This window comes from Stegostoma tigrinum, unplaced genomic scaffold, assembly GCF_030684315.1.
Source record: "Stegostoma tigrinum isolate sSteTig4 unplaced genomic scaffold, sSteTig4.hap1 scaffold_86, whole genome shotgun sequence".
NCBI lineage: Eukaryota > Metazoa > Chordata > Chondrichthyes > Orectolobiformes > Stegostomatidae > Stegostoma > Stegostoma tigrinum.
This window is the reverse complement of record NW_026728811.1, coordinates 875,027-942,199: the sequence shown is the minus strand read 5'-3', so window position 1 is coordinate 942,199 and position 67,173 is coordinate 875,027. Positions and strand designations below refer to the sequence as shown.

At 43.4% G+C, this 67,173-nt stretch overlaps 1 protein-coding gene across 1 annotated transcript; it reads left to right on the top strand.

Annotated features, from left to right (window-relative positions):
• The first annotated feature begins 45,159 nt into the window (after window positions 1-45,159).
• On the top strand, window positions 45,160-45,861 carry LOC132209327 (gastrula zinc finger protein XlCGF71.1-like). Its single transcript, XM_059644458.1, has one exon. The coding sequence runs from the start codon at window positions 45,160-45,162 to the stop codon at window positions 45,859-45,861; it is 702 nt and encodes a 233-aa protein (XP_059500441.1).
• The last annotated feature ends 21,312 nt before the right edge of the window (window positions 45,862-67,173 follow it).

Below are 67,173 nucleotides of genomic sequence, written 5' to 3'. Positions count from 1 at the left end.
GAGACAGGGGTGGCTGTAGGGATTTGAGGAGCACACGAAGGTGAGGACAATAGAAAATATGATGTTACAGAAATAGGGAGGATTACAGTAGCTAACGGAAGTTGAAAGGATCCGGAAGGTTGTCGGGCTGCAGGAGGAAGCAGATTAGGGGGACTGTTGTACTGGAGGAGGTTTGAGAGATAGAGAGGATACTGCAGTCGGAGAAAGTTCCAGTGAAAGGATGCTTTGTAAGTTACACACACATGGAGGATAGGAGGGACCGGAGTTGGTTATGGAGACAGGCAGTGTTACATCGAAACCTAGCAAAGATGGGCAGGCGTAGGCTATTCAGCTCCATGGGCCTGTTCTGCTATTCAATAAGATCACGACTGATAATTTCGCTGTTTCCTGTTCTCACTTTCTCCCCATACGGAGAATGCCATGACTGGAGCAATTTACAATGATAGGGAGCATTCTAGTGACTGGGAGAAGTTAGAGATAAGGTGAGCTGTGGAGTCCTGTCGAGGTCAGAGAGACAGGGAGATTCATGCAGTGTGGAGAAGATTACGGGGATATGCATTGACAGTGAGGGGTTCAGGGCATGAGAAAAGTTACCAACTTAGGGAGGCTTCTCGTGAATGGAAGAGATTGCATAGATGGTAATGGCTCAAGGGGCTGGATTTTTTTCACAGATAAGGAGAGTCAATGGAACTGATGAACGTTACGAGGATCGGGAGGGTTTAAGGAGTGAAAGCGAATACACAGGCATGTAGGATTGCGTTGATAGGAGGAGCTACAGGGATAGGGCCATTTCTTAGTTTTCTGTCATGTTTATCTTCCCTGCATTTATTAGTCATTTGAGTATCTGGGTGATCTGTAGGGGTTTACATACATAGCAAAGGTTCTATCCCCTGGAGAAGGTTACACTGATACAGACAGCGTTGGGGATTGAAGAAACTGACAGAGGCAGTGAGTGTTCAACGGACTAAAGATGGTTACGAGCAGAGGAAGGATTAGAGTCTGGAGGGGATTGCAGACAAAGGGAGGGCTATAAAGTGGGCAAGAGGTTACTGAGATGGTCAACCTTGTAGGAATGGGGGGGCATTGGATTGTGACCAATTGACATTGTTGACATAGAGAGGATCTGTGGAGGTTACAGCCCAAGAGAGGTTTGTACATCAGTATGAGTTTACACAGATAGGAATGTTTCTCAGGGCTGGAGGAGGTAAGAGTGCTCTAATGAATGGAGGAGGTTACAGTCACAGGAGAATTTCAGTGGCAAGAAGAGGTGACAGTCATATGACCCTTTGTTTGGACAGGAGAAGGTTACATTGGCAAGTAGCACTTTGGAGACCAAGGTGCTTTACAGAGAGAGGGAGATGAGCAGGGACAGTTAAGGGTTAAGAGAGAAAGACAGTTGACAGGTTTAGAAGAAGATGCAATCATACAGAGCATTACAGAGTTCGGATGAGGTCAAGAGCTCACAAAAGTTATAGGAACAAGAGGAAGAGGATACAGATAAGTTGTGGTTTGGAATGGGATAAGGTTACATACATAGAATGCATTACCAAAACAAAAGAAGGTTCCAGGAATAGAAGTGCTCCGGGGGCTGCAGCCAATTCCAGAGATAGGGAGGGATTCACATGCTGCAGGTTACAGAGATTGGGATGGTTTTTGCAATTGGATGAAGTTAGTAATACAAAGGATTGTAGACACTGGATGAGGTAACAGAGTTTGCACGGTTCTTCGGACTGAAGGACGTTAGAGATACAGAGCGCTGCCGGGTCTGGAGTTGGATACAACAATCAAGAGGATTTCACAGGTACATGGATGGTTTTAGTGGCTTCAAGAGTTTAGAGTTAGGAAGGCTAATAATGACTGGAGGAGGGAGAATGAAGGAAAATTGCAGCAGCTGAATGAGGTTGCAGACATTTTGAAGAATGAAGTGGCTTCAGAACACAATACAAAAGGAGGGACTGGAGCAGTTTACACAGGCAGGAAGAATTATCGGACTGGAGAAGTTTATAGAAATAGGGAGCTCTGTAGGAATGTTTGATTGTCACAGATGTCACGTGGTGCTGCGTTATGGGAGGCAGGAGTGCTCTCGGGAATGGAGAAGGTGACAGTGATATCATGTGTTGCAAGGGCATGAGGATGATATACAGATGGGGAGATGAGTTGGGGCTGGAGGATACTCAAGAGACATGGTGGACTTTAAGTAGTGGAAAAGATGACAAATGTCAACATTACTGTTGTGACTTGAAGAGGAGGACAATACCAAGATTGGACATGTTATCAAGACTGGAGCAATTTGTAAAGGTGGGAAGTGTTGTCAGAATTGGCATCGATTTTGAATATTCTGAGGGATTTTAGAGGGGACTGGAGGTGACAAAAATACCAAATGTTCGAGGAGTGAGAAGGATTCAACGCATTGATGAAGATGAGTTGGAACAAAAGATCTGTAAACTTGCTGTATGACTGACTGTTGGAGAGGTAACATGGAACAGAAACATCCCAGGCTTCAATACCACCCTCTTGAGACAGGCCCACTTAACTCTGCTGCACTTATCCTCACTAAGACAGCACAGGCCTGGATTGATAACCATGGACTTCCTATGCAGTCCTCAGAAGGTTCAGTACAACAGAGCTGAAAGTAGGTGGTGAAGTTTTTGAGAACATTTGCAGCTCAGTTTGTGGATGATGTTTTAGACTTGCTCGCCGAGACAGTGTTTGATTGCAGATGTTTCGTCACCCTGCTAGGTAACATCATCATTGTACCTCCAGTGAAGTGTTGGTGCTCTGTTCCACTTGTTATTTATATGCCTCGGTTTGCTGGGGTGGTTGGCATCATTTCCGGTTTTGTTTTTCTGTGATTTGTGTATTGGGTCCAGATCAATGTATATGTTGATGGAGCTCCAGTTGGAATACCAGGCCTCCAGGAATTCTCTAGCATGTCTTTGTTTGCTTTGTACTGTTATTGTTATGGATGTGTTGCCCCAGTCAGATTTGTGTCCTTCTTTGCCACTTGATGTCAGTTTTCTTCCAGGTTGGCCAGTGTAATGTTTCTCACTGTCCTTGCATGATATTTTGTATTGGTTTTGGGTCTGGGATCCCATGCATTCGTAGATTGGTGTTGGTTTGTGGAATAGCCTGATACCTTGGGGTCTGAACAGTGTTGTGGTCACCTCTGATAGGTTTCTGATGGTGACTGGTGTGTCTGGCTGTATTGTGCCTTATTGTGGTGGTCCGTCCTGTGGGTAATAGCAGAGTGTGCTATTTGGGTCTCCATTCTCTTTAAAAACTCTGTATCAGTGCTCCCTGTCTGTTATGAGCAGTTCCAGGTTGCTGTAGTGTGTTGTGACTCGTTTGAATAATGTCCTGATGCACCTCCGTTTATGGATGTTGGCAGATATTTGCTGGTGTGATAAAGTATCTAGTCCTTATGTGTGGTGCACATTCTGTATACAATGGGCTGGAGTCCTCTGCTGCTCATAGGTTCCATCATAGCTGAGGAAGGGTTACGATCCTCTTCTTCTTCTATGAATTTTATTCTGGTGAGGATGCTTATCTGTCAGTGGGTTTCTTTCAGTCTTGTGCAAATGATAATCATGAAGGTGTCATCTACCATAGGGGATCCAGAGTTTGGGTTGGATAGTAGGGAGCGTTTTCCATTCTAATCTTTGCCTTACCACTTCTGCTGTCACTCCTGATATCGAGGATCCCATTGGTGTTTTGTTGATTTGTTTGAATATATGGATTGTGAGGCACACATTCAGCATTTTCAGAGTGCTGTCCTTGTTGATTCTGTTAGTGTGGAGCGTCTGCCATCCTGGTTCATCCAGGAGTGGGGCCATTGTCTCTTGGGCTCGGTCAGTGTTTCTGGATGTAAATAGTGCTGTTCTGCCAAAGGATATCATCATCTCGTCCTCTTCCATTATGGAGTCCTTGATAAAGTTGAGGAATTCTTGAGAAGAGTGGATTGGGTTGGTAGTGTGTCCATGAAGTATTTCAGTTTCAGTTATCATTCTTTGCCTAGGCTATATGTTGGTCTACCTGGTACTGGCTCGGTGAGCGAGTCTACAACATCAGCAGGGTGGGGACTGAGTCTGGGATCTTTCTGTACTGTGCACCCCCTTCAACACTGTAGCTATGTCATATCTCATGGGTCGATATTTTAAGCCTTCTGCTCTGCTCACTATGAGTATCTTACCTGACTGCAGGATCTAACGAACGCTCCACATCTCCCTGTCCGTTGTCTCTCAAGATGATCAATTGGCTTCAATGTGGTGATTGATGAGACTGGATTTGGGAATTCTGCTCAGTCCGCAACTTTGAGGACCCGCCAAAGACAGAAACATAAACAGGCTGAGAAATTAGACCGACACCGTGAGGATTACAGAAGTGGAATGGGAAAGAGTACTGCAGAGATCTGGACAATCCCAGTCTCCATCCTTGGCCTCTGCTGCCACATCTCTGAGTGGAGGGAATTCTGTTGGTTCAGGGTCTCACAGTAGGTGCAAAAGCTGCACTCAAAGTCAGCAATTAGATCTCCACACTGACAGTTACTGCATGAAGAGATACTGGCTGATATAACCAGGAAGGTGTCAGGATCACCCAATGGTCAGGAAGAAGGAGTTTTGATTCATGGTGCACTGGTATCAGTACTCAGGGATACACGAGCTTCGAGTGGGACAGGCAATGGCCGTGTGTTCCTCTCACTAGACTATTAATCCATAAATTAATGACAATGTCTGAAATACCCATCTGACTCCCTAATATCCTTTGGGAAAGGACATGTGCATTGCTCAACTGGTCTGGCCGACATGGGACTTCAAACCCAGAGCAATATGCCTGACATCCAACTCCCTCTGAAGTGGCCCGGCAAGGCACTCAGTTCAAAGGCAGCTTGGGTGGTAAATAAATGCTGGCCGGCTTGAAACACCCACATCCCACGAGTGAATAAATAATCGCAGGAACCATGCTGGGACCAGTGTCAGTAAGTTTATGGACAGGGCTTTAAACTGTAAGATAGGGTGCAGAGAAAGGGTTCAGATAAAAGAAGCTTTCCATATCCAAACAGAAAAGGTGAAACATTGGAGCAGCATGGCGATGTGGCTGAAGACAAGCAGGAAGGGACAGGAAGGGACAGAGTTTCACGAAAACCGTAAATCTGCAAACAGGTGTGTGACGAGAAACTGTGGTAGTAAGTAAATTACAGTAATTTGTTTTGAAAGAACAAATACCTGCAATGAGATATATGGACTTGTACACAGAGATGTGAGATTTAGTCACCAGAGACACATAGTTGCAGGGGGAACACAAGGTGAAATTTAAATATTCAACAATATACAAACTTGCAGAAATTCAGGCAGAATGGGAAAGCAGGATGTGTAACTCTAACAGAAATGGATAACAAAGCAATGCAGAGAAAGCGTTTGGCCTCAAATTATGGAGTAGAATCAGCATTTTATTGCTCATCACTACATGAAATATAAATTCATTGGAATTTGGAACAAAAGGCACTGTGAAATTTTGGGAAACTTTAATCTTCATATAATCTGGGACCATCGCCCTGGCGATAGTGACATTCAAAGAGGAATTTGGACTGTGATTTTTTTCAGTGTTTCTTTGAATAACACATTGTGCAACTGGCTAGGGGCATAACTATCCCAGATCGACCATTGTGTAATGAAGCTGAAAAATGAATGAGTAATGTCACATGAAGAGATCATCTGGGAAATTGTGATAAAAGAATTCAAAGGAACTATGAAGTTTTAATGTGACCAGAGAAAATACAAACGACAATCAGAAACAGAAACAAGGCCAATTACAGGAGATTGAGAGGGGAACTGACCAAGGTAAACATGGTAAACAGGTTTAAATGTATGGCTGTGAATGAACAGTGGAAAACATTCACAAGGACATTCCATTGGAACAGACAAAACCTCAGCAAGAAATTCCCACTCTACGTCACTCAGGGAACCAAGTATCAGATTCAAAGACAACTAAAAAGAAAAAATATTCTGGTGAAGCAATGTGTTTCAGAAAACGACAACGGGCTATCAGTATATGGAAATAGGTGTTAAATGGACTGCAGATGGTCTCCTTGCAAGAGGAAACATTGTCGGGGCTCTATGAGATGACAGAAACAGGGAGAGTTGAAGGTGCTGGATTTGGTGAGAGCGTTAGAGAGTGGCAAGGGCTTCAATGATGTTACAAAGCCAGTACGAATTGCTGCAATGCTTGCAGGGGGTGGGGAGGGAAATATATCCTTTTATTTTTTCATTCGTGGAATGACGGTGTCACTGGAAGGACCAGCATTCAGTGCCTATTGACAATTGCATTGGCTAATTGCTAAGAGACAGTTTCGAGTCAGCCATTTTGTTGTGGGTCTGGAGTCACATGTCGGTCATTTGTGGTCAGATTTCCTTCCCTTAGGGACATTCGCGAAAGAGTTGGGATTTTGTTTTTAAACTGATGATGATCACCAATGGACACTTCATTACAGGTTATTTTTATTGAATTCTAATTCCACTATCTGCCACAGTGGGATTCAAAAGGAAAAAGAAAAGTGGATTGACAATCTCCTCAGTTCCGGGGAATGACTCGGAGCTGGCTGGCCATAGGCAGTGTACTGAGCAAGGGTAAATAAAGGGTGATTTGATGATAGGATACCGGCCTCTGCGCAGTTATCTCACATGTACACAGACTAAAGCAGTTTGCAACACAGACTGACCAATTGCAGGTCACAGGTTTGAAACAACTCCTCACACAGGGCTGAGCATATGTGGTTTGCACACACACAATAGTGAACAATCTCAGGCCACAAAATGTTTAAAAAAAACTCGTTCCACTCATGTTTTAAAATCTTTGCACACGAGGAGAACACAGATTGAAAACAATCACAACTGAACATGCAGAGGCCTGGCCACTCACAATGAAAACAAAACACAGTTCTATGTACATAACTGGCCATTCATCATTGACAGGACAAAATAAATGTTCCCAAACACAGAACTGATATTTTGCAATGAAAAGGAGTTTTAAAAACAAGAGCATCCCACGGAATACGTGCTGTCCATCTGCACTGCACAGGTCAGCATTGTCTTGGAATACTCTCCGCTTGCCTAGGTGAATGCAGCTCCAACAATATTCAATAAGCTTGATACCATCCAGCACAAAGCAGCCTCACGTTTGGAACGATATTAACTCACTTCACGTGTAACACACCGTGACAGCAGTGTCCACAATCTACAAGGATCATCATCAGCAGCATTTCACAAGATCACAAACAACCTGAAAAGGAAAACAGCAGCAGGCGTATGACAGCAGCAGCATTTCCAAGGTCCCTTCTAAGCCACGCTCCTTCCTAGCAGCCCTGTGGCTATGTTGCACCCAAAGAATTACAGTGGATCAAGCAAGGAAGCTCACAAATAAAAAAATACAGAAGTTACTGGAAAAGGTCAACATCTGTGAAGAGAAACCAAAGTTTACATTGCTCAGAACTACCACCACCTTCTCCAGCTATAAGAAATGGGAAGTAAGTGATGGCCACATCACATGCACGAACATGCGATGAAACTCAGAGACAATTCATGTCCCCTTCATCATCTTTGCATTCTCCATGCAACTCACAATCCTATCTACGTTTATGCCATCAACAAACATGGAAAAAAATTATTTGATCTGTGCATCTAACTGATCGATATATACTGTGAATAGCTGGATCCCAAACATGAATCCTTCGTCTAACTCACAAGGTACAGCCTGCAAACTGACAAATCAACAAATTTATAAGCACGCGCTTTACCATCTATTAAACAATTTTCAACACATGCCAGCACATCACCTCCAGGTCCATGTGGTCCGAATTTGTTAATTTGTTTTAACAGTGGGAACCCTTTAATATGCATCTGAAAAGGCAAATAAAGTTTCCTCCTACCATCATTTTTTTGTGGATGGATATAATAATTTTAAGTTCGGATGTCATTATGGAAAATGACAATTTAGTATGGCAGTTAAATGTCTAAATTTGAGGAATGCAGCTTATTATTAGATTACCTCTACCACTAGGCATTATCACTTTCATTAGACAGGACCTGGCACATATAAACGGGGGGAGAAACGACTTGCCGTTGAGTCCATATTCGGAAAGTGGAACTGTTATAATGTGATACAATGAGAATGCATGATAAAATAACAGGTGTAGAGCAGAAAGAACACAGCAGGCCAGGCAGCATCACAGGAGCAGGAAAGCTGATGTTTCGGGTCTGGAACCTTCTCCAGAAAAGGGGGAGTGGAAGGGGATCCTGAAATAAATTGGGGGGAGGTGGTGGTGGTGGAAGGTGGCTAAAAAAGCAGATTAGTGGAGAGAAGATGGACAGGCCAAGGAGGCAGATCTGGAGCCAGTCAAGGTGAGTGTCGGCAGGGAGTTGGGATGGGGTCGGTCAGTTGAGGGAAGGTGGACAGGTCACAGATGCGTGGATGAGGCTGGTAGATAGGAAGTGGGAGTGGGGAGTGGTCAGTGAAGTTGGAGGAGCAGAAAGTTGGGAGAAAGGACAGAGACATCGAGGAAGAGGGAACGAGCCTCGCTGGTTTTGGGATGAGGTCAGAGGTGGGGAGATTTTGAAGCTTGCAAAATCCACACTGAGACCATTGGGCTGCGGGGTTCCCAAGCAAAATATGAGGTGCTGTTCCTGACGTCTTCAGGTGGCATTGTTGTGGCTCAGGTTGGCGAGGATCTCCAACGTGTTAAGGTTAATGAGGAAGAATTAATTGCTTTTCTGGCATACTGGTGGATAGATGACCAGCGCCCAATGAAATTTATCCCAGGCTACTAGAAGAGACAAGGGAGGAGATTGCGGATGCCTGACAGATATATTTAATCGCTTAGTGGCCACAGGTGTAGTGCTGAATGACTGAAGGATAGTTAATGTGTTTCCTTTGTTCAAGACGGGGAGCAAAGATTGGCCAGGTAACTGCAGAAGAGATAGCCTGATATCGGTCGCAGCAAAATTATTGGAAGAAATTTTGAGGGAAAGGACAAATCAACACTTGCAAAGGAAGGAATCATTGGGCTAATCAGCAGAAGTTTTTTCAAGAGAGATCTTGTCTGATGAATTCAGTTGAGTTCTTTCAAATTATGTCTCAAAAATATTGATGAGGTCAGTGCAAATGTAATGGTTTGCATGAAAATTAGTGAAGCCTATGACAACGTTGCACATGGAAGGCTGGTTCAAAAGGTAAGAACCCATGAGATTGGGACAAGTCGGCAAAAATAGATCCGAAACTGGTGGAGAATTTCTTTTTTGTGATTGACAGCCTTTGACCATCAGCAGACCACAGGGATTGGTGCAAGGCCCAGTACTGTTTATTCTGTACATTAATGACTTGGTTGTGAAAGTAGATGGTATCATCAGTAGGTCTGTAGATGTCAAAAGTTGGACGCGCTGTCCATCGTGAGGTGGATGGTCTCAGACGACGGTCTGATATTGATTGGCTGATAAAGTGAGCAGCGCAATGGCAGATGGAACTTAGTTCTAATAAGTTTGAAGTAATACACTGTGGGAGTTATGCTAAGCGAAGGACATACATAATGAGCAGTAGGTACAGGCAGAGTATTGAGAAATAAAAGGACCTTAGTACACAAGTCCATAGATCCCTGAAGGTGTCAGCACAGAGAGACAGGGTGGTGAAGACACATGAACCGGGGCCACGTCCTCGCAAGATGAACTGTTAGAGGTACCCGAAAGGATTTATCCAGCCTAGCAGGGGTGTTGGACCCTAAACAGCAGAGTCTGGCAAAGAAGTTCAAGACAGCAATTTAAATAGACAAGGCAGGCAACTGCATGGAAGGAAATGAGGTAAAACTGATGAATTAAACTGTATTTATTTCCATTCAATGGGCTTGACAGGAAAGGCAAATAAACTCAGGGCATAGATGGGGACATGGGATTGGGAAAGCAAACGTATTACAGAAAAACTACACTGACGGGAAGAAAGGACAAGCAGCTCAACGTTCCAGGGTACAGACACTACAGGAAGGTTAGAAGGGGAGGCAAGGTAGGAGGGGAAAGAGGTATTTTTGAATTGGAGAAACATGACGGCAGTGTTTAGGGAGAATATTCCTGGGGTTTGCCCAGCAAAACTATTTAGTGGAACTGAGAAATAAGAGTAGGTGATCGCTTTGATATAATTAGACTACAGGCCCCCAACGGTCGGTGAGAAATTGAGGAGCAAATATGTTGAGAGATCTTAGATATTTATCAGAATAATAGGGGTGTAATTGTCAAGAATTATAATTTTCCGAACCGAGAATGATACTGTAAAGTGTTAAGAGCTTTCATGGGAATTTGTTAAGTGTGTTCAAAAAAAAAACTCCCTCAAACAATACGCAGATAGCCCAGCTGAAGAAGGGGCAAAACTTGACCTCCATGTGCGAAACAAGGTCGGGCAAGGGAATGATATGGTATTGGGGCAGCACTTTGGCAAAGTGACCACAATTTTATTAGTTTGAAAATAGCTATGGAAAAAGATTGGCCTGGCCCACAAAATAAAGCTATAAAGTGGGTCAAGAGCAATTATGATGGTATTTGACGGGAATTTTCAAAAGATGATTGGGGAGGCTCTTTGCAGGTAAACGGGCATCTGGCAAGTTGGAAGCTTTCAAAAGCAGGAGGTCAGAACCAGCATATTCCTGTTAGTGTGATGGACGATGCTGACAGAAGGAGGAACCTCTGAATGACTCATGATATAGAGGCTCTGTTCAAGAAAAATGGGACACTGCTGGATCAAATGAATCCCTTGAGGAGTGTGGGAGTGTAGGAATAAAATTTATGAAGGAAATCTGGAGAGCAAAGATGGGGCATGAGATAACTTCGGCCAATAAGCTTAAGGAGAATCCAAAAGAGATTCAATAAGGATATTAAGGGCAAAAGAGCAACTGTGAAGAAAATAGGGATTCAGACAGATCGAAGAGGTCACCAAAATGGGCATCCACAGGAGATGAGTGAGACACCAAACAGTATTTCATATCAGTACTCAGTGGGGAAAAAAACCAGTAAATTCAGGTAAATAAAGAGCAATATCCTGAAAAGAGTCTACACGACAGAACAGTGATGTTGGATGTCTTAAAACGGTTGATCAAGAGTACCTGATGGCTTTTGGGGAACCAGGGATGAATCTGTTGGACCCTGAACACAGATATTTCACTCAAGCACAGGAGGCTGTGGAGTGACCTTTTAGATGTTTATGAATGTCTGAGGAGCATCGATAAGGTGAATGGCCAACACCTCTCCCCCAGTGAAGGGGAGTCCAAAACTAGAGGGCATAGGTTTGAGGTGAGAGAGGAAAGGTTTAAAGGAGACGTGAGAGGTAACATTTGCCCACAGAGAATGGTGCATATATGGAACGAGCTGCCAGAGAAAGCTACAATATTGAAAAGATAACGGGGCAGGCACATCGAAAGGAAAGTTGAGAAAGGGTGTGGGCCAAACTCAGGTAAATGTGACTTATTTCGTTCAGGAAACCTGGGCCTTATGGATGAGTTGGGTCACAGTCTGTTTCTGTGCTGCAAAACTCTGACTCCAATTACCGGAGAAAGAAACGACTAAGACGAGACATGTTGCAGAGATTGAAGGAAGTTATAAAGACAGGGATGGGAGTCAGCATTGGAGTATATTTCAAATATATGAAGGGACTGTAGAGAGGGAAGGTGGTTACAGAAATGGGAGTAGTTAGAGGGGTTAGAACAGTTGAAGACTCTGGTCCACAAGCGTCCACATTCGGCCACATCAACACAGTCATGGAGGGGTTGCACAGAGCAGAAAGATCAGAGGCAGCATTACTGCCCTCTTGTGGGAGATTTGCTTTCAATTCTGTTATGTTGATCCTCACAAAGACAGCTCAGGCCTGCAACGATGATGAACTTTCTCTGCTTCTTTGGAAGGCATAGCGCAAAGATGCTTAAAGTAGGCCTCCCATGACAGGGGCGAATGAGTTTGGCTCAGTAATTAGGGAAAGAAGTCTGCCATTCTCACTTGGTCAGGTCAACATGTTGCGCTAGACCCACAGGAATGTGACAGATTCTCAACTACCTTCTGGCTTGCTGTGCCATTTCATTCAGTTCAAATCAGTTAAGGCTGGGTAATAAATGCTCTCCAGGCAGAGACACGCACATCTCAGGAGTGAATAAATAAGTACTGGAACCATTGTCCTGGTCAATCAAGTTGGTAGGTTTATGGGCAGGCCTGTAAACTGACAGAGAGGATGCTGGGACTGGGGTCAGGTGAAAGGAGATTTCCAGACCAAAGCAAAAGCTGAAGCATTAGAGCAGCGCGGTGATGTTGGTGAAGACAAGCAACAGAATTTTAATAAAACTGTACATTTGTGAACCGGTATGTGTCGGAGAATTTTGGTAAAACATACTTTATAATGTTCCTTTTTGGCATCGACAAAATATACGCAACATGAAAGCGTCATTCAAAGAGGAGTTTGGAGATTATTTGTGTCAGTATTTCTTTAAATAAAATGTTGTGCAACAGGCGAGGGACGCAACTATCCCAGATTGGCCGCTGTATAATGAAGCTGAGTGAATGAGTAATGTGACACCAAGAGATCCTCAGGGAAATTGTGAAAAAAGTGGAATTCAAAGGAATTATGAAGTTTTGAAGTGATCACACAAATTAAAAGCAATCATAAATAGAAACAAGGCCAATTACATGAGCTTGAGGGGGGAACTGGCCAAGTGCAAAGAGATTGTAATGTATGGCCGCAAATGAAAAACGTTTGAAGACAGTGTAAAATATTCAAACAAGAAAGGATATTCCATTGAAACAGGCAAATCCTCAGCAAGAAATCTCTATGTGCAAGTCCCTCGGAGTAAATGATCAGATGCAATTAATAAAGGCTTAGAAGACAACCAAAAAATACCCAAAAATTCTGAAGAGGAACAATATATTTCTAAAAATGACAGCAGACTGCCAAAGTATAGAAGTAAGTGATAAACAGGTTGCAAGGGGTCTCTTCACAAGAGGAACGTGGTAGGAAGTGGAATCATTGTTGGGGTTCCGTGAGATGGCAGGATCAAGGAGTGTTGAAGGTAGTGAAAACGTTGCAGAGTTTGGCAAGGGCCTGAACAATGTCACAAACCCAGTGCGAATTGCTGCACTGTTTGCAAAGGGTGTGGAGGGAAATATACCCTTTTACTTCTTCATTCGTGGGACTCAGCTATCACTGGATGGGCCAGTATTCAGTGCCTATTGCACTTTTGAGTTAAGAGTCAGCCATTTTGTTGTGGATCCGCGGTCACATGTCAGCCAGGCCTGTTCAGATGCTGTTCCCCAAAGGGCATTCATGATTGAGATTATTTTTTCTTTAAAAAAAGATGATCAACAACGGACATACCATTCGTGATTATTTTTATTGAATTCTAATTCCACAATCTGCCCAGGTCCCCAGAACATTATCTATGTATCTGGATGAACAGCCCAGTGGTATTATCACTAGACTGTGGCCGACCCCATAATGGAGTTGGTTGAAGTGATATGGAGTGTTACAGAACACGGAGACCATTACAACTGCAAAGCACGTTGTGTAATCCATAACAGGCTTCAAAAATGGAAACTGTCAAAGCGGTCTGAGATATACCAGAGACCAGCAGGGCAGGTGGCGATGAAACAGGTTCGATATTGTGAGGAGATGTCACAACAGGAGGATGTTAGGGGTTCTGTCATTTACAGACATAAGGAATGCTGTAGGGACTGGATGAAGTCACAGTAATGAGGGTGTGTTTGTTATTTGAGGAGGAGGTGCCAACACAAATGCAAAAATGGAACATTCACCGAGCACACAAAGACCACACATACAAATAATCACAATAAAGATCAGCTCCACATTCATGTCAGTTGTGTGTCATCTTACTACCCCAAACTCCAGAGCATAAAACCTGCTCTCCACACAACACTAACTATTTACAATTCATTTGATGAAAATTAGATCATAAATAACTGGCCATTTGAAGTCCACAGGATAAATAAAAGCTCCCCACAGATCATTGACAATTTGTAATTCACAACTTATGAACCAGCAGTCCACACAGAATTACCGAGACGCAGGCGTGAAAGGATGGGGAGGCTTTAAAGAGGAGGGAAAAAGAACTTAACGAGATGTTAAATGGGTGAGAGTGTATGAGCGAAAAGATCAGGGTGGACAGACTTGGATTGTTTCTGCTGGAGGGTCAGTGGCTGAGCAGGCAACTTGTCGAAATATATAAAACTGAGAAGCAAGGATAGTGAATAATCGGAGTCTCTTCCCTCAGGTGAAAAAGATCAAATACAACAGTCATAAGTTTAGGCTGAGAGGGGAAAGTTTAAAGCAGGCATGAGAGTTTTTACTCTCATGGTGAGTGAGTGCCTGGAACAGATTGCCAGGGTATTTGGTCAAAAGCAGAGAGGAGAGCAATGTTTAAGAGGCATTTGGACAGATACATCAATGGGCAGGGAAGAGCAGGATATGGATTATGTGCAGCCAGATAGCATCAGTTTCGAATAGTATCATGGTCATCGCAGAAATGATGGGCTGAAGGACCTGCTCTGATTCATGACTGTTGTATGCTCTATGCCCTAACAGGTGAAATTAAAGCTTTAAAATTAAACAAAGAACTGCGAAATCTGAAGATCTGAAACAGAACAGAAATTGGTGCACAAAGTACGTAGGTCGGCAGCGTCTGTGTAGAGAACTGAGCTCTTCAGAAATGAGAGAGAGACAAAGATGCACACACGCACAGACATGTCTAGCCATTGAAAAAAAACAAAGAATAAACTCAGTTCCCCACAGAGAAATTAAAACCAGCTCTGCACACACAACTGACCAGAGTCCACAAGATCAATTGCAGCCTTCAGACAGAAATAACCATAGTCCACGGAATAAAATCAAGCTCTACAGGCAGAACTGACCATTTACAAATGTGTAGGATTAACCAATGCCAGACACAAAACTACCTGCTTACAGTCCGCAAGATAAATAAAAGCTTCCCAGACAGTATTGACCATTCTCAGGCCACCGGTTGAGAACCAGCTTAATTGATCCACCGAACCATTCAAAATCCAGGGATTAAACCCAAACCCTAGACACAATTAGCCAAACACAATTTGTTGGTGTGAACCCACTCCCCACTTCTGCAGTGTTGGGGAAAACAAACGAAGAAGAAAAAAAGAAATAAAAAAAGAAAAAAATAGCAAAAAGAAAATAATGCTTTTATAATCTCCTGAGTGCTGGAGAATGACTGAGAGCTGGCTGGGCATAGGCAAAGTTCTGTGCAGGAGTAAACAAAGGGTGACTTAGTGATGGCATGCCGGCCTTGGTGCAGTTATATAGAACATAGAACATAGACCATAACAGCACAGTAGAGGCCCTTCGGACCTCGATGTTGTGCCGACCTAACATACCGATCTCAAGCCCATCTAACCAACACTATTCCATGTACGTCTATATGCTTATCCAATGATGACTTAAATGTACCTAAAGTTGGCGAATCTACTACCGTTGCAGGCAAAGCATTCCATTCCCTTACTACTCTGAGTAAAGAAACTACCTCTGACATCTGTCCTATATCTATCACCCCTCAATTTAAAGCTATGCCCCCACGTGCTCGCCGTTACCATTCTAGGAAAAAGGCTCTCCCTATCCATGCGATCTAACCCTCTGATTATTTTATGTTTCAATTAGGTCACCTCTCAACCTTCTTCTCTCTAATGAAAACAGCCTCAAGTCCCTCAGCCTTTCCTCCTAAGACCTTCCCTCCATACCAGGCAACATCCTAGTAAATCTCCTCTACACCCTTTCCAAAGCTTCCACATCCTTCTTATAACGCGGTGACCAGAACTGTACACAACACTCCAAGTGCGGCCGCACCAGTGTTTTGTACAGCTTCACCATAACCTCTTGGTTCCGGAACTCGATCCCTCTATTAATAAAAGCTAAAACACTGTATGCCTTCTTAACAGCCCTGTCAACCTGGGTGGCAACTTTCAAGGATCGGTGTACATGGACACCGAGATCTCTCTGCTCATCTACACGACTAAGAATCTTACCATTAGCCCTGTACTTTGCCTTCCGGTTACTCCAAAGTGCATCACCTCACACTTGTCTGCATTAAACTCCATTTGCCACCTCTTAGCCCAGCTCTGCAGCTATGTCTCTCTGCAACCTACAGCATCCTTCGTCACTATCCACAACTCCACCGACCTTAGTGTCGTCTGCAAATTTGCTAACCCATCCTTCCACGCCCTCATCCAGGTCATTTATAAAAATGACAAACAGCAGTGGACCCAACACCGACCCTTGCGGTACACTACTAGTAACTGGTCTCCAGGATGAACATTTCCCTTTAATGACCACCCTTTGTCTTCTTTCAGCAAGCCAATTTCCGATCCAAACTGCTATATCTCCCACAATTCCATTCCTACGCATTTTGTACAATAGCCTATTGTGGTGAACCTTATCGAACGCCTTGCTGAAATCCATATCCACCACATCAACCGGTTTTCTCTCATCTACCTGTTTGGTCACCTTCTCAAAGAACTCAATCAGGTTTATGAGGCACGACCTTCCCTTCACAAAACCGAGCTGACTATCCATAATCATCTAGAAAAGAATAAATTGATTTTAAATCCTATCCCTTATAACCTTTTCCAACACTTTACCAACAACTGAGGTAAGGCTCACTGGTCTATAATTCCCAGGGTTGTCTCTACTCCCCCTCTTGAACAGGGGAACCACATTTGCTATCCTCCAGTCATCTGGCACTATTCCTGCAGACAATGACGAGTTAAAGATCAATGCCAAAGGCTCGGATACGCACAAAAGCAGTTTACAACACAGGACTGACCAATGGCATCTCACTGTTTGGAAACAAGTCCTCACGCAGGACTGACCATATGCAGTCTACAGCACACAAGAGCGAAAAATCAGTGTACAGGACTAAAACAAAACTTGCTCTGCTCAGGAAATGAACTGTTCGCTCTCCAAATACTTCTTTCAAAAAAAAAAGTAACACTTCACACTTGAACAACCGCTGGCAGTCCACAGAATGAAAACAATCACAACTGAACAAGCAGAGACCTGGGCACTCACAATCAACAAGAAAATAACAGACTGCTCCGTGTACAGAACTGGCCATTCATCATTCACAGGATAAAATAAATCTTCCCAAACACAGGACTGATATTTTGCAATGAAAAGGAATTTTAAAAACAACAACATGTCATAGAATGTACGCTGCCCATCTGCAGTGCACAGGTCAATGTTAAAGAATATTCTCCCCCTGCCTGGGTGAATGCAGCTCCAACAATACTCAATGAGCTTGACACTATCCAGCACAAAGCAGCCTCATGTTTGGAATGATATTTACTCACTTCACTCGTAACACACCGTGACAGCAGTGGCTACAATCTACAAGGTTCACTTGCTGCAGCTTTTCACAAGACCACAAACAACCTGGAAGAAAAACAACAGGTGTATGACATGAGCAGTATTTCCAAGGGCTCCTCCAAGCCATGCTCCTTCCTCCCAGCCCTGTGGCTGTCCACACTCCCAAAGGATTGCAGTGGGTCAATCAAGGCAGCTCACAAATTAAAACAGAAGTTGCTGGAAAAGCTCAACATGTGAAAAGAAACCAAAGTTAACATTGCTCAGAAGCACCACCACCTTCTCCAGGCAATTAGAGATGGGAAGTAAATGTTGGTCAAGCCACTTATGTCCACATCACATGCATGAATGTGTGCCAAAACTCAGACAATTCATGTCCCCCTTCATCCTCTTTGCATTCTCTGCACAGCTCACAATCCCATCTATGGTTTGGCCATCAATAAACACAGAAAGAGATAATGGGAACTGCAGATGCTGGAGATTCCAAGATAATAAAATGTGAGGCTGGATGAACACAGCAGGCCAAGCAGCATCTCAGGAGCACAAAAGCTGACGTTTCGGGCCTGGACCCTTCATCAGAGAGGGGGATGGGGGGAGGGAACTGGAATAAATAGGGAGAGAGGGGGAGGCGGACCGAAGATGGAGAGTAAAGAAGATAGGTGGAGAGGGTGTAGGTGGGGAGGTAGGGAGGGGATAGGTCAGTCCAGGGAAGACGGACAGGTCAAGGAGGTGGGATGAGGTTAGTAGGTAGCTGGGGGTGCGGCTTGGGGTGGGAGGAAGGGATGGGTGAGAGGAAGAACCGGTTAGGGAGGCAGAGACAGGTTGGACTGGTTTTGGGATGCAGTGGGTGGGGGGGAAGAGCTGGGCTGGTTGTGTGGTGCAGTGGGGGGAGGGGATGAACTGGGCTGGTTTAGGGATGCAGTGGGGGAAGGGGAGATTTTGAAACTGGTGAAGTCCACATTGATACCATATGGCTGCAGGGTTCCCAGGCGGAATATGAGTTGCTGTTCCTGCAACCTTCGGGTGGCATCATTGTGGCAGTGCAGGAGGCCCATGATGGACATGTCATCAAGAGAATGGGAGGGGGAGTGGAAATGGTTTGCGACTGGGAGGTGCAGTTGTTTGTTGCGAACTGAGCGGAGGTGTTCTGCAAAGCGGTCCCCAAGCCTCCGCTTGGTTTCCCCAATGTAGAGAAAGCCGCACCGGGTACAGTGGATGCAGTATATCACATTGGCAGATGTGCAGGTGAACCTCTGCTTAATGTGGAATGTCATCTTGGGGCCTGGGATGGGGGTGAGGGAGGAGGTGTGGGGACAAGTGTAGCATTTCCTGCGGTTGCAGGGGAAGGTGCCGGGTGTGGTGGGGTTGGACGGCAGTGTGGAGCGAACAAGGGAGTCACGGAGAGAGTGGTCTCTCCGGAAAGCAGACAGGGGTGGGGATGGAAAAATGTCTTGGGTGGTGGGGTCGGATTGTAAATGGCGGAAGTGTCGGAGGATAATGCGTTGTATCCGGAGGTTGGTAGGGTGGTGTGTGAGAACGAGGGGGATCCTCTTGGGGCGGTTGTGGCGGGGGCGGGGTGTGAGGGATGTGTCGCGGGAAATGCGGGAGACGCGGTCAAGGGCGTTCTCAATCACCGTGGGGGGGAAGTTGCGGTCCTTAAAGAACTTGGACATCTGGGATGTGCGGGAGTGGAATGTCTTATCGTGGGAGCAGATGCGGCGGAGGCGGAGGAATTGGGAATAGGGGATGGAATTTTTGCAGGAGGGTGGGTGGGAGGAGGTGTATTCTAGGTAGCTGTGGGAGTCGGTGGGCTTGAAATGGACATCAGTTACAAGCTGGTTGCCTGAGATGGAGACTGAGAGGTCCAGGAAGGTGAGGGATGTGCTGGCGATGGCCCAGGTGAACTGAAGGTTGGGGTGGAAGGTGTTGGTGAAGTGGATGAACTGTTCGAGCTCCTCTGGGGAGCAAGAGGCGGCGCCGATACAGTCATCAATGTACCGGAGGAAGAGGTGGGGTTTGGGGCCTGTGTAGGTGCGGAAGATGGACTGTTCCACGTAACCTACAAAGAGGCAGGCATAGCTGGGGCCCATGCGGGTGCCCATGGCCACCCCCTTAGTCTGTAGGAAGTGGGAGGAGTCAAAAGAGAAGTTGTTGAGTGTGAGGACGAGTTCCGCTAGGCGGATGAGAGTGTCGGTGGAGGGGGCCTGGTCGGGCCTGCGGGACAGGAAGAAGCGGAGGGCCTTGAGGCCATCTCCATGCGGAATGCAGGTGTATAATAAACACAGAAACATTAGTTTTGATCTGTACATTTCATTGGTCGAGAGATTACGAATAGCTGGAACCCAAACATAAATCCTCCCTCAAATTCACAAAGTACAACCTGCAAATTCACAAATCAACAATTCATTAGCATGTGCTTTTCTGTCTGTTAAACAATTCTCAACACATGCCAGCACATCACTTCGAAGTCCATGTGGTCAAATTTGTTGATTTGCTTCTGCAGTGGGACCCTGTTAAGATGCATCTGAAAAAGTCATACAAAGTTTCCCCCACCTCAATTTTTTGGGGATAGAGATAATAACTCGAAATTTGAATGTCATTATGGAAGGCGAAAAGGATAGTGCAGAAGTGTCTAAATTTGAGGAAAGCCACCTATCGTTACACCACTTCTATCACTCGACATTATCACACACGAGGCAGGAGCTGGCACATATAGACTGGGGGAGGAACTGCTTGCAGTGATTCTATTTTGGAAAGTGAGACTATTTTCAAGAGATACAATGAGAATCCAGGGTCACTGTGTTCCATGAATGAATGGCATGAGGATGAATGAGCATGAATGACAAAGGCAGCGATATCATGAGTTTCATAAAGAAAATATAGCACAATGAAAAAGGGTTAATCCCTTCAAAATTATACAGTTTGCAAAAGGAGGTCCTTAAAATTGCAGAGCAAACCATGGCCATGAAATGTCTTTGGCAGGTACTGAACAGGAAAAAAGCCACAAGGTATTTTATATGTATATTTAGAGAAAGAGAATTACCAAGGAGAGTGGAGCCTGTTAGAAATCAAAGGGGCAAATTGTCACAGAGTCAAAAGAAATAGGTGAGGTCTTGAATGAACACTTCTCTTCTGTGCTCACAAAGGAGAAACATGTTGTAGCCGTGGATTTCAGTGAGGATGTTGAGGATCTAGAACGTGTTCAGACAAAAGTTGGGAGTGTTGTCCAGTGAGGTGAATGGTCTCTGACTGCAGTCTGATATTGATCAACTGATAAACTGAGCACAGTAATGGTAGATGGACATTACTTCTAAGAAGCGTGAGGTAATACACTGTGGGAGGTATGCTCAGTGAAGGACATACATAATGGGCAGTGGGTACACACAGAATACTGAAAAACAAAAAGGACCTTGGCACAAAAGTCCAGAGATCACCGAAGGTGTCAGCACAGATAGACGGTGGGGGGGGGGGGCAGGGGGTGAAAGCACCTGTACGGGGGGGGGGGGGGGGATCACACGTCCTGGCAAGGTGAATTGTTTGAGGCATTGGAAGTATTTAAACCAGCCTGTCAGGGGTGTGGGACCCTAAACAGCAGTGAGGCAAAAAGACAGGCTGGCACAGAAGTTCAACACAACAATTTAAATAGACAAGGTACGGAAGAGCAGGGCAGGATATGAGGGAAAATTGATGAATTAAACTGCATTTATATCAACACAATGGACCTGACAGGTAAGGCAGATCAACTAAGGGCATGGATGGGGGCATGGGACTGGGATATCAAACATATTACAGAAACACAGCTGAGGGAAAGAAAGAAAGGGCAAGCAGCTCAATGCTACAGGGGACAGACGCTACAGGAAGGATAGAAGAGGAGGCAAGATAGGAGGAATCGGGAAAACATGATGACTGTGCTTAGAGAATATTCCTGGGGTTTGCCCAGTGTAGCTATACTAGCAAAACAAAAATTAGAACGGGTGGTCGCTTTGATGCAAATGTCCTACAGGCCCCCAACAGTCGGTGAGAAATTGAGGAGCAAATATGTTGAGAGATCTTAGATAATTGCGAGAATAAGGGTGTAATGGTCGGGGATTCTGAATTTTCCAAACCTGGTACTGCCAAAGTGTGAAGCGCTTCGATGGGAGGAATTTGTTAAGCGTGTTCAAGAAAACTGTCTCAAACAATATGTAGATGGCCCGATTGGAGAAGGGACAAAACCTGACCTCCACGTGTGAAACACGGTCGGGCAAGGACTGTGGTGTTATTAGGAAAACACTTGGGAAACTGACCACAATTTTATCAATTTGAAAATAGCTATGGAAAATGATTGGCCTGGTCCACAAGCTAAAGTTATAAGCTGGGGTTAGACCAATCTTGATGGTATTTGATAGGAATTTTCAAAAGATGATTGGAGAGGCTATTGACAGATAAAAGGGGCGTTTGGCAAGTTGGAAGCTTTTAAAAAGTGAGATAAAACGAGAGATCAGGGCCAGCATGTTCTTGTTAGTGTGATGGACAATGCTGACAGAAATAGGAAACACTGGATGACTGGTGATAGAGGCGCTCTGGTCAAGAAAGAGGGGACACCACTGATCAACGCATCCCTTGAGTAGTATGTAAGTTTAGAAATACACTTTACGAAGGAAACCCAGAGGGCAAAAACGGGACACGAGATAACAATGTTGTGCCAACCTGTTATCCAACTAAGATCAATCTACCCTGCATACCCTACATTTTACAATCCTCCATGTGCCTATCCAAGAGTCGCCCAACAGTCTCGAAATGATCTGACTCCACGACCATTGCCAGCAGCGCATTGTAAACGCCCACCACACTCTGTGTGAAGAATCTACCTCTGACATCTCCCCTATACCTTCCTCCAATCACCTTAAAATCATGCCCCCTCATAATAGTCATTTCTGCCTTGGGAAAAAGTCTCTGACTATCCATTCTATCTGTTGCCTCTCATCATCTTGCACACTTCTATCAAGTCATCTCTCATCCTTCTTCACGCCAATGAAAAAAGCCCCAGCTCCATCAATCCTTCCTCAGGAGACCTGGCCTCCAGTCCAGGCAGAATGCTGAATTCTCCTCTGTACCATCTCTGAAGCTTCCACACCTTTCCACTGATGAGGTGACCGGAACTGAACACCATATTCCAAGCGTGGTCTAACCAGAGTTTTATCGACCTGTAGCATAACGTCACGGCTCTTAAACTCAATGAAAGCCAACACTCTATATGCCACCTTTACAACCATATCAACTTGGGTAGCCACTTTGGGGGATCGATGGACATGGACCCAAAGATCCCTCTATGCCCCCACACTGCCGAGAATCCTGCCATTTGGCCTGTATTCTGCACTCTGCATTCAAATTCAACCTTAAAAATGAATCACTTTGTACTTTTCTGGATTGAATCCCATCTGCTACTTCTTTGTCCAGCTCTGCATCCTGCAAATGTCCTGTTGCAACCTCCAACAGCCCTCGATGCTGTCCACAACTCCACCAACCTTCGTATCATCAACAGACTGACTAACCCACCCTTCCACTTCCTCACCCAAGTCATTCATAAAGTGCACAGGTCCCAGAACAGATATGGAGAAGCAAGGTGTTTGAGATTCTAAATAGTTTTTCATCAGTACTTACTGTGCAGAAACAAAGAAACCTACAGCACAGGAACAGGCCCTTCGGCCCTCCAAGCCTGCGCCGATCAAGATCCTCTGTCTAACCTGTCATCTATTTTCTAACGGTCTGTGTCCATTTGCTCCCTGCCCATCTGTGTACCTGTCCAAATATATCTTAAAAGACGCTAACGTGTCTGCGCCCACCACCTCCACTGGCAACACGTTCCAGGCACCCACCACCCTCTGCCTTATCGAGACGGAAGGACTAGTAAATTCAGGGAAATAAAGAGCGATGTCTTGAAAAGAGTCCACACGACAGAGGAGTGCTGTTGGAGGTCAAGAAAAGCTTGATGAAGTGAATCTGAGGATGTTTGAGAAACCAGGGCTGAATTTGTGGGAACCCGAGCACAGATATGTCCCTCAAGCAGAGGAGGCTGTGGAGTGACATTTTAGAGGTTCATGAATGCCTGAATTGCATATAAATGGTGAATAGACAAGGTCTTTGCTCCCAGGGTAGGAGAGTCCAAAAGTACAGAGTATCGGCTTGAAGTGAGAGGGGAAAGTTTTCAAACAGACCTGAGGGGTAACGTTTTCCCACAGAGAATGGTGCAAATATGGAACGAGGTGCCAGAGGAGGTGGTGGAGCTAAGTACAATTACAACAGTGAAAAGACATTGGGGCAGGCACACAGACAGGAAAGGTTTGTAAGGATGCAGGCCAAACACAGGCAAATGTGACTTGTTCAGTTTGGGAAACCCAGTCAGCATGAACAAGTTGGGCCAAAGGGTCTCTTTCCATGCTTCACAACTCAATGACTCCAGTTACTGGAGGAGGAGACTCCCGAGATAAGGCATATTGCACAGACTGAAGCAATTTACAGAGATCAGGATGGTGGTCAGGATTGGAATATGTTTCAAATTTATGGAGGGATTGCAGAGAGGAGAGGTGGTGACAGAAATAGGAATTAGAATGATTGCAGACACTGGTCCACAAGACATGACACAGACACAGTCATGGAGGGAAAGCACAGAACAGGAAGATCAGAGACAGCATTACCGTCCTATCGTGGGAGATTTGCTTTCACTTCTGTTGGGCTGATCCTCACAAAGACAGCACAGGCCTGGATTGATAACTGTGAACTTCCTCTGTCGTCTTCGGAAGGTACAGTCTCACAAAGCTGAAAGTAGGCCTCCCATGATGACGAGTGATTGAGTCTGACTTTAATTAGGGGAGAAAATCTGCCACCTTCACTTGGTCAGGCCTACATGTGACTTCAGACCCACAGGAACATGGTTGACTCACAACTACCCACTGAAATGGCACAGCAAGCCATTCAGTTCAAGGGTAGCTCGGGGTGGGTAATAAATGCTGGCCAGCCAGAGACACCCACATTTCGTGAGTGAATAAATAATAACTGGAACCATGCTGGGGCCAGTGTCCTGGCCAATCATGTTATAATGTTTATGGAGAGGGCTTTCAACTGACAGAGAGGATGCAGGGACAGGGTTCAGGGGAAAGGAGATGTCCAAATCCAAACAGAAAATGTGATTGGAACAGCATGGTGATGTGGCTGAAGACAAGCAGAAAGGGACAGGAAGCACAGAGCTTCAGAGAAACTATACATCAGTTTGTGACAGGAAATAGTATAAAGCACATGATAATGTTACTTTTTGGAATGTTCAAAGTATGTGCAATAAAATGGTGGCATTCGAACAGGAGCTTGGAGAATATTCTTGTCAGTGTTTCTTTGAATAACATGTTGTGCAACTGGCTAGGGACGGAACTATCCCAGATCGACTGTTGTGTGACGAAGTTGAATAAATGAGTCATGTCACACAGAGATCCAAAGGGAAATTATGAAAAAAAAAGTGGAATTCAAAGGTGTAATGAAGTTTTTAATGTGACCAGACAAAGAACAAGCAACAATTAGAAACAGAAACAAAGCCAATTGTATGACATTGAGAGGGGAAGTGACCACTGTAGACAGAGTAAACTAACTTAAATGCAAATGAACAGTGGAAAACATTTGAAAGAACATTGTAAAATATCCAACAAAAAGGGCATTCCATTGACAAAAGCTCAGCAAGAAATTCCTCGCTGTGTCTCACTCAGGGTGTAAAGGAATATATTCAATTGAAAGAGCCCTAGAAGACGACAAAAAAAAGCAGAACAAAATCAGAAGAAAGAGACTGTTCAGCAAAAGAGGGCTACCAAAGTATGGACGCAGGTATTAAAGGTACATGAAACATTGTCAGGATTTCTTGAGATGATAGGAACAGGGAAAGTTGAAGGTGCTGGAGGTGAAGAGTGTGTTATGGAAAGTGGCAAGGGCCTGAACAATGTTACAAATCCAGGAGGAATCGCAGATCTGGAGGTGTCTGTAGAGGTAGGGAGGGAAATATGTACTTTTATTTAAATCATTCATGGCATGAGGATGTCACCAGCTGGTCGAGCAATCATAGCCCAACACTAACTGCCAGAGCACAGCTCAGAGTCAGCCATGTTGCTGTGGGTCTGAAATCACATGTCGGCTAGAGCAGCTAAGAATGTCAGATGTCCTTCACTAAAAGGACACAAGTGAACCAGTTAAGTTTTTCCTGATAATTAAGAATGCTTTTATGGAGGCCTCATGAATATCCTGTACAGCCACAGCATGACATCCCAATCTCCTATTCCCAATGCTCTGGCCAATGAAAGCAAGCATCCAAATGTCACCTTCATCACCCCATCTATCTGTGACACCGCTTTCAGGGAACTACGTATCTGCACCCCTAAGTCTCCCTGCTTGACAACACCATCTGGGGCCTGAACATTAGCTGTGTGCGTTCTGCACTGGTTTGTTTTTGCAAGATTCAACACTTCACACTTATCCACCTCAATCTCCATCTGTTATTCCTCTTCCTATCAACCTGATAGATCATGATCTCACTGAATTCTTAGATAACCTCCTTCACTGTCCATGATACCACCAATTTTACTGTCACCCACAAACTTACGAAACATGACTCCTATATTCTCATTCAAATCATCAATATAAATGACACATAACATAACCAAACCTGGTGGCACACGCATAGGCCTCCAGGAAGAACAAATCTCTGCCAGCACCCACTGTCAAGCCAAACTTGTACACAACTGGCAAGCTTTTAGATGACGCCATGTCATCTAAACTTGCTGAGAACCATGTACCACTCTGCCTTCATCTAGCTCCTGGCTAGCTCCTCAAAGCAAAATCAATCAACTTTCTGAGCCACGATTTTCCACACACAAAGCCGTGCTGTCGAGCCCTAATCAATCCTTGCCTTTCCAAATGCACGAAGATCCAGTCTCTCAGGATCTCCTCCAACAAACTACCCACCACTGACGTCAGTGTCACTGGTTTGTAGTTTCCAGGCTTTGCCTTGCAGCCCCTTGAGTGATGCAACAACATTACCCACCCTCCAGTCTTCTGACATCTCACCGTGGCTGTTGATGATATAAATATCTTGCTGGAGCAGCTCACAATTTCTTACCGAGCCTTCCACAATGTCCTGGGATAAACCTGATCAAGGCCTGAGGATTTATCTGCCTTTGTGCATTTTAAGACTCCTAACACCTCATTGTCTCAATTGTGGGCTCTTTTCTAGTCATCACTATTTATTTCACCAAGTTCCTGAGGTGCTATGTTTTTCTCCACAGTAAATACTGAATCCTAGCCATTTCCAAAGAGTGTTGTCAGTCCCCTTCCTTTCCTCACAGAGGAGGGTAAGCCCAGCTCCAGCCTGTCTGCCAATTCCAACAGCTTTGCCGTGGTCACTTTTTGCAAAGACTCCGAAGTCAATGCTTCCACCCCCAGAAATCTGAGTGATGACTGAAACAGCCATTCCTACACAAGGCACACCCTGTTTAAACGAAGGGAATGCAACACCCGAACCAAAAGACACTAACAAATACCACTCACCACCTTGGAGTCAATTAATCCTCAACCCAAAGTGGAATTGTAGAATTATTGCGGCAAGAGCACCCAATCTGTTGTGGGCCAGGCGGGAATTTCCTCACAAGATTTTAACAAAGTAGCCTAGACCCTAATTTTAAGATAGTCAGAAGAGTCCCAACCTGAAAGATAACAAAGTGTGGGGCTGGATGAACACAGCAGGCCAAGCAGCATCTTAGGAGCACAAAAGCTGACGTTTCGGGACTAGAAACTTCATCAGAAAAGGGGCCGTTTCTGATGAAGGGTCGAGGCCCAAAAGGTCAGCTTTTGTGCTCCTAAGATGCTGCTTGGCCTGCTATGTTCATCCAGCCCCACACTTGGTTATCTTGGATTCTCCAGCATCTGCAGTTCCCATTATTCCAACCTGAAATGCCAACTTTGCTGCTCCTCTGATGTTGCCTGGCCTGCTGTGTTCTTCCAACTCCACACTTACCTTTCGACCCTAACTTTCTTATTTTAAGAGGCAGATGTCATGTGGGTGTTCCAGGTATGATGCACTTGGTTTGAAGCAAAACAAATTTATTTAAACACGACAATTAAAACATGAACAGAAGAAAGTGGAATTTCGAATAACACAATATCGGAAAGCCTAACACACCCAATACAGTAACTATTACGAATTAACTGTTCCAATCTTGTCACATCCCATAAACACACCCGTTGGCTAAAAGGTAATTTCAAACACAGATTCTTAAAGGCAGGAGGGAACAACATCCAGAGAGAGATTTCCGAGAAAGCCAGTTAGGAATTATTTATTGAAGCTTGCAAACCTTCTGGATGCACAAATCTCATGGCTGCTACAGCTGAAATATAACTAGAGAGCCTGAACTGGCCACTCCCCTTCCATTGTTAAGTGGCTTTTAAAACAAAAAACCCAAAGGCCACCTAAAACCCCTGAACACTTCGCATTTCTGCCTTTACAAGCAATCTTCAAAAAAAACCGAAAAAATAACCTTTTTAAAGTCACACACTACACCCACCTACCACGAGCTGAGACACTTGTAAAAGTGGAAACAGCTTCAGTTCATCCGGTATGGTGCTACACTCTGTACATACCCATGAAAGACCGATGCATCCCCTGGGACCCACCATAAATACTGATGCAATGCCCTGGACCCCCGGAACCCACTGGAAACGCCAACGCACTCCCTGAGACCCACAGTAAAAACTGATGCAATCCCCAGGACACCATGGGACCCACCGTAAATACTAACACACTCCCCATGGTCCCTTTTACATCCTGGCCTGCTCACTGGGGCCCCTGAACATACGTAAGAACATAAATATGAATGAGGAGCAAAAGTAGAAGATATCTGCCCACTCAAACTTGTGCTACCAATAACTATGACCATGGCTGGTTCTCGAACTCAGTCCTCTGATCTAGCTGACTCCCTATATCATGTGCTTTCTTTCTTCCCATAACTAGATTAAACTTCTTCTTGGAAACATTCAATGGTTTGGCCTCAACCACTTTCTGTGGCAGTGAATTCCACAGACTCAGAGGCGATGGCCTAGTGGCATTATTACTGGACTATTAAACAACAGACCCAGATAATATTCTGTGGAATATAGGTTCTGGGGACCTGGATTCAAGTCCCACCATGGCACAGGGTGGAATTCGAATTCAACAAATACCTGGAATTTTGGTTTTAATGATGACCATGAATCCAGTGTTGATTATTGAAAAAACCCATCAGGTTCATTAATGTCCTTCAGGGAAGGACACTGCCATCCTTCCTTGTGCTGGCCCACATGTGATTCCACAGCCACAACAATGTGGTTGACTCTTAACTGCCCTCTGGGCAATTAGGGATGAGCAATAAATGCTGCCTAGCCAGAGACGTCTTCATCCCATGAATGAGTGAAAAAAAATCTCTGGCAAAGACATTTTTCCTCATTTCAGTTCTAAGTGGCCTATCTTGCATCCTCAGACTGGAAGCCCTGCTTCCAGGTTCTTTAGTCATCGGGAATATCGCTCTTACTGTTAATATATCTAGACCTGTTAGAATTTTATACATTTTCATGAGATCCACCCTCATTTTCATAAACGACAGTGAATACTCTCCTAATCAATCCAACATCTCTTCATATGTCTGTGCATAATACTCCAGATACAGTCTCACAATGGCCCTGCACAAATACAGCAAGATCTCCCCGAATCCTCTCCCTGCTAAGGCCAACATACCATTTGCCTTCTTCAACCCCTGCTGCACCTGCACCCACTGTGTAAATACGAACACGCTCACTGGGAAATCTCTATACACACTGACTCATTACCCCACAAATCCTTTATAATTATGAATACACTCCCAAAGGCACAAATTCCTGAAACTGTCCTTGGACTCACCTGAAAATTACGGTCAGTCACTGGAGACTCACTGTGGTCTCTCTGTGGAAGTCTGTTACACAGACACACCACCCCCGGACCCACGTAAAACATGGACACCATCTTATGTAAATGATGACACACTGTCAACAACTTTCTGTGAAATACACCCTGTGAGAATCCTGGCGAATACTAACAACTTCCTTGTGAGAAGCCTCTACAAACTGACACACTTCTTGGTGATTCCTTGTGAACTCTACCTCATTACATTGGAACACTTTTTAAAATACTGACAGTCCCACTGAACTCAAGTAAACAACATCAGAAGAAGGGTCCCAACCTGAAACGTCAAGCTTTCCTGCTCCTCGGATGCTGCTTGGCCTGCTGTGTTCATCCAGCCTCACACCGTGTTATCACCAGAATCACTCTAGACCGGCTGTAGTTGCTGACAGACTTCCCTGGAGATGCACTATAGAGACTGTTGTATTCCCTCTGGAACACCCAGTAATTATTGACTTTGGATTCCCTTTGGATTCGCTGCAGATACTGATATACTGCCCAGAGACCCCTCAACATACTAACACATCGTGCACAAATTCCCTGTCAACATTACTCACTCCCCAGTCCTCCTGTAAACACTGAAACACTCCCAGTCAGGTTCCCAGAAATTGTTAACACACTCCCAATGGATTTGTTGTAAATATTGATGCACTCTCCTGGGATTTCCTGTAAAAGTCCGTCACACTTCTCAGGAATGCCCTTTAAATATTAGTGCCCTCCCCAGAAACACCCAGGAAATGCTGAAAATCCTCCCCAGGACATGCTGTAAATACTGATGCATCCCCTCTGGAACCCCTGTAAATATTAACACACTCATCCTGGATTCCCTGTGGATACTGCTTTTAGAGATACAGAGCCACATCGCCTAGATTCAGATCCTTCCGTCCAACCAGTCCATGCTGACCATAAACCCAAACTGAACTGGGGCCAAGCACAGGAAGGTGGGACATGCCCCTCTGAATATTTCTTATTCATGTACTTACCCAACTGCCTTTTAAATGCTGCAACTGTACCCGCACCCAATACTTCCTCCGGAAGGCCATCCCATACATGAACCCTGTGTAAACAAAAATAAAATTTCATGCATTTATTAAAATCTTTCTCCTCTCACCTGATAAGTATGACCCAGCCTTGAAATCCCCACCCTCTTGAATTGCAATCTGCCATTCACTTTATCAATACCGCTCAGGACTTTTAAACCTGTTGGGTTACCCCTCAATCTCCTCTGCATGGGATCCATCAAAAGGCTGTAACGATTCCCTCTAAGTACTGACGCACTCCCCAGGGATACTGTATTAACATCAGAATCTCCCCGAACACCCCCCTGTAAATAGTGATACACTACCAGGGACCCCCAAGTAAATAATGACAAAGTCCCTCTGGACCCAATGTAAATACTGAATGAATACCCCAGACACACTGCCAATACTGTCACACTCCCCAAGGACACCTTAAATACCGTTCACTCACTGCAGTGAGGACAAACTCCCCAGCAACTCCCTGGGGTACTGAGATAGTTCCACGTGATCATTCTGTAAATAGCACCCCACACAATCACTGGAAAAAGTCTATTGATACTGACTCATTAACCACAGGCTCACTGTGAATACTGACACACTCACTGGGAAACCTGCACAAGTACTGATTCAAGCAGGACCCAGTTTAAAAATCGCCAATTGTAAAACATTTCGACCAATCCTGTGTTTTTGGGCAGAATCCTAGACTTCCAAACTTTTCAAAGAGACAGTTGGACTGAATCTGTGAGAAATACACAACACAATAGTCATGCCTGGGAACGGAGATTGCTGTGTGGGTTTATTGAGATAACAAGGTGTGGAGCTGGATGAACACAGCAGGCCAAGCAGCATGAAAGGAGCAGGAAAACTGACGTTTCGGGCCTAGACCCTTCTTCAGAAAATTGTTGTTCGGCCTGGAATCCTCACTTAAAAGAGGATTAACCAAAACCAACAGACCCTGATCCAAAACAGCTTTTACACCTCGGGCTATGCAGCACAGATAGTATGGAGCCTACAGAGATACTCGACATTGCAATCCATTCACACACGCTCTAACCATCGGAAAGCTAATTAACCTCAGAAAAGAACATCAAGAGCAGAGTGAAAGCTACTGATCTGGTGTGAAGATAATGGGACTCTCAGTCAGTACAACTGCCAGCCCCGATCTTATGGGAGGAGGAAACTGAACAAAGAGCTTCCGAACACGGGATCCAAACTTTCTGAACTGAGAACACCATCAGCAAAAACCTGACCCAGGCCATCCAAACCAGACACTGACTAGCACAAGCAATCATTGACTTCACCGAAGCCACGAGTCCTCAGTCACAACCTGAGGTGAGAACCCAAAAGGTGAAGAGAAACGGCTACTCACCAAAACACACCTTTGCGCATCAGCTGACTCAACCCAAACTTACAAACCCACACAGTCCCAAGTCTTCATCCAGGCTCTAGGTGTGGTAATCCAGAGGGACCACCGGGACTTCAAAAATCACATTCTGGGATGGGAGCAGAAACCCCGAGATCCCAAATTCCAACATCGGTGGCAGTGCATTGGGACCCTATTGGGAGGAATTCAGGCAGACAGTGTAAATGCTTGTTTTCTGTGTGTCAGTAAATAATGTCGAATAGTGGTGGTCTCTTTCCATAGTGTATTGTATTAACTTCATAGAATTTACTGAGATACCCATTTCTTAAATTCTAATTACCTTTATGCTACTAAATAAAGAGAGATTCCTTTGCCCTTAAATACTTGTCTAAAGTCTCCTCATTCACATCCCCATAAATAAATCCAGTGTTCAGAATCACAGGTTTGGGAGCCGCTTAGACATCAGGAAAGTTCTGCAAACCAGAATCCGAAACTCATTCCCCACAGACACTCTGTAAATACTCATACACTCACCGGAGATTCTCAATAAACACTGACACCTTTCCCCAGGCACATTTTGATCGTCCCCATAAACACTGACATTCCCCCCGCCAACCCCGAGAAAACACTGATACATTTCCCAAGGAGGTCCCTGAAAACAGTGACATGTTTCCTCAGAAACACCTCTAAGGACTGATACATTCCAGCTCCCACTTGAAATGAAAACTAGAGGCACATCCATAAATGATTAAAATGAACTATCCAGACAACACAGCTCAATTACTTCTGTGAGAACAGTGTCGGCACCTCAAGCAGTCTAGACTTCATTATAACTAAATATTTTGTCAGGAATGTGTTCTGAGGGAAAATGTGGACAGTGGGTCTATGCTTGTTTGTCCCATATAGAGGGAATGTGTCTACAGTGAGATCCTCTTACTCAGAGTCATGAAGCTGGGGTGTGGGGAAAGACAGGACTGTTTGAGTACAGTCGAGCACATCTGACTGTGTTAAATCACAAAAAATAACCTCTAGGTTTGAGTCCTGTCATGGTCAGCGAGGATCAGTGATCGTGCCCTGATTCCCTGCGCAGGAGAAAGTCTTCCTGATCTTCAGTTGAAAATTCTGTTTTTTCTTGAAGATTCCAATGTATCAGAACTCCCCTCCAGTCTCAGTGATGAACAACAGACACTAATTTATACCCAGACATCACCGAGACACAGAAAGCGTCCTTTCTGTTTCAGTAGTGCACTCTCAGTGCCACGATCAAACAAACGGGAAGATTGAAGTTCTTTTTCAGAGAAACAGAGATAGAGATAACAAGGTGTAGAGCTGGATGAACACAGCAGGCCATGCAGCATCAGAGGAGCAGGAAGGCTGACGGTTCGGGCCTCGGCCCTTCTTCAGAGACTGAGTCAGATTTACATTATTTCACACGTGGAGCCTGACTTGCAGTTTAACAACATTGTTTGTTCCAAAGGAGAGTCACATCAGACCTGAAACTTGAACTCCGTTTCTCTCTCCACGTGTGCTGCCAGATCGGCGAGGTGTCTGCAGCATTTTCTGTTTTGTTTCAATTTGCCAGCATCCACACTTCATTTGAGTCACATCACTGTTGACTTCTCAGCACTCATCCAGTTTTTGCAATGTTTTTTGATCCCCTTAGCATCACAAACACTGCAAACCATTTTCTGGAATGTAGTCAGAGATTCACTTCTTGAGGTGGAAATGATCACAGATTCACAGATATTTGAGTGAAGATATTTCTGCTTATCTCAGGCACTCAGGCTGTTCTATCACTTTCAGACTGATCCATAACGCTACATTCCTATCAGCAAAGATAGCATCCAACATGTATCCTGTCACTGTCTTTGGTAATAACCTACAGTGCAAACAGAACACCTCTTTATTCACATGCAACACAGGATATCCAGATCTAGCCTACTCAGTCACACCTCATCAAAATCTCCAGTTGCAAGAATGAGTCTGGTGCCCCTGTGTTACAATCACTCAAATGCTAATGATTGCTTCCTTAAGTGTGGAAAACAAATCTGCACACATTTGTGTATCTCTGGCTTCAGAAGGTTCCACAAAGTGCGTTGATGGAATTCACACTGCAATGAACACATCCTTTTTCCAGGTGCTCAAGTAACATCATGTGCAATTTGGAGACAAAAGAACTCTGTGTTCTAGGGAACATAATCCCAATAATGACAGGCTGTTGCACACAGCAATATCACCCTCTCACAAATACAAACCATCGTCTTATGTTTTAAATCAAAATGCTAAGCAGAAACAAAAGTCATGTAAAAAAAATCACTCCTCGTCACTTTAATGAAAGAATTTGCTGATAAGATAATGCTAAACAAAGTAGAATACAGACAGACGGGGTAAGTTAGTGTGGCGAACTGGTGAAACTGGCTCATAACGACTTCAGACTCCGCAGTGAAGCAATAGATTTACCGAATCATTGACAAAAATAGCTCAGCAACAAAGGGTTGAATTCTCATAAAACTGACAAGTACCATCAGATCGACAGGTAGAGATTGGAATTGTTCAGGAGAAAAAAACTTACCAGATACACTGGTGGATGGTGTGTGCTAGAAACCATTCTGAGTGAAATAACTTTGTGATCGAACACTTATTCAGTGAGAGACGAATCTCTGCTGCACCAAAGAAAAGCCGGTGCATAGTTTACTGGCCACCTGCTTTGCAGGCAAAGGAAACCTGATCCCAGGACTCTCAGGTAAATTACACTTAGTGACAGCCCATCATGCACAAGAAGAGCCTCTTACACTGAGAGCAGAACGGATTATAGTTAAACAGACAAGAATCCCAACATGAATATCTGCCACTTATTCTGATGTCATCTGCAAACCTACCTCCAATATTCACAGTCAAACTATTGATGGTTTGACAAAAAAGCAGCATCCTTTTGTCCCCGACTGTCCATCCAGGTTTAACTTTGATCCACATGTTGCCTCTATGAACAACATGAACATGTAGCCGAAATACTTTGACTTTTAAACTGTCAGTTATAACTATGTAATCTTTCTCAATTCAATGATCATTTGGCTTCTATATATTTTTCAAGCTACTTTGAGCTGTGTATTTACAATTAGTTCCTGGGGAAAACTATCTCTTGTGTATTCTGTTGAATAAACACATTTTCAACCCGTGTGCTCCTTGGTCCAATTATCTTAGCAAAATGTAAATATTTTTAGCCAATTACAGTAATGATCTTTTAAATGGCTAATTCATAATCACAAATAATTTCTAATTATTCCGAGTACAGAGCACCTTGTAAACCAAATTATTTTTCTCACAGCCGACATTATATATCTTTACAGTTTACAGTGCAGTCATCCAATTATTGCATTGGTCCATTATCACAGTGAAGCTAAAATTAAAGTTTTTTTTTAAAACTGACATCATTGTTACTGTGTTCTTGAATTATAATGACTAGTGTAGTATTTTAGAAACATTAAACAAGGCTGGATTTTCAATACAAGAATTAGTGCAAATAATCATATTGCTTATTCTATTAATTATTGTTAGCTCCTAATGATTTGTTTTGCTGTGATCACACTAATATCACTTTAATAATCAGTCTACTTTCAGCTCTGCAGATATATAAAATGAATGTCAAGTTATTATTCAGTGAAGTTTAAAATGTCATACTTTGTTCTTCTGTATTCTAATAATCACAGAATATGTTTCATTATTATCAAATCCATGAATCAAAGGAAATATATTTCACTGTACAGTTTAACAGGCACCATGAATATCGACTCATTGTCTCTCGGTCCCTCTTTTATATTTCTCCTCCAACAATCTGCTCTGTGAGCAGAATATTAAACCAGTCAGTGATCAGCTGTGTGGATCCTAATCACGTAAGTATATTCAATATTTACCACACTTTAGGCAGGCAGTAAACCCTAGAATCGCTCTTGGCAACATAAAAAGAACAATGCGGGAGAAGGGAGCTGTGCTGAATTCAGTGGACAATTGACAGACCTCGTCCACACCTGGGAGGGGTTGAACCACACAGCAGGACATCGTGGTGGAAAAGTGGGGCACGAGGGGAAGCATAAGCCCAAGGCGGCCAAAATGGATTCTGAATGGGCCCTATCCAAGGACGACAACAAAAAAAGGCCTCAAGGGGTGTTTGTTACAAAGTGTATTGGATTGCAAAATGAAACTGATCATGAAGATGATCATGAAGGGTTAAGACCTGGGTGCCCTAAAACCAGAGCAGAGACCCTGGTGGAATAGACAAGAAAAATATGTCAATATGAGAAGGCAGCTGTAACTCTGACAGCCTCCAACAGAAATATGATCAATGAGAAATGGGAACAAGCAAAGGTGGCAGATCTTACACGAGGGCTTAAAGCGAAAGGGCATGATGGTAGTTATAGGAAGGGAAGGACAATGACACTAACTCAAATGGGTTGGATGACAAAACACCCACTTATGGGCAGAGGGACAACAATGGGTGGGATGACCTGGAAGTATGAGAAGGCAGTGCCTATGGTACCGTTGTGGATCAAAGTTAAACCTTGGACAGACAGTGACGGACAAAAGGACGTTGTTCTTTGTCATTTACGTAAATGATTTGCATGTGAATATAGGAGGTAAAGTTTGCAGATAACATCAAAAGCAGTGGTGTAGTGAATAGTGAAGGAGGTTATCTCCAGAGTACAATCACATCCTTACCACATGGGCTAATAAGCTGAGGAGTGGCAGATGGAGGTTAATTTAGATTAATGTGAGGTGTTGCATTTTAGGAAGGCAAATCAGTGCAGAAGTTATGGATTTAATGGTAAGGCCCTGGGAGTGTTGCTGCACAAAGAGATCTTGGAGTGCAAGTTCATAGTTTCTTGAAAGTGGAGTTGCAGGTAGACAAGGGAGTGAGGAAGGCATTTGGTACGTTTGCCTTTGTTGGTCAGTGTCTTGAATATAGGAGTTAGTGTGTCATGTTGCAGACATATTGGGCATTGCTTAGGCTACTTTTAGAATAGTGCATTCAATTCTGATCTCCTTGTTACAGGAAGGATGTTGTGAAACTTGAAAGGTTCAGAAAATATTTACAAGGACGTTGCCATGATTGGTGGGTTTGATCAGAAGGGAGAAGCTGAATAGGTTGGGGCTATTTTCCCTGGAATGTTTTAGGCTGGGGTTGGGGGGGCACGGGGGTGGGGGGGAAGGCAGTGCTTACAGAGGCATCTAAGTCATGATGGGCATGGATTGGGTGGGAGTCCAAAACTAGAGGGTATAGGTTCAAGATGAGAGGAAAAGAGTTAAAAGGGATTTAAGGGGCGATGATTTCACACAGAGGGTGGTGCATGTATGTAATGAGCTGCCAGAGGAAGCAGTCGATGAAAAGTAGAATTACAACATTTACAAGTCATCATCTGGATGAGAATATGAACAAGAACGGTTTAAAGTGATGTGGGCCAAATGCTGGCACCTGGGACTAAATGAATTTAGGATGTTTGCTTGGCACAGAAGACTTGGACTGAAGGGTCCATTTCCATGCTGCACATCTCGATGACTCAGTGATAGATGAAGTGAACCTTTTCAGATGCAGATTGGGAATATGACATTCTGGGGGTTGATCTCTGAAAACAATGAGGAGCATCTCACGTTGTAGATTCCCAAACTACGACGGGGGACCCTCCAGCCAGGACATGGGAACGAGGAAAAAGAAGGCTGCATCTCCAAAGTAGTGACACTGTAGGGAGACTGGGACAGTCAGGCAATCTGGGAAGTTACACCTGGGATCCACTCACAAACAGGAATATGGGTTATCTGTAAACCCTGAAAAAGATCAAAGGCCCTCTCATTCCACCACAAAAACAGTACCCCCTCAAATCTGGGGCTGAGGAGGCAGTAATTGTGATCATGAACAATTGGTTGAAGCAGGTAATGGTCAGACTGACAGCATCCCAAACTAATTCACTGAAGCCTGATGACTCAAATTGCCTCCCTATTGATTATACCTCCCTGAACACATTTGTCACTGAAGAGTATCCCACAGTAGCAAAAGCACACTGTACTTAATGGGCTGAAATCGCAACAGGATACTATCTCAGTCCAGGTCCGTACCTGTGGACCTGGAATCCCAGAATAAGCTGTCATTTACTCTCTGAGGAAAACAGCACACATGTTCCCAGTTGTTCTGGCAATTCCACAATAATTCGGCCATATTCCACTGACGTATGGCTCATGGAATTAGCCAAATTGATCTTACCAAGACCTCATCACCTCAGTCAGTTAGAAAGAGCATATCTGGATCTTCAATAGAGTATTGAATCACATCTGCCAGGCAGGGCTTAAAATTAAACCACAAAAAGAAAATTGGAATGACAGGGAGTGGTGTGTCAGGTAGGGACACAGGATAGTCCCGTAAACACAAAAGAATGTGATTTTAAACTACCCAGTCACACACCATGAAAGGAGTAAGGCAAACTTGAGGGTTGTTTAATTATTGTAGGAATTATGCGGAAAATGTTCAGAACTGGCACAACAACTAAAAGCCCTGACATCAGCCAGGAGCCAGAGAGTCAACATGTACACAGACAGTCCTGATGTCTTTGGTATAGTTCAGGACCATATATTGGCCTGGCCTCAGCGAGGGTCGTCTCCTTGTCTGGGGGCCGCATACAGCATGAAGAAAAGATTAAAGTGTTGATGGAAGCAGCTAATTTTGTGACTGAAGCAGCAGTAATGAAGATTAGAGCTCACAGGAAAGTAGAAACCCCACAACAACAGGGCAATGAGTATGCGGGTCAGGCAGCTAAAATACTTACTGAGACAGGACAGATATTGGAGGAAGTGGCAGTGGCAGCAGTTACTGGAGGAAGAGAAGAAAGTTTGAAGACATTTCAAGAAACAGCCCCACAACACGAGAAATGTGAATGGGAAAAGGGTGGGGCAATGAGAGGACAAGATGGAATCAGGAAGACATAGGATCAGACAGTGCCACCACATATCATCGGCTGGCCCATGCTGGGTGGTATAAAATGCAATATCAGATGCCTCATTGCTGGTGGTGACCTGGAGTAAGGGATGATATAATAAAATGTTATCAAAGACTCCAGACACACAGACTGTGGGAGCACCAAGTTCTGTAGAGCCATTAACCATGTGTTTACGGGACTGGATGTATCGCTTAGGCAAATGTGGCTAACAATTACATTATAACATTCCATGTCATTGCTGTAATGTGAAATACATAAAAATGTTACACTTGGTTGGGGGGAGTGAGACAGCACCAGAAAATCTCCCACAATGAATTGCTAAGGTGCTCCGCGTAAAAGTTGCTCGTGCTGCTGAACACAGAACACAAGACTCCTGTTTGACATTTCACCCGTCAACAGTTGTGGAGTGTGTTTTTCTGACTGGAGGTCGGGGCTAGCGCTGTCCCACAAGGATCAAACCTGAGACCATACACACACGCACACGTTACTATGAGGTGATGCATTCTGGGAGGCCAATTGCAAGGGGAGCGTAAACCATAAATGGAAGAACCCTGAGTAGCACTGATATACAGATGGGTCTGCAGGTCCAAGTCCATAGGTCTCTGATAGTGGCAACACCTATGCATAAAGTGGTAAAGGAGGACTATGGCATGCTTGCTTTCTTCTGTCAGGGGGCTGTATAGAAAGTTGTCATTCGGCCACCTTTGGAGTGATGTGTGCAGTTTCGATCACTACATTACAGGAAGGGCGTGGAGGCTTCGGAAAGGTTGCAGAAGAGGTTTACCAGGATTTTGCCTGGCTTGGACAAACTTGGATCGTTATCATTACACAGAGTGAGGGGCTGAGGGGCGACCTGAAAGGGAGACAGTGGACAGTCTGAGCCTTTTTCCTCAGGTGAAAATGACAAATTCTAGGGGCAAATGGATTAAGGTTAGAGGGGGAAGTTTAAAAAAGAGTTGTATGAGGCACATTTCTTATACAGAAAGTGATAGGTGGCCACAATGTACTCTCTTGGGAGGTGATAGAAGCAGAAACGATCAATCACGACATTTAAGAGGCACTTGGGCAGACAATATGAACAGGCAGGGAAGAGAGGGATATAGATCATGTACAGCCAGATTGTATTACTTCAGAGTGGCATCTATAATAGAACAGACACGGTGGGCCAAAGGGCTTCTTCCAGTGCTGTACTGTCCTGTTTTCCAAGTGGCAGGAATAGTGGAGCCACAGTTAATATTTTGAGTAAACATCTCTTCTTTAGAACACAGTGAGTTTATGCATCTTGAGGGAAACAACATGGAAGGGGAATATATATTTGAATGGCACAGATGCAAAGAGCAGCGAGCAGGGAGTTACTATGTACAAATGTTATGCTGCAGCTGTACAAAACTCTGGTGCGGCTGCACTTGGAGTATGGCGTACAGTTCTGGTCACCGCATTATAAGAAGGATGTGGAAGCTTTGGAAAGGGTGCAGAGGAGATTTACTAGGATTTTGCCTGGTATGGAGGGAAGGTCTTACGAGGAAAGGCTGAGGGACTTTAGGCTGTTTTCATTAGAGAGAAGAAGGTTGAGAGGTGACTTAATTGAAACATATAAAATAATCAGAGGGTTAGATAGGGTGGATGGGGAGAGCCTTTTTCCTAGGATGGTGACAGCGAGCACGAGGGGGCATAGCTTTAAATTGAGGGGTGAAAGATATAGGACAGATGTCAGAGGTAGTTTCTTTACTCAGAGAGTAGTAAGGGAATGGAACGCTTTGCCTGCAACGGTAGTAGATTCGCCAACTTTAGGTACATTTAAGTCATCATTGGACAAGCATATGGACGTACATGGAATAGTGTAGGTTAGATGGGCTTCAGATCGGTATGACAGGTCAGCACAACATCGAGGGCTGAAGGGCCAGTACTGTGCTGTAATGTTCTATGTTCTATGTTTCGTCAGCTGCATACCTGCTCCAGCCACATCTTTTGTTTCTTTGTTCCTTTCACAGCCCCAATTCCATTCCCCATGGCCTTGAGGGACTAATTAATGTTGTGTTCCCTGGTCGTCTAGTGGTTAGGATTTGGTGCTCTCACAGCCCTTTCCCAGGTTCAGTCCTAAATCAAGGATTTGTTGTTCTTGTAAAAACTGATAAATGCCCAGGAATTCTTCACAGTGACAACAGCATAAACAGTGTAACTCCATCTGAATCACTGTGGGTTTTACATCGGAGATGAAATCAACACGCTGGGCTGGGAACAGATCACAAAGTTGTCCGCATCTGAGTATTTAGCTGCTTCTAAATACTGGCCACAGGACTACGTAAGCCCTGCTCCTTATTGAAACAAACAAGATTCTTAGGAGTTTTCATTTGGCTTGTGTCAGTTTGTTTCTCAGTCAGCTGCACCCCTGCTTCAGGCTCATCATTTGTTTCCTTGTTTCTTTTCTGGCCCCAACTACATTGCTTGTGGACTTGAGGGAAGAATTTTTTTTGTCATTTAATCTTTCTTGTCTTCTTGCTTGTCACAGGCCATTTTTTGTACTAGTCTAACCCACACCTACTCAAAACTTATTACTTTTCTTCTTTTTCCCAGCCCTGATGAAAATTCACAGACCTGAAATATTAACCATATTTCTTTCAGCACATATATTGCCAGAACTTCTGAGTGTTTTCCAACAAGTTCTATTTTCATTCCCTATTTTTGCTATTCTTAGCATGATGAATTGCTTGTATGAAGATTTCACATTATCTCCAAATGATGTCCGTTTGTACTCAATTCTCCCACTAGAGGAAATAGAGTCTATACCTATCCAATTAACACATCTGACGGATTTTGGCAAATTCATTTTATTTCTAGAAGTAGCAATTTCCATTTAATTGCAGGGCCAAAAAGCGCTGCTGGAATGGTTTATAACAAGACTTTCAGAGACTACCCCCAACCGTCGCTTCATGTTTTGATCAGCAGGTTTTCTGGTTTTAATTCAGTTTCACCAGCCTGAGTGTTTAATATGGGATTTGGCTGAGTAATTGTTGCTGTATACTAGACATGGAAAGACACATGAAGTTGCACAGAGAGCAGTAACAGAACTATACCTGGCTTGTCAGGGTTGGTGCGGGAATGATTATTCCCCAAATGAGCAAGTCCAGATCAGGGAACACAGCTGGGCCATTTGAGACTGAGACAAGGAGGAATTTCCTCAGTGAGAATGAGGCAAGTCTTGGAATTCTCTACCACAGAGGCTGTGGTATTTCTTTCAAGTTAGAAATAGATTACTCCACTTTAAAGATATTGGGGGATATGTGGATGGTGCAGTAAAAATCCATTCAGCTGGCTAAACAGCCATGATTTAATTGAACGACCTTGATCTGGAGGAAGTGATTGGCCTCCTCCCGTCCCCTTATTTCTGACTGATCAGTGCAGGTTTGAAGATCAATCTTTAAAAAGCTACACAGATTTGAAGGGCAATTTATATTTTCAGGACTAAATATGATATTACATAGAATCCCTACAGTGTGGAAACAGGCCCTTCAGCTCAAAAACTCCACACTGCCCCTCAGATGATCCCACCCAGACCCATTCCTCCGAAAGCACGCCTACTCCAGCCATCCCTGAACAGTACGGACAATTTCGTATGGCCAACTCAACTAGCCTGCGCATCTTTGGACAGTGGATGCTAGAGCTCCAGGAGAAAACCCATGCAGGCATGGGGAGAATGAACAAACTCCAGACGGACAATCACTTAAGGGTAAAGTTGAACGCAGGATCTGGTGTCGTGAGGCAGCAGTGCTAATCCGGAACCACCGTGCTGCCCAAAGTTTAGATTTCCACAAGCATTGGGAAATTGAACCCTGGCCTGCCTGTTCTGAGGAAGGATCACTGGTGTTGAAATGTTTTTTATCTTCACAGATGCTGCCAGGCCTGCTGAGCTTTTCTAGCAACTTTATTTTTGTTCCTGTCCTGCCGCATGATACTAACCCTATACTACTGAGGACCTCTAAAACTTGGATTAACTGTTGAGATATTCTGGTGAAAGAGTGGGACAGGACCTTCCTGGTACATTGCCTGGTGCAGAAACTGAACTTGCATTGGAGGTGTTATTCTATATTGTAAATTAGCTGTCCAGCCAACTGAGCAACCAATCCTTAGAAGGTGTAAGGTGGACAGCATTGAATGTTATGAAAATAATAACTGGACACGAGCTTCTGCCAATTGAGTGTAACAACCTTCGAGATTTGGGTGAGCCTCTCTGCGCATGTGCATTGCTCACTCCCGCGCAGGCGCAGATCTATTGAGGAATATTCCCCACGGCACACTTGCGCAGGTGTGCAGCGATGCGTCGCTGACTCCAACGTGGTGACGTCACCGCGCCCACCTGTTCCATGGCACCACTTTTGAATTCTCTTCCTGCAGGGAGACTCTGAAACCTTTGTATCTGCGGGTTCCTGTGGGTTTTATCTTTAACGACACAGTGAATCGTTGGAGATGTTTGTTTTCATGAGACTTCATCTACAATTTCGAGCTTTACTATTAAGTTCCGTCCATCTGGAGCGAGTGTGACTGCTTTCCTGTGAATCTGAATTCACCTCTGTACTCTGTGAAAGCCTCTGTCTTGTCGAACTTCCTGCGACTCTAATAATGGGTACATTTTAAAAGGTTTGAAATGTTTTGTTTTTGCTGGTTTTGCTGGCCAGAAGTAAATTAGGATTGTGCTTTAGCAGTTTTAAGATCTAATTTCATTTTTCATTGTTAGAAATTCTTTTCTTGAGCAAATTTATCTTCCACTTCTGATTATGCACTGTTTTTATCCCCAACGGTAAGCCTGCCTAGACTGAAAGATTAACTGTTTCTCACTCCTCTGACACTGTCTAGCCTGCTAAGTACTTCTTGCTTTTGACACAGAACTATAAAGTACATATTAGGGCAAACCTCTGAAAGCTTTCTCAAGGAGGTAGGCATTAATGAGCATCTTGCAGGGAGGAAGAAGAGATGAACAAAGAGGAGAGTTAGAAGGCCCAGATATGTTAGCTTTATTCAGATTTTGGGGAGATTATGACATACAAGATCATGGAGACATTTGAGAACAGTTTAAAAAATGACCTGTTTTCTAATTCGGACACTGTATGGTTAAGATCAGTCTGAGCTGTGGGCAGGGTGATGTTATTGTAGTCAAAATTGTTGGCCTTGGTGATGGTGCAGAAATGAGGGCAGAAACCCGTTTCTGGAGTCTGTGTAACATTCTGGTTGCTGACAAACTGGTTCTGTCTCGTGGAATTGTTAGCGACTTGAGGAGAAATACTTCAATCAATATTTAATTGGAGGAAGTTTCTGTTCTTCAAGGCTTGGATGAGGGAACCAAAAGCAACATAAACAATTTTGATGACCATGTATGACTAAACCAATAGTAAACTCATCAATAAATGCCAGCCTCATCAGTGACACCCACATCCTATCAATGAATATGTATGGAAAAAAATGGGATTGTGAGTAGTGAAAAGCATGCAAGGAAGCTGAGGTTGATGCAGAAGTGCTGGGTGTATGAACAAACATGTCAGGTGCAGGAAAACATGGATAAATGTGGAGTTATAAACTTTGCCAAAACAGAAGGGAAGAATATGATTGAAATGGTTTGACTCTGCCTGAGATTGGTTTGACTCTGCCAGAATTTATTAGAGTTTAGAAGAACACATAAAACTATATTAGGGCCAAGCAGATGAGATGCAGGGAGATTGTTTCCCCTGGGTGGGCAGTCTAGAAACAGGGTTCACAGTCTCCAGATACTGAGTCGATCGATGAGAATTGATCTGAAACTGTGGAGGTTTGGCCTCTGAGTTAATTACTTTCTTGGATATAGTAAATGTTTAGATTTTCAAGATATCAAGGAATATGGTTCAAAATTGGGAATATAGTGTTGACATTGAGCATCAGCAATGACCTTATTGAATGGTAAAGCAGGGCCAAAGCGGATTTTGTTTTGTGTTTTATTTTATTTCCTCCAAGTGTCTACATCTGTGTCCAAGTGGATGTCGAACAGATCGACACCTTCCTCAACACAGAAGTGTTTGCCTGACCAGGCTGCCTTTCAACATTTCGTAGATACACTCCTTATAGCTCCCACTTCTCTTTTGCACTTCTCTCTGATCCCAGAGATATTGTAACTTCGGTTCTCCTAAAGGACTTCTGTGAACCAGTTATGATCAGGGTCACATTTTCCTCACGCCAGCCCCACTAATCACCAGTTTCATTCAGCTTAATTTCACATGCTGTTTTTATTTCTTGTGGGTTCCCACTCACTTGTTTTCTTCTGTCTAAATCAATTTCACAGCGTATTCAAGGGGTGGATTCGCAGTCGAGAAACTCGTACCAAACATCTCATCAAGAATTGACAAATTACTCAATTTATTGTAACCAGAATATCATTGGATTTTGACCATGGAAGAAGAAAACACCTCTCTGAGTGGGGAGAAACCGTACACGTGTTCTGTGTGTGGTCGAGGCTTCAGCCAATCATCCGGCCTGTCCAAACACAAGCGCAGTCATGACAGGGAGATGCTGTGTAAATGTGGGGACTGTGGGAGGGCATTTAATTTCCCCTGCGAGCTGGAAATTCATCAGCGCTGTCACACTGGGGAGAGGCTGTTCCTGTGTTCCGTCTGTGAGAATGCCTTCACTCGGTCAGCACACTTGCTGCAACACCAGCGAGTTCACTCTGGACAGAGGTCGTTTACTTGCTCTGTTTGTGACAAAGTCTTTACTAATTTGTCCAACCTGCTGAGACACAAGCAGGTTCATACTATCGAGAGACCTTTTAAATGTACAGACTGTGGGAAGTGCTATAAAAGCTCCAGGGAACTGACACGCCATCAAAGTGTCCACACAGATGAGAGACCATTCAAGTGCTCTCAGTGTGAGACTGGGCTCAAGCATTCATTTGAACTCACTCTACAACAACGCACTCACACTGGAGAGGAGCCATTCACCTGCTCCATGTGTCAGAAGAAGTTCACTCAATCATCTCACCTTCGGTCACACCAGCGAGTTCACACAGGGCAGAGACCATATGCCTGCTCCATGTGTGAGAAGAAATTTGCTCATTCATCCCATCTGGTGAGGCACCAGCGTTGTCACAAGTAGTTCCGGTGTTGGGATTTTCCTGTTAATCACATCCATAACTGATCCATGTATATCAGGCTCTTATTCGGTTGATGTTATTAAAATCCAACCAAGTTAAAGTTGCTAGTATTCTCAGTGTCAAGTAAATCAGATATGTAACAATTACACAGTGTGGTGAGCTTTTTAAATAAAGGACACAAGTTTGTTATTTTTGAAGAGCTCTCCCTCTCTCCTGCCTCTTCCATCCTCACCTCCAGCAATAAGTACAGGGAATATATGGAGCTTCTTTGTCACTAAGATTGAGACAATCTGGTCAGCTTCCTGTCTCGTTTTCCCCCTCATTCGCTCTTTCGGACAAAGTGCCTCAAAAGTTTTTTTTTCCATGTCCGAGCCCTGGACATATACGTGTCTTCACTCTACCTCCATTTCCTGTCTTGCCATGTTAGAGCTCACCATGTCCAAGACTCTCATTTCCTGCTCCAATGGTCCTGTTCCCATGAAGTGTCTGACCACTGAAGATCTTTATTTTCTCCAATTGTTAATAGCTCCCTTGCTGGTACTGCCCATGTTGCTATAAACCCGTCATATTCAAGTTCCAACCTCTCAATCCCTGCAAGTTACTTTCTGATGTTGAACCTTCCTTTCTTTTCCAAATTCCTAGGATGAATACTTTCCTCCCCAATCCACATCACCTCTCCCAGAATACAATGTTTTAATCCTGCGACAAATTTCCATTCCTGCAACGTTCAGGAAATGCTGCACTTGTCGTCACATTCACTGTTTGATGGAACAATTTGCACTTGTGTGGAAAATTGGCACATTGCTTCATGTTTGATGTACAAATAGCGATAAAACTTTCCACAATAAAGGGAATCGAGTGCTTTAGAATGATTGCTCATGCCTGGTAATATCCATAAAGAGAGCATCTATTCTGTATCGGATGCAGAAACTTTCTACCAATTGTAGGGGCTTCCACCATGTATGAAAAACACGGCCATCCACAAGGTGTTGGAGCAGGAGGAGGCCATTCGGCCGATTGAATCCACTCCATCATTTAATGAGCTCATGGCAGATCTGATAACCCTCAATGCCACTGTGCTTCCATTCCCTATAACCCTTAATTTTTCTACAGATTAAAAAAAAGTCGGTCTGTCTAAATCTAGTCGGCGCAGTCCCTTGAGAGAATGAATCAGGAAAATAATAACGGGGAAGCAGGAAATGGCAGAAGAGTTGAATAAATACTTTACACCAGTCTTCACAGTAGGAGCCACTCATAGCATTTCAAACTCGCTTAATAGCCAAAAGGCAAACAAAAAAGACAGGAAATAAATGCAATGAATATCGTTGGAGATGAATTTTTAGGAAAGCTAATGGAGCTAAAGACCAATTAGACTCCTGAATCTGGCGGCTGCAACCTAGGATATGAAAAGAACTCGCTGCAAAAATCATGGATTCACTAGTAGCCATCTTCCAAGAATCTTTAAAGCTTGGAAAAGTACCAGAGGATTAGAAAATTGCCAATATAGTACCTTTATGTTAAAAAAAACTAACTGTAGACCAGTTAGCATAATATCTGTTATTGGATAAATCTTAAAGTCTGTGATAATAAAAGGTGCAACAGCACATCCAGGATAGGTCCTTGAGGGACAACCAAATTCAGGGAATTTCAAGAAGAACATAATAAATAGGAGCAAGAGTAGGCCATGTGCTCTGTCAAGCATGCTCTGCCATTCGATAAGATTATGGCTGGTCTTTTCATGGATTCAGCTTCACTTAGCTCACCATAGCCTTCATTTCCTTTGCTGTTCAACAATCTTTGCCTTAAAATCCTTCAATGAAGTAGCCTCAAATGCTTCAATGGTCAGGGAATTCCACAAATTCACAATCCTATGGAAGAAGTAGTTCCTTCTCAACTAATTCATAAATCGAGGCAATGCCCCCTTAGTTCTAATTCCAACCGCCCAACATCTCTGTTTCTATCATATTTAACCCATTCATAATTTTATTCATTCCCCCATCATTTTTCTCAATTTCAGTGAGAATAGTCCCAGTCTACTCAATCTCTCCTCATCAGCCATCTCAATTCTGGAATGAACCTGGTAAACCTCTTATGTACATTCTCCAGTGACAGCGTATCCTTTCAAGTCAGGAGACCAAAACTGTACACAGTACTCTAGGTGTGGCCTCACCAGCAACATATGCAGCTGCAGCATAACCTCCCTATCTTTAAATTCCATTCCTTTTCCATTGAAGGTCAGCATTCCATTTACTCTCTTAATTACACGCTGCATCTGCATACTAAATGTTTTTGGTTCGTGCACAGGGACACCCAGGTCCCTCTGCACAGCAGAATGCAGCAGTTTCACAATTTCAATTGCAGTCAATTTTGCTGTTATTCCTACCAAAATAGATAACCTGAACATTATACTCTGTCTGACAGAACCTAACCCACTCTCTGAAACTATCTATATCCATCTGTAAACATTCAGTGTCTTCTGCACACTTGGCTCGACCACCCATCTTGGCATCATCTGCAAACTTTGACACACTAACTTGGTACCCCAACTCTTAATCATCTATGAAAGGGAGGTTGGAGATGGACAGTTTGCAAAGATGGCAGGATGAACAGTCACTCTTTCTCAAGAAGGCCAATGATGGTGGGATTATCAGTGAGAGAGACTGAACCAACAGTTATAGAGAGAATTGTTAAAAAAAATCTATCACACAGGCAGAAGTGGATGGTCAGAAGTTTAGTGGAGCCACTGTAGAAGGACAAGGAGCTGGGTCCCATGAACAGGAGATCTCTCAGGTTAAACTCATCACCAGTCATCTCTCTTTCTTTCTACTGAGAGCACAACCTTGTGGTTGTCTGGCACTCTGGAAACTATTACGGCAGGAGAGATGCAATGCACGGCAAAAGAGACTGAATTTTATTTGAACTATTACCAAAAGATCATAAAATATAGGTACTGAATTAAACCATTCGGTCCATTAAATTTGGTCTGCCATTCAATCATTGCTAATATGTTTCTCAAAACCATTCTCCTGCTTTTTCCCCATAACCCTTCAACCCCTGACTAACCTAGAAAATATCTACTGCTGTCTGAAATAAGTTCAATGATTCGGTCTCCACAGCTCTCTGCATCAATTAATTTTAAAGATTCACCACTGTCTGAAGAAATTCTTCCTTCTTTCAGTTCTGAAATGTCATCCCTTCACTCTGAGGTGCTGTCCCTGTGTCCTTGACTCTCCTGTAATGAAAGCATCTTCTCCAAGTCCACTCAATCCAGATCCCTCAGTATTCTGTAACTTTCAAATAGATTCCAAACCCCCACCTCACCCTTCTAAACTCCATCAAGAACAGAGTCCTCAACCAATCCTCATATGACAAGTCCTTCACCCCTGTGATTATTCTTGCAAACCACCTCTGAACACCCTCCAACACCAGCACATCTTTACTTAGATACTGGGCCAAACTGCGCACAATATTCCAAATGCAGTCTGACCACAGCCTTGTTTATCCTCAACAGTACATCTCTGCTCCTGTTTTCCAGCTGTCTTGAAATGAATGCGTACATTGTATTTTCTTCCTATCCACCAACTGAAGCTGCACACTAACTCTAAGAGAACCCTGAAGTCACTTTGTGCTTCAGATTTATAAAGCCTTTCTGTTTCAAATGTAATCTATGACTCTAGTCTTCTGACCAAATTGTATACCCTCACATTTTCCTCATTGTATTCCACCTGCTGCTTCTTTGTCCATTCTCCTAGCCTGTCCAAGTCACTCTGTAATTATCCTGCTTCCTGATTATGACCCGTCCCTCCACCTATCATAGTGTCATCTGCAACCCTAGCAACAATGCCCTCAATTCCTTTGTCTAAATTGTTATTAATTGTGGTCCCAACACTGACCCCTTCTGAATGCGACTAGTCACTGGCTGCCATCCTGAAAAAGAGCCCTGCCAGTCACCCAATCCTCAAGCTCTGCTAGTACCTTGGCCCTGAAATCATGGGCTCTTGTTTTATTTAGCAGCTTCCCATGTGGCACCTTGTCAAATGTCATGTGGATGTCCAAACAGATCGCTTCCACTTGCTCTCCTTTACCTAACTTGCTCAGTATTCCCTCAAAGAATTCTAAGATTAGTCAGGTATGACTTCCGCTTGATGAAGCTGTGCTGACTCTACCAAATGCTCCGTGATCACATCCTTACAATGATCTGCCACATTGTTTTTTGACATAAAGCTGATTGACGTGAGTTTTAACCAAAATGTGAAAACTTTGCTTTCAGTCCTGAATGTGATGAATGGCGAAATCCATTCGCTGTTGAGACGTGCAAATTCTGTTTTTTTTTTTCAACAGTATTTTTAACAGTCTGGGCATTTAAAAGGTCTCTGATTAATGTGAGATAATTGATCGGATGACATCTCCCTGGAAGGTTTAAAGCATTTTCCACAATCTGGGCATTTAAAAGGTTTCTCTGCAGTATGAACACATCGATGGCATAACAGCCCTGGAAATTTTACAGCACCTTCCACAGTCCAGGCATTGAAATGATCTCTCCTTAGTGTGAATGAGTTGGTGTAACCGCAGGTTAAATGACTGAGTGAGTCTTCTCCCAAGCACTGAGCAGGTGAATGGCCTGTTACGGTGTGACAGTGTCAATGGATTTCTAGCTCAGGTGGGGAAATGAATTCCTTCCCACAATCGCCACATTTTCACTGTTTCTCCCCAGTGTGACTGCATTTGTGGTTTGTGAAGCCTGAGAATTGGCTGAAGCCTTGTCCAAACACGCAACATGTGTACAGTTTCTCTCCAGGGATGTTTCCTCCCATGTTCAAGATTGGATCATGTTTCACTTGTGATAAAACAGACAAATTCATCACATCATGTTGTAATGATTGGTTTGGCTAATGTTTAGTTTGTAAATCTTCCCCTTCTAATATCCTGTGAAATTGATGTTAGACAAACAACAATGGAGTGAGAGAGAATCTCTCCCAAGACATTGGCTTCTCTGTGAAGGAAGGGACTGAAGGAGGGGAATATTCATTACATACAACTTGACTATAACCTTACCAGAATCTTCCAAATACTCAGCCTCAATGACCAACAGGCAGCAGGTAATGTGAACACCATCACCGCCAAATTCCGTCTGGGTCACTCACCATCCTGACTTGTCTGACATCCCGCCCTGGTGGAGCACAAATTTCCTCCAATTAAATAATGGCAAAACTGAAGACTTCGTCACGACATCACCAAAAGCACCTGTATGTTTCAACAAGAAACATTTTGTAGGGCTGTTTCCGAGAAGATGAAATCAATGGATTTCAGTGCTTCTTCTCATTTAATTCATTTCTGATGTGAAACTCTCACTGATTCTGATTGAGATGCTCTCTTTGCTGGTTTGAATGCCAGAAACTCATGTTCATGTTAAGAGTTTGTACAGGAACAATAAACCCTCACTCCCTGATTGGAAATCAATCCAGGAAACAGCAGTCAGACTACTGAATCAGAACTACTACAGCACCAATGGAGGTGTATGCAATGCTTGCAACTTCTCTTGCTGGCTATTCTTTTGAATTTCATCATTGCAGAGATTATTCTATATTACATCAATGCCAATCATTAAACATCTCACTTGTAAATCCAGTTTCTGGCACTTGGTTTGGTATGTTCTGACGTTTTAAGTGCACAGATAATTCAGTATTCAATGTCTTGGGGTCTTCAATGGGACAAAAACAGCACTTCTGCCAGTGACATGATATGTTACTGGAATATGAAATCTACAATTTCGTCCCTGAAGGCAGTTCCAAACCAAACTCTTCCACTAAACCATTTGCTAGTTTTCCTCATGATGCCAGTAGTTTGAGATTATATCCATCATATTACAGCTCATGATTTTCATTTTCAAACTTTCTGCACCTGAGGAGTGTTGTCCCTCAGGTTAAACCACCATCACTTTTCTCTGTCCAATAATGGCCCAGAACAAGTATGGCAGCTTTAGCTTTAAATGCGTGGTTCAGTGTCAGATTTTGTGATATTGTAAACATGGAACTCACAGGGATATTTTATTCTTTACTGTACACATTGTATAGGCCAGTTGTGCATGCAAGAGATAAACAGAAAGCCTACTTGGACCCGTAGTAACTTACAAAGTTAAAAATCTACAATGGCGGTTACATGAACCCAGAATTCCGGACATTGGTAATGACCCCTACAAACGGGTTCCGTATCGCTTTGCACGCACAGACATACCGCGGATCAAACATGGCATGGCGCATGCGCGGTCGGAGCGATCCTGAGGTGCAGTTGTACTTTTTCTCGGCTCCACAAAAGGGAACAATGAGACGGAGCGGAGCAGGCGATGGGCCGTCCGGTCGATGGGCCGAGTTTCCTAACCACTTTGTGGATGCGCTAGGGTTCACATAAAGATAGTGTTGTCCTCATTTCACAAAACTGGACAAATCGCTGCACACTCTTAGGGACAGGCCCTGGTTATTGTCCACAATCTTTTTGTGGGGCAAAGGGTGGCTGGGTGCATGTACGATCACTCAAGGCCTGGGAGAAAATGTTGTGCTTTGAGTCAACTTTCCTGCTCCCCTGATGCAGCCTGGCTTGCTGTGTTCCTCCAGCTCCATACTGTGTTATCTCTGACTCCAGCACCAGCAGTTCTTAATATCTCTGACAGAACGTTGTGAATGTGTCCCCTGGACTAATCGGGCTGGAGGTTATAAACTACTTTTGCGGAGGGTGAAGATGGGAGTATTTACACACAGCAAACGCAAAATCGCAGAAATGTTTGTTTCATCTGAAATTCTGTCCCGGACTGGCTGAGATGGCTTTTGTAAACTTATTTTACAGCATGCTGGAAGAGGATTTGCTGATGGGAACTCAAACCAAATGATATATCAAGATCTGATGGTGCCACTTTATTCTTAATTCATTCAGCGAGCACTGGATACTATTGGCCTTTGAATGCAAGTAGAGTGAAATAAAAGTTAGATAAATTTCCTTCCTTACATCTCCCAGTAACGCTTACTCAATATCTTATGTCTGTGTCACTAATACATTTACTATCAGCAAATGGTAACAGCTGTTCTTTATCTGCCTTTTCTAAACCTATCATAAACGTAGACACCTTTATCAAATCTCATGTCAGTCTCCTTCGCTCTATGCAGAGCAACTTCAGTTTCTTCCACCTGACTTTACAACCAATACATTCCTTGAACCATTCTGATCAACCCCAGTCGTGACAAAGGTTTCAACCTGAACTGTTGACTTTCCTGCTCCTTGGATGTTGTCTGACAGACTAAGCTTTTCCAGCTCCACATTTATTCATTCTGATCAATCTTCTTTTAAATCTCTCCACAGATGTTCATAACTTTTATAGTGATCACCTGTTTGCGGAGACCCAAATGCACTGTCTTCATGTGTGTGATCTCATCACACAATCAATTGCTCAGTAACATCACCGTGATTGCTGGGTGAGAGTTTCCGCTGACCCCAGTTTTTATGATTTCTTTAGATCTGCAGACTTTAGCATTTGATTGTAAATTCGAAAACACTGATTTTTTTTCAGTTTTTCTTGACTAGTAACCTGCATAATTCAGCTTCTAGTGCTGTTCTTAGTTAACTGTGAAAGCCTGACATGGCCCTGGGGTTGGTGTGCCCCCTTTACTGTGGATCTGAATCAATATCCATCCACTACTCTGGTTCATCTCTGCTCTCCCTGATAACTCTCTGTCATTGCCTAACCTCCTGTAACTCCAATAATAGGTGCAACTGTCTTAGGTATTTTATTGTTACTTTCATTGATTCTTAAATGAGGTTTTTTTTTACAGCTGAACATCCCCTGACCATTTGCTGCTGGCAATTATTCTCCCTTAGGAGCCCCCACGAAGCTGTTAGCTGAGGAGTGATTCACCAAGATGATGAGGGGAATGTGCTATGTGTCCAAATTGATGGCAGTTAATTCATATCAATATCATGCCTTTCACAGACTGGTAACTTCCAAGCTGTTCCTCAGGAGTGGTTATAAAGCAATTTTTGATTACAATCACATTACAACGTGTGCGAGTTGGCAAAAATCTTTTTATGGTCAAATATGCAAGATATACAAGATAATGAGAGGCATAGATAGAGTTGATAGCCAGAGACTATTTCCCAGGGCAGAAATGGCTAGCACGAGGGGTCATAGTTTTAAGCTGGTTGGTTGAAAGTATAGAGGGGATGTCAGAGGCAGGTTCTTTACGCAGAGAGTTGTGAGAGCATGGTATGCGTTGCCAGCAGCAGTTGTGGAAGCAAGGTCATTGGGGTCATTTAAGAGACTGCTGGACATGTATATGGTCACAGAAATTTGAGGGTGCATACATGAGGATCAATGGTCGGCACAACATTGTGGGCTGAAGGGCCTGTTCTGTGCTGTACTGTTCTATGTTCTATGTTCTATGTTCTATATGTAGTTTTGAAGGAGTACTTGAAAGTGGAAAAGTGAGGTTGAGAGAGTGAGAAGTTTAGTGAGGAATTGTCACAATTTATGGCCTTAGCAATGAAGGCTGACGGCACCAAATGTGGAACAGTTAAAATTGAGAATGCTCAGGAGTTTGGAATGAGAGGTAATGCAGATATCTTGGAGGACATTTGTTAAAATTCATTCTTGGGATGTGGGCTTCACCGGCTCGGTTAGCATTTATTGGTGATCTGTAATTGCCTTTGAGAGGGCTGGAGGACATTACAGGGAAAGAGAAAAAAAACACTATCAAGAGATTGAACAGCAGAATGAAAAGCTTAAAGTTCAGCAACACAAGTACAAGATGGTGGGTGAAGCAGACTTGGTGCAAACACTCACACAGGCGGCAGAGACTTGGATGACCTCAGGATTACATCACCGGGTGAATAACCTGTGGATCCTTCCCTGACAGCTTTGTGGGAGTTTTTGTGGGAGATAAAGCTGCTAAGGCAGCAGCACATGCTTGGGAGAATGGGCAGTGGTAAAATTCTCATTCAGATACAGTGAATAGAAGGAAGAATAAAACACCAAATAGAGCTCAAGTACATCCATTAATAGAGACAGAGGAAGTTAGACAAGTGCAGAGAGGGGAATGTGAGAGTATGGTGGGGAATGTGTTTGGATAGTTAAGTTCAGAGGGAGCAAAGGAGTGGATGAGACATTGAGCAGCAGATGAGCAGAGACTGAGAAGAGCCGGGTGATGTTACTGGGGTGGAAGTGGGCAGTCTTTGTGACAGTGGGTATATGTGGTTGAAAAGTAATTTTGGCGTGTGAAGTATTTCACCATGGTGATGACATGTTTGGTTCAGGCTCAGACAGTTGCCAGGGAGAGGGATGGAGTCAGTCATGAGGCACTGGAGATTGTGTTTGGGACTGAAGGCAAAGATTTCAGTTCTGCCATTATTTAATTGAAGGAAATCTTTGCTCCTCCAGGGCCAGATGTCAGACAAGTCAGGATGGTGGGTGAACCGGACAGAATTTGGTGGTGATGGTGTTCACATTCCCTGCTGTTTCTCAGTCGTAGAGGCTGAGTATTTGGAAGATTCTGATAAGATTATAGTCAAGTTGTGTGTATTGAAAATCGCCTTCCTTCAGTCCCTTCCTTCACATAGAATCCAGAGGCTTGGGAGATATTCCCAGTCACTCTACTGTTGTTTGTTTAACATCCATATTACAGGATATTCGAAGGGGGAAATTTACAAACCCAACTATTACAACATGATCTGATGGAGTTTCCAGCTTTATCAGAAATGGAATATGATCTGATTTTGAACATGGGAGCAAACAGCCCTGGAGTGAAGACGCGCACGTGTTGTGTGTGTGTGGACAAGGCTTCAGCCAATTGTCAGGCTTCACAAACCACAAATGCAGTCACACTCGGGAGAAAACAGTGAAAATGTGGCAATTGTGAGGAGGGATTCATTTCCCCATCAGAGCTGGAAATCCATCGACGCTGTCACACCAGTAATAGGCCATTCATCTGCTCAGTTCATGGAAAGAGACTCACTCATTCATTTAACCTGCTCCAACACCAGCTCATTTACACTGAGGAGAGATCATTCCAATGCCTGGATTGCGGAAGGTGCTGTAGAAGTTTCAGGACTGCTATGCCATCAATGTGTTCATACTGCAATGAGACTTTTTAAATGCCCAGTCTGTGGAAAATTCTTCAAAACTTCCCGGGAGATGTCATCCAATCAATCACCTCACACCAGTGAGACCTCTTAAATGCCCAGACTGTTAAATATACTGTGGGGGCGCAAAAAGAGGTCACACATTTCAGCAGTGATTGGGTTTTGCAGTTCATCACATTCAAGACTGAAGGCAAAGTTTTAATATTTTGGATAAAACTCATGTCACTCATCTTTATTTCAAAAACAATGTGGCAGGTCGTTGTAAGGACGTGATCATGGAGTACTTGGTAGAATTGTCACGGCTTCATCAAGAGCAAGTCATACCTGACAAATCTTAGACTTCTTTGAGGAAGTACTGAGCAATTCCGGGAAAGGAGAGCGAGTTGAAGTGATCTGTTCGGACATCCACATGACATTTGACAAAGTGCCACATGGGAAGCTGCTAAATAAGAATAGAGCCCAAGATTTCAGGACCAAGGTTGTGACAAATCTTGAGGATTGAGTGACTGGCAGACCTCTTTTTCAAGATGGCAACCAGTGACTTGTGGCATTCTGCAGGTTTGGTGTTGGGGCACCAATTATTCACATTGTTCATTAACAATCTGGACAAAGCAATTCAGGGCATTGTTGCTAGGGTTCCAGATGACACAATGATAGGTAGCGGGACGGGTTATATCCAGGAAGCAGGATGACTACAGAAGCAATAGGGACAGGCTAGGAGAGTGAACAAAAAAGTGGCAGGTGAAATAGAATGAAGGAAAATGTGTGGTTATACAATTTGGTCAGAAGACGAGAAGGATAGACAATTTTCAAACTAGTGAAAGGCTTTCGAAATCCAAAGCACAAAGGGGCTTGAGAGTTCTAGTTCAGGATTCTCTTACAATTTGTCCGCAGGTTCAGTTGGTGGTTAGGAAGGCAAATGCAATGTCGGCGTTCATTTCAAGAGAACTGGAAAACAGGGTAGAGATGTACTGTTGAGGCAAAACAAGGCTCTGGTCATGCTGCATTTGGAATACTGTGAACAGTATGGCCCAGTACTTAAGAAATGTTGTGCTCGTGTTGGAAGGGGTCCAGAGATGTCTACCAAGAATAATCACAGGGGTGAAGGGCTTGTCATATGAGGATTCATTGAGGAATCTCTGTTCTTGTTAGAGTTTAGAAGGATGGGGTGGGTGGTTGCGAATCTGACTGAAACTTACAGAATACTGAGGGGCCTGGATCGAGTAGACATGGAGAAGATGTTTCCACTATAGGAGAGACCAGGACCTGGGCGCATCATCGCAGAGTGAAGGGATGCCACTTTAGAACTGAGAGAAGGACGAATTTCTTCAGAAGAGAGTGATGAATCTGTAGATTTAATTGACACAGAGAGCTGTGGAGGCCATGTCGTTGAGCGTATTTCATAGAGAGATGGATTTTCTTTTTATTAGTGAGGGGATGAAGAGTTATGGGGAAAAGCAGTTGAATGGTTTTGAGAAACATCAGCCATGGTTGAATGGCAAAACAAATTTGATGAACTGAGTGGTCTAATTCTGTTCCTATATCTTCTAGTTTTTTGGTAATAGTTCAAATGAAATTTATTCCCTTTGCAGTGCAGTGCATCTCCCCTGCATTGGTCGTTGCTATAGTCCCAGAAAGCCATAGAGCTGTGCTCCCACTAGAGAGAGGGAAAGAGAGATGACCGGTGATGAGTTTAACCTGAACTCCTGCTCATAAGCCCCAACAGCTAGCCCCTCTACCGTGTTCCCATGAAACTGTTGACCATCCACTTTTCCCCGTGTAATGCATATTGTTAACAATTCTCTTTCTTCTGGGCCTGTCCCTCTCACTGATAATTACACCATCATCAACCTTCTTGAGAAAGACTGATGTTTCATTATACCATCTTTGCAAACTGTCCACCTCTAACCTCCCTTTCATAGATGATTCAGAGTCGGGGATCAAGTGTAGTGAGTCAAAGTTCACAGATGACACCATGCTGAGTGGTAAAGCAAAGTGTGCAGAGGACACTGAATGTTTACAGAGGGATATAGATAGGTTACCAGATTGTACTGCATCTGCCAGGTTCGTACCCAATGTTGAGATCATCCATTTTGGTAGGAAGAGCAGCAAAATGGGCCATAATTTAAATTGTGAAACATCGTTGCATGCTGCTGTGCAGAGGGAACTGGGTGTCCTTGTACTCGAACCAAAAAAAAATTGGTAATTCAGATGCAGCAGGGACTGGAGGGCATACAGAGCAGGTTCACTAGATTGATTCCAGAATTGAGATGGTTGATGAGAAGGGGTTGAGTAGACTGGGACTTATAGTCATTGATATTTTTTTTTAAAAATGACATGGGAGTTTATAAAACTATGAAGAGAATAGATAAGATAGAAGCAGGGATGTTGGGCAGGTGGAACTATAACGAGGAGGCATTGCCTCAAATAAGAGGCAGCAGATTTAAGACTGAGTTGAGAAGAAACTTCTCCTAAATGATTGAGAATCTGTGGAATTCCCAACCCAGTGAAGCATTTGAGGCTACCTCACAATGATTTTAAGGCAAAAAGTTTTGAACAGTAAAGGAGATGAAGGTTGTGGTGAGTGGGTCGTTACGTGGATCTGAATCGATGAAAAGATCAGCCATGATGTTATCGAATGGCAGAGCAGGCTTGAAGGACCAGATGGCATACTCTGCTCCTATTTCTTATATTGCTCTTGAAATTCCGTGAACTTGGTTGTCTTTCAAGGATCTATACTTGGCTCTACTAATACATCTTTTATTATATTCGACTCTAAGATTTATTCAATAACAGACGTTGAGCTAGCTAGTCTGCAGTTAACTTTTTTCCCGACACCAAGGTACTAACCTGGCAGTTTTCTAATCCTCTGGGGCTCATCCGAACTCTCAAGATTCTTGTACGATGTCTGCCAGTGTATCCAGAATTTCTGCAGCCATGTCCTAAGTTCCAGTCTAACAGATCCAGGAGTTTAATTGTTCTTTAGCACATTAATTTTCCCAATATTTCATCTCCAATAATAATCATTGCATTTATTTCCTATCCTTGTTTTCCTTATCTTTTGGCTATGAAACAATTTTGAAATGCTATAAGTGACTTCTACTATGAAGGCTGGTGTAAAGCATTTATTCAACTCTTCTGCTATTTCCTGGCTCCCCGTTATTATTTTCCCAGTTCATTCTCACAAGGGCCTGTGCTCAGTAGATTTAGACAAACAGCCTTTTCTTTTTAATCAGTAGAGAAATTAAGGGTTGTAGGAAATGGCAGCTCAGTGGAGTTGACGGTGATCATATCTGCCATGATCTCATTAAACAGTGGAGCATATCCAATGGGCCAAATAGCCTACTCCTGCTCCAACACCTTGTGGATGGCAGTGTTTTTAATGCATGGTGGAACCCCCCACAGTTGGACGAATGCTGCTTCATCTAATACGGAATAGATGTTCTCCAAATAGATATTATCAGGCATAAGCAATCATTCCAACTCACTCAATTCCCTTCATTGTGGAATGTTTTCTGTCATTTTCATATCAAACTCGAAGCAACGTCACTTCTCCATATAAGTGTGCATTGCTGTATCAAACAGTGAATGTCAGCCAAAGCATGGCTTTTCCTGAATTTGGTAGGGACAAAAATATGTCTGGGGGATCAAAACATTGCCTTCTGGGAGAGATGGTGTAGAAACAATTCATTCCAGGAATTTGGAGGGGAATTGCAGGGTCAATACGTAGGGATGGTAGGGTTGCAACATGAATATGGCAGGTTTATAGGTAAAGGGACAGCACCTGCAGGAGAGCCATTATCAAATGCAGCAACGAGATATTCAGTGGTCAGATATTTCATGGGAATAGCGCCATTGGTGCAGGAAGTGACAGTCTTGAACAAGGTGGATCTAACATGGCATGACAGGAAATGGTGGGTGAGTGAAGATGAGTGCATGTCCGGGTTTGAGGCAATTTGTCCCAGTGAGTAAATGGGAGAGCAGGAAACCAGACAAGGAGCTGATCAGACTGTCTCAATCTTAGTGGCAAAGAAACTCCATGTATTCCTTGTACTTATTGTTGGAAGTGAGAATGGAGGAAGCAGGAGAGAGGGCGAGCCCTTCAAAATAAGAATGTTGTGTTTGATACGAAAAAGACTCACCACACTGCGTAATTGATAAATATCTGATTTATTTGACACCCAGAGCACTGGCTCCTTTACGTTGGTTGGCTTTTATTAACATCAATAGATTCAGAGTCTGATATACATGGATCTGTTCTGGATGTGATTAACAGGAAAATCCCAACACCAGAACTACTTGTGACATCGCTGGTGTCTCACCAGATGGGATGAATGAGCAAATTTCTTCTCCCGCTTAGAGCAGGCATATGGTCTCTGCCCTGTGTGAACTCGCTGGTGTGACTGAAAACTAGATGATGGAGTGAACTTCTTCTGACACATGAAGCAGGTGAATGGCCTCAGTCCAGTGTGAGTCTGTTGATGTTCACTAAGTTCAGCTGAATGCTTGAATACAGTCTCACAGTGAGAGCACTTGAATGGCCTCTTTTCTGTGTGTGCACCTCACTGGTACATCAGTTCCCTGGAACTTTTATAGCACTTCTCACAGTCTGTACATTTAAAAAGGTCTTTCAATGCTATGAGCCTGCGTGTGTCTCAGCAGGTTGGACACATGAGTAAAGCGCTTCTCACAAACAGAGCAAGGAAACGGCCTCTCCTCATTGTGATCTCTCTGGCGTTGCAGCAAGTATGCTGACAATGGGAGTCCTTTCTCACACGGAGCACAGGAATAGCCTCTCCGCAGTGTGATGGTGCTGATGAATTTCCAGCTCACAGGGAATATCAAATGCCTTTCCACAGTCCCCACATTTACACAGCTTCTCCCTGTCATGACTGTGCTTGTGTTTAAACAGACCAGATGATTAGCTGAAGCCTCGACCACACACAGAACAGGTGTACAGTTTGTTCCCACTCAGAGGAGTTTTCTTTTCCCATGGTTAAAATCCAATTATAAATTCTAGTTATGATGCATTGAGTAATTTGTCAAATCTTGATGAGACGTTTGAATCAATTTTCCTGACTGAGAGTCCTCACCCTTGAATACACTGTGAAATTGATTTAAACACAACAAAATCAGTGAGTGAGCACCCACAAAAACATAAAGGTAGTATGTGAAATTGAGCTGAATGAAACTAGTGATCTGTGGGGACTAATCATTCCTGCACCTAAAATGCCAAGCTATATATAGTCTTTTTTTGAAGACATTAGATACAAAACTGGCTGTCCAAGAGAAGACAGAAGGTGGTCGTTGATGGAAAGTATTCAGACTGGAGCTTGGTGACCCGTGGTGTGCTGCAGGGATCTGTTCTGGGGCCTCTGCTCTTTGTGATCTTTATAAATGACGATGAGGAAGTGGAAGGATAGGTTAATGTATTTGGCAATGGCACGAAGGTTAGTGGAGTTGTGGACAGCATGGAAGGTTGTTGTAGGTTGCAATGGGATACCTACAGGATACAGAGCATAGCAAAGAAGTGGCAGATGGAATTCAACTCAGAAAAGTGTGGAGTGATTAATTTTGGAAGGTTGAATTTTCGTGCAGAATACTGGGTTAGTGGCAGTGTGGAGGAACAAAGGAATCTTGGGAGTCCACTTGCACAGATCCCTCAAAGGTATGACCCAAGTTGATAGGGTTATAGAGAAGGCGTATGGTGTGTTGGTTTTCATTGTCAGGGGAATTGAGTTGAAGACCCGTGAGATTATTATGCAGCTCTATAAAACTCTGGTTAGACTATACTTGCAATATTGTGTTCAGTCCTGGTCACCTCATTGCAGGAAAGATGTGGAAGCTATAGACAGGGTGCACAGGAGATTTACCAGGAGGTTGCCTGGTCTGGACGACAGGTGTTACGAGGAAATGTTGAGGGAACTAGTGTTTTTTTTTCATTAGAGCAAAGAAAGATAAGAGGTGTTTAATAGAGGTTTATAAGAAGACGCGATACATAGATAGAGTGGATAGTCAGAGACATTTTTCCTGGGGCAGAAATGACTATTACGAGGGGACATATTTTTAAGGTGATTCGAGGATGGTATAGGGGAGATGTCAGAGGTAAGTTCTTCACAGAGAGTGGTGGGCATGTAGAATGTGCTGCGAGCAGTGGTTGTGGACTCAGAAAGTTGAGGGATCTTTAAACTACTCTTGGATCAGCACATGGAGGATAGTATTATGTAGGGTATGAGGGTAGATTGACTTTAGTAGGATAACAAGTCGGCATAACATCTTGGGCCAAAGAGTCTGTGCTGTGCTGCACTGTACAGTTCTGTGTTTTATGTTCTAACAGCAACCTCACGAGTCTTTCCATGTCTAGTATCCAGCAGCAATTATTCATCCAAATCCCATATTAAACATTCAAGTTGGTTTAACTGAATTATTACCAGAAAACTTGCTGATGAGAAAATGAAAACCTTGTTAAAAACCAACCCAACAGTACTTCTTTGCCCTCGATTGTAAATGTAAATTGTTAACTTCTCCAGATTGAAAGGAATTAACCAAAATCTGTCAGATGTGTTAATTGGATAGATATAGAAACTATTTCCTCTAGCCGGGGTTTGAGAACAAAAGGACATTATTTGGAGATGATGTGAAATCTTCATACAAACATGTCTTCATACAAGGGATGGCAAAAATTAGGAATGAAAACAGAACATGTTGGGAAAAATCTCAGGTGTGGCAATATACGTGCAGAAATAAACAGAGTTAATGTTTCAGGTCTGTGAGTTTTCATCAGGACTGGGAAACATAAGAAATATAATAGGTTTTGAGTTAGGTTTGGGTTATACGAGTAGAAAAAGATGGTCGTGACAGGGGAGAAGGCAGGAAAGAATAAATGACAGAAGTGCTCTTCCCTCAAGGCCACAGACAATGGATCTGGGGCTGGAAAAGAAATGATGTGCCTGGAGCAAGTGTCTAGCTCACAAACAAACTGAAACAAGAGAAATGAAAGCAAAAAAGGGGGCAGAATTCGCAGTCTGAAAATCTTGGTGTCAATGGTGAGTCCAGAAAGCTTTAAACTGCTGAACTGAAAGATGAGGTGCTTCCTTGAAGCTTACATTTAGCGACACTGGAAGAGTGTTGTGAGCCAAGTAAGGAAATATCAGTGTGAATACAGAATGGAGAAATAGAAATGTAAAATCCCCGATCACAGCAGGATACTGAGAGCCAATTTAGCATTTTAAAATTGAGATGTTAGATTTTTGTTAAAAGCTTAACAAATGTAAAGGTGTAAAAAATAAGGGTCACTCCTGATTGAATTGAATGTTTGAGGAGGCTTAAGGGACTTAATGGCATCCTGCTGTTCCAAATGTGCCTCTAACACATTCAGAAAGTCCTCAGGGGATTGGAAAGGTACTCACAAAGAATTCAAAGGGTACGCAATATCTCTTTTTTCCTTTATTCATCCACAGGATATGGGTGTAGTTTTTAGGCAGCATTTATTGCCCATCCTAGTTGCCTAGAGGGCAGCTGAGAGTTAGCCACATTGCTCTGGTCTGGGGTCACATGTTGGCCAGGCTAGGTAAGGATGGTGGAGATGGGTCTAGGCCAGAAACGTCAGCTTTTGCGTTCCTAAGATGCTGCTTGGCCTGCTGCGTTCATCCAGCTCCACACTTTGTTAACTAGTAAGGATGGCAGTTTGCATCCCTAAAGGACGGATCGGTTTTCCCCAACAATTGGCAATGGTTTCATGGTCATCACTGGATTTTTAATTCTGGATTTTTTTTATTATTGAATTGAAATCCACAATTTGCTGTGGCAGGATTCAAACCAAGAATGTTATCTTGTTCTCTGGATTAACAGTCCTGTGATAATACCATTAGGCCATTGCCTCCCCATTAGATAACAATTAACATAGAAGCAAAACACTGCGAATGCTGGAGATCTTAAGTATAATTAGTTAGTGTTGGAGAAACTCAGTTGGTCAGGCAGTCTCTATGGTGAGAGAAATGGAACTTAAATTTCGAGTCCAGCATGACTCTTCTTTAGAACTTTGGACCAATTAAAACAGAGCTGCTTTGGTGGCTCAGTGCCATCCATGAAGAAGCTGCCAACCTGTCCTCCGCAATGTCCTTTTCCCAGAGTCTTGATTACAATAATGAAATGGTTACGTTGTAACAGAGGCCATTCAGCCCAATGTGTCCATGCCAATGTTTATCTTACCCCCTGCTTTTTCCTGCAGCCTTGGGAATTTTTTCTTTTTTGAAACATTGGCAAAGCAACCACCTTCTTCCTAAATTAGACACAGTGCTCCCTTGAAGGGTGACCTGTGTTTAATATAGGTTCATCATCACTTCCTCAATTCCTTGTTATTCTTTAGGAGTTGTGCACCACCCCTTTTCCTGCCTGATAGTGACATCACCATCTTTGAAAGAGCTATCAGTTAGTCCCACTCTCCTCACCTCTCCCCTGAAATTTCCTTTAAAATAGAGATCTGATACATTGCTAAAAGTTATTGTTGAATTTGCTTCCACTCCTCTTCAGGCAGGACATTACAGATCACAATAACTGCCCAAGGAAAATATCTCTCTCCTACATTTCTGAAAATTATTTGATATGCTGTGCTCAATTGTTGAATGTCTGCTGAATGCAGAGGATTTCAGAGAACATTACTCCTGAAATCTTCAAGAAACCAAGGATACAACATACTGTATTTGAAACAAAGCTGTTTGTTGCATTAAAATAATGACTTCCAGTCACATCAGTGTCATTAACTCAGAAAGTAAAATAACCAACTCTCTGAATTAATTTGCTTCAGTCCTGAATGTGATTACAACAGCAACAACAGCAGAATCCAATTCCCGTCATCACTTATGAACTCATTGGTCTATCAGCGGGTGAGATGTCTGAGGGAATCCCTTTCCACACACTGAGCAGCTGAATGGCTCTCCACAGTGTAAACTCACTAGTTTCTTAGGACACTGCAAGTAATTGGCTCGTTCCTCATTGTGAATGTGTTTGTGGTCAACAAATTACCCTGTTTTTAACACCCCTCTCTTTAGCCAGAACATTGAAAAGGTCTTTGATCAATGTGAACAAGTTGGCGTGAAGCAAAACAACTTATACAAGTGATTTCATGCCCATACACACAGTTGCTGGATGTTCCCTCAGTGCAAACTCTTTCATATCTCAGCAGAGTTCATGACTGAGTGAAAATTTTACCATATGCGAACATGCTGATGTTAAATAATGGGCTGAGCATCACATGCTCTCTTCCTGTCCCATGTGTAACAAACTCAAAGCATTAAATGATGCAGCAGACTATGGATTATGTGTAGCCATTAAATGGTATCTGATGGATATCTGCCCCTTCTCAGTTATGGAAACACAAAAATCACAATGTACTCCAGGTTTCATCTCAGTGAGGCCTCACATTGTTATAGTTGCAATTTTGTGTGGTTTGAATGATTTCCTTTGTAAAATGTGCCATCATTTCAGCTTTCCACCTCCAAAAGTGGTAACAGGCTAGAGTGGATTGAATGACTTCCTCTTTTCTCTGTCGACCAGGCACATGGGGACAGAATCGCTTCCTCCTGTTCCTGAGCAGCAGTCTCAACACTCTGAATGATCTATCAAAGTGATGAAAGGATTTGATAACAGGGTAAGTTAAATACAGGAGCAGCATTACACAAAGTCAATGGGAAATAAATATTGTTACCCTGGTTTATGGTGTCTAGAAATTTCACCACTCGTCATTTTGTGCACCTCGTGTGTTATTTTATCCCTGTCTCCTTTTGTAAACAGGGTGCAACATATACAACACTTCAGTGTTGTGACACTGCTCCTATATACAAGGAAGAAAAATTAAAATGATTGAAAAACTTGTGGTCTTTCCATCAGCAACTCTGCTACATTCCAAACAGACTGAATAAATGCTCCCTTTTATTGTAATATGAAAAGTGATGAAAGGAAGGGGTTAACTGAATCTGTTTGTTCGGTGACTATGATTAATGTTAGTCTCTGAGGTTTCTAATTATCCCAGTGGAGGGTTTACTCATTTAATGATAAATTGTCCCTGTTCAGTGCGTTATCCCATACTATGAATGGGAGCATTGCCAACAGGGATCAACAGCTCCACAGAGATGAGTAGGAGAGATCAAAATCTCAGAACAATAGAGTGGAATGTTCCAACATTTGATCAGAATCTGAGAACAATAGACTGGACTGATCCAGCAATGGATCAGCATCTGAGAACATCACACTGGAATGTTTCAACAATGGACAGAAGTTTATCTGATGATGCTTGGTTTCTTTCTACATATTATAATCAGATATCATTATCAGGGCGCATCGAATATGCAGTTTTCATTATTCAATATTTTTATTATCCTATCTTGGCCACCGTTGGTGTCCCTAGTAAGTATCACTGTCCAGTTGTATATGATTGTATTACTGTTCTTTTCATTTACTCTAATTTCTTGCCTGTTATTGTTCTGGCTGAGAATATTTTCCCGATAGTCATGGCTTGTAGAGTCACTGAATGCATTTAGTCAACCTTTTCATGCACTCTCTCCCTCTCTGCTTCTGAAAGTTTCCCTCGTGTGTCTATGTGTTGATCTAATCAGTTTCAGCTATGAACCACAATCTGTTGTGTAATTGCCCTTGTGTAATATTGGGAGCATGAAGTTCACTGTCTTCTGTTTTGGTTACAAACTCCATTCCCTTCCTCTGACTCATCCCATGCCTGGCCAGTGTCTGAGGCTGAAACAGGTCAGTCACAATTGTGGTGATTCCTTTGGTTTGAACCTTGAGCTATGAAATACTGTCTTAATCATGTCAATAACCAGCTGTTAACACTCCCATTGTCAAATCTCCATAATGAAATCTGAATGGATACTCCACAGCTCGTATTCAAACTCAGGTCAAAACTCCCCCCATGCATCATCCCTGTGTGCACTCATTGAAGCATTTGGGCCTGGTAATACCATATTTAAATATTCTAAAGCACATCATCACATCTGTCCATGAAACATCTCTTAATTACTCTCTGCCAATTTATCAAACCTCAGCCAGTTGTTCATATTTAAACTAATTTTCTTCCTATGCGTTTTCTATCAAACAATGATTTTCACATCTAACCTCCCCCCCCCCCCCCCCCCACCAAACACACACATACCTCTCACACTTCCAGTGCACTGGAGGTA

Coding starts and splice junctions, on each gene's coding strand:
- LOC132209327 (XM_059644458.1), top strand. CDS start 45,160: ATGGAAGAAGAAAACACCTCTCTGAGTGGGGAGAAACCGTACACGTGT.